This window comes from Cheilinus undulatus, linkage group 18 (assembly GCF_018320785.1).
Source record: "Cheilinus undulatus linkage group 18, ASM1832078v1, whole genome shotgun sequence".
Taxonomy (NCBI): Eukaryota; Metazoa; Chordata; class Actinopteri; order Labriformes; family Labridae; genus Cheilinus; species Cheilinus undulatus.
This window is the reverse complement of record NC_054882.1, coordinates 22,217,733-22,289,610: the sequence shown is the minus strand read 5'-3', so window position 1 is coordinate 22,289,610 and position 71,878 is coordinate 22,217,733. Positions and strand designations below refer to the sequence as shown.

The window sequence follows — 71,878 nt, the reverse complement described above, 5'->3', positions numbered from 1 at the left end:
AAACAGAAATAACCTTAAATTTATCTATGCAACACAACATTACATGATACATAACTTTTCTAATGGGAGGCCACAAAATCCTCAGAAAACTCTCTGCTTGAGTCTGCTGACTTGTATGAAGCAGCACTAGTTTTTTTAACCATGGTTTCTGGACAAGGAGGCATCACGAGAGGAATCTGGCTGCAGACCTCTATGGTGTTTTGGGCTCGTCTTGCAGACCTCTACACTGAGGGGACCTAGGAAGTGACGTACTAACCCGTCTTGGTTTTTTCCTTAGTTTACGGTGTTATTAATTTTATCCCCCTCCTCTTACCCTATACCTAACCTTCTTTGGGTTTTCCTTAGTTTCCCCTCAGTAAATTTCTGATTTTCTAACATAAAATTCTGCTGTTGTAAAGATAATGCCACTTACTGTAACTTCAGACAGCAAGCTAAAAATATAAGTTATTTGGTACATTATTCTCGCCAGGTCACCCCATTGCAGAGGTCTGCAACAGATGAGCCCAAAACACCCCACCATAGGTCTCGAGCCAGATCCTCTTGTGGCTTTACATGGCGGCTGCATAGCTCAGCAGTTTATGACCCCTGACTTTGGTACAGGTTCAACACTGCAGGTTTGAATCCTAGTCTGGGCATATTCAGTATCCAGTGTGGCAAGGTCCTTAATGCCTTTAACTCTAGTCTATATCTGAATATTTGGCACATTGGATAAAAGTATTAATTAAATGATACTGAAACACTTAATCTTACATAGTAATCAAGTGTGTGTTGATATAATTCACAAAACAACATATCACCTGGCCCATAGAAGTCATTTGTTAAGTGCTCAGCCCTGAATTTTGGGGTAACTGTTGAGCTACATAGTTTTTCTGCCTACTTAGCCAGTGTTTCAGGCATGTATTGTTTGCGAGGGGGCCAGGTGTTTGTGAGATGATGCACAGGTTGTGCTAGCATTAGTGATCTCCAGATATACACTCCTCTGTTTAAAAAAACAGCCTTTCAGTCAGATTATGTCCGTTTCTGTGATATTCTGTATATACAATAGATTATATGTTATTGGACAATTTTACAATTCTGCCTGGACCAGCCCTTAGTTATGCTGCTATAGGCTTAAAACGTTCCTCTATGATAAAGCTTAAAGTTAAGGTTGCTCTGAGACAAAATATCTAACAGTAACATATGACTCAATGAAGAGATCTGTCCACTAGTCCACAGTAATATCCTCTTAGTTGACATGCTGGTTTATCATCATATATTTGTTCTACTCTAATAACTACTGTTGTTTATAATGGTTGCTCAACTAACATCCTCAGTTTGCAGAAGCCTTCTCCCACACAACGAAACGTAAGCATATCTCCTGTCGACAGTTTAGTTAAAAGCAAGCCAATCTTCTCCTCTGTGGCATCATCAGCTAACCAGTGCTATCCGGCTAATGTTTCTTTACCTTTTGAATTGTATGTCCCTTGAGAGTTACCCTAGCTTTCGTAAAGCAGTTGTTGCTGTAATCTGGCTCACTGTGCAGCCACCAGAGCCGTGGCTGGAGAAGGTAAACCTTTATGTACCATTTACTATTTTCTAACTTTTTATTAGCAAGTATCTTCAGTTAGACCAGTGATTCCCCTTCATTTTTCCTCTGAGACTCCTAAGTAAGTTTGAGCCCTTCAAGACAAATGCGCAACAAAAAAAGTGATACATTGTGGTCAAAAATTAACCATTTTTATTCTTTTATTGTGTAAATCTAAACAAAATAGCCCTGTACAATCCTGTTACTACACAGAGACATTTGTATGCACTATTTGTAAGTGTTTTATAATGATTTTAGTTAGTATTTGCAAGTCTTATTTAAACTGCCCCAAAGAAGACTGGGCCTCATGCCCCCATTGAAAACTCTGGCGCCCCCCTAAAAGGCTCCAAAACCCCAGATTGGGAACCAAGGAGTAAGACAAACCCAGAGAGATGAAGTCCACATTTAATGCTAAATCAGTCAAATATTTCAGCTTAAAACAGCTTGTGCACAATGCTTGAGAGATAAAGGATCATCAAGTGCTTAAGGTCTCAAATACTCGTACCCATCCCTACTCTGTCACTATCCCAGGACCTGGACAAAAGTCAGGACACTCTAAAGAAAAGGAGAAGACAAGGAGGTGCATTATGGCCCCTAACAATAGCTTAAACTTTCAGTCGGCTTTAAAGCTGATCTGACACAATGCAGGTCCATGGGTTGATACTGTTAAATCGCATCTGAAGAGGGTCCTTTAATTAGGCTTAAGAGGGACCCAGTAATTTCTGTGGACACGCCTGCCAAAGCCAAATAAAAAAGCACACATCTACAAAGACTTACCAGCTGAACTTTTTTGCCAATGCAACTATTTTCTGATAAATACTGAACACTCTGTTCAGAGAAAGGATTTTTATCAGAACACAAGTTCTTATAATTAGAACAAGAAACTTTTTTGGTAGGCTTATGTAAGACTACTTTACTCAGAGAGACCCCCAACAGATATCGTGTGTAAATTTATTTTAATTTAAAACTTTTCTTGTACAAATTATTTTTTTTTAACTGTATTCAAATTGGATCCTGTCTTTGTGGTGCTTTCATTATTGTGTGTGGGTGTGTGTGTGTGTGTGTGTGTGTGTGTGCTGTGTTTGCATTTTGTCCTATTTGTGTGTTTTAATTATATATAACTGGTACTTATGTGAATGTATCAACCAATTTCCTCAATATCTATTTAAAAAAAAAAAATAATTTATTATTGTCACAACTGGAGCAGCTAAACTGTGTATGGTTTGGAGAAGTCAATATAGCAGTTAAACGCACTCTTCTTCCTAACGACACTTTCACTTTTTATGTGTGTGTGTCTGAATCTGTGCATGCACGTGTGTCTGCATGAATATGTATTCCTGATCATAGCACACAGTTCTTCTGGCCCCTGGCCATTCAACCTTTACTCATTCTGAACAGCATCCTCTCTCCTCGCCACAGTCCAATCTGGCCGTCATCGCCCTGCTTCTGTCACATTCATGACACCTTACTGGCACCCAGTGGTAAAAGGGGGTACTGCATCCACTTGATGCTTGGCCGACAGCAGGGGGAGATGGAGATGATTGTTTACAAGTGGCATTTGCCCCTAATTAAAAGCAGCACTTGTTGGAGCACTTGGTCTGCAGGAGGACTAGCATCCACGGTGACGCAGGCTGGCCCACTGATCCTCCGGTAAGCCTCCTCCACTCTGAAAAAACACACAAACACCATACCAGAAAACGAGGAAAGTAAGCATGTAAATATGACAGATTGCACTTTTTATTACACTGAATATTGTGATCTTCAGGACAACTTTGGGTTATTTATCTGCTCACAGTTTCAGAGAACAATAAGGAGAGTGATAAAACACAGAATATAAAACATTTCACCATGAAAAACAACACAGATGGCCATTTCCTGAGACAAATGGAGAATCAGAATCACTATCTCTCACTCTCTCAGCAGCGCAGTCACCTCCCTTCACTCTCTCATTCTGCTGGCCCAACATCTGGCTGTCCCGTGTGGAAAGGCCATTATGTCAGGACAGAGGATGAATGAAAGTAGCCATCGACCTGTCTTCGCAGCGACTAACAGGGCAGCCAGTGTCTGCGAGTTTTGACCGGCTTAATGGAGCACAACAGCTCAGCAACTAATCACCTGTTCTTTCTCATCAGCCGCTTCCCCCCACGGGACAGTAATTGATTGTTAAGTGTTTGATGGATCAGACTAAGACTGAGCTGACCTGACTCATTGAAACGAGCTGTACAGTGTGAATCTCCATCTGTTTTTCTATGTTTATACACTCAGAGAGAACTTTTTTGTGCCACACATCACAAAAACAAAGTATTTCTACAGAGCTTTCTCTCTTTCTTTATCTTTTTCAGTCATTGCATGATCTGGTTGCAGAAGAACTACTGACCTGACTAATTTAAATAAGGTGTCCATCTCATAAAAATATTAAACACAATTTTGTTGGCATTTTTTTTAGAAATTATTGGAAGCAATCTCATATTTTTTTTCTATTTAATAGTTTTTATAGTGAAATTTTGCTTTGTTTTTTCTATGGATGATAAGGACAAATAGTTACATTTTTGGCATTTGTTTTAATTAATGCATGTTGAAATTAGAACTATTGTAATATTTGCAACAAAAATGTGTTCTTTATATCTCAAAAAACAACTTAATTTTCCACATTTTGACCATACACTGCATAAAATATGGACTCAGTCTCAGAGTCATCGTCAGCGTTTTGAATCTGCATGACAGTCATTCAGTCTGAAATACTCGTCATACATTTAACTCTTTGTTGCAAAATGGTTATTCAGTTTTGCTTGGAAGTGAAGGCTCTGCTCAAAAGATGTTCACGTTTAGTCACACAGCATGCTTTGACCTTCCAGGGAGCACATTGCTGGAAGCCCTCCATATGCATCAAAGGCACACGATTACAATTTATTTGCTGCTTAAATGTTATCGTGTGCCTTTGATGCATATGGACTACATATCTTATGTTGTTTGTGTGTGATTGTTAATTTTTTTTGTCTGTGTGGAACTCTGTTCGCTGCTGCTGTCTTGGCCAGGACAGGGTTTTCTCCTGGGTAAACAAAGGTTGAATAAAAAATAAAATAAGATATAAACCTAGCACAAAAAGTAAGGAAATTTGTTTGTTTGTTTGTTTTTCATTGTAACAATCCTTCTTGGCATTGTTATGTTCAGTGAGTCCATATCCTGTCTACCACACTTGGATCAAAGAATCTAAGTGACACAGAGACACAGAGACTCTAGCGGTGCAGCAATCAGTATAGAGTTATGCCGACTGCTGCACTGATAGAGTAACATCTTTTAGTGGAGGCAGTGTGATGCTGTAGGGTGGCATCTCCCTCAGTGGAAAAAAAAAACAAGCCTTGTCATCATTGTAGGTAATCTCAATGCAGAGAGATATTGAAAAGAGATTCTGCAACTAGTGGCAATCCCATAACTCCACAGACTGGGACTCTATCCTCCAAGATGACAACACTCGCCCCCCCACAGAGAAGGGTTTATCAGAGTCTATTTCCAGATATTGGGAGTGGAGAGGATGGAATGACCTGCCAGCAGTCCTGACCTCAACCCCAATAATCACTTGTGGGATCACCTTTGACATGCTGTTCATTCCAGGGCAACCAGCACAACCACACTGACAGACTTGTGGCAAATGCTGTTGAAGAATGGGATGCCATCCCGCAGCAGTGTGTGACCAGGCTGGTGACCTGCATTAGGAGGAGGTGCCAGGCTGTTGTGGCTGTGTATGGTTCTTCCACACACTACTGAGGCTCCTGAATAAATTGTTAAATGGCCAATATGTCTTGTTTCTTCAAACTTCAATCATCCAATCCACCAAACAAGAGTTAATGACAATAAGCTGTTTGGTAGTGGCAGAGAAGAGCTGGCAAATTTTTCATGTGGGCACTCAGCTCTAATGGTGATCCAACAAATGGATGTTCCTTACAAAAGTGACACCATTTAAAAGGGAAATAAACAGGCTTTTCAACGGTATAAGACTTATTGCCAAGAAGCACTGTTACAACAAAGAAATAATCTATTAAACACAAATTTCCTTACATTTTATGCCAAGTTTAGACACATACATCTATGATGATACATATCAAAGAGAATGACATTTAGTCGAGCAGTAATCTACTTCATAGTAGCATGAAAGTAGATACGAGGGTGCATTAAAGCCCTTTAGGATACAAGGAGGAAGCTGAGGTGGTGGAGGTGAAACTTTGCCAGCAGCAGTGTGGTGTTATCAGCATTAATGAAGCAGAGATTAGTGAGAAGGACGTCATATTTAAATGGAACGCCTTGTTGGGAAAATGAGCTGTGACTGGCTAGGAGTGCTGAAAGTGATAAATGAAATCAGCTGGCTGTCAGCTGATTGCAGCAGGGCATATGGCGTAAACATCCTGCATGAACTAATGCTATGCGTCGTTTCATTACCATATTGGAAATGTTTTTTTAAACTTTCAATGAAATTAGTAAAAGGCAAAGAGGTGGGGAAAGGAGGGACTCAGTCGCCTGGCAAACAGCGAAAACCTACCCCATGTATGCAGAACTTTTATCCTTAATATAATTTATCATAATTGTCATTTAAACAAAACCACAGGAGACTTGACATGGATTTGCATGGATTTGGGTCCATCTCTGCTATATCCTGACACTTCCATGTCTGAATGAGGTCCCCCATTGATTTCTCATTTGTAGTTTTGATGCTTAACAATATCAGTCACAATATTAGAAATGCTGTCTCTTTTTCAGTATTTTCTATGTTTACCCAGAAGCAGACAATAAGCTGTACCTTAGGCAGGCCTTAGGCAGCTACAATGCATGTTCTTGTTCAGCGGCTTCCCTAATATTGCATAACTCTTAGTCAAAATATTGAAGTAACAAACATTCACCCTAAGGAAATGCACTTTTTAGTATGAATTTATTTTTGAACAAGGCTGTGAAAAGGATTATTTCTGCTGTAAAATGGCATTTTATAACATGTCAGTTGAAGGTGCTTTCTTGGCTTTTGCCAACCTTATATAATTCTAAGTGTTTTTCACTTCTGTATTGGCTTCATATTTCAATACTGGACTTTGCCACTTACTGGCATTTATTCCCAAATTCAGAATTTAAATTCTAGATTCATCTCATACTAAGACTTTTTGTTCTAAATTTTGATGAGTGGAGACATAAGACACACCAGACTGAACAATACAGACAAGCTAAAGGCTGCCATCAGAGAAATCTGGGCCTCATAACACCCCAGCAGTGCCACAGACTGATTGCCTCCATGCTATGTTGCACAGATTTAGTAATTTGTGCAGAGGAAGCTCTAACCAATTACTGAGTGCACGAATGAGCATCATTTTCCATAAAGTCAACATTTCTATATTATAAATATTTTTAATGACATTCTAATATCTTAGATGGTGGATTTTTGATTTCTGTGAGCTGTAATCATCAAGATTTTTTTTAGAGAAAAGTTTCACTTCTTCACATTGACTTCATACCTGTGCATATTTTAGAGTCACCAATCAGCCTAACAAGCATGAGTTTAGACTGTAGGAAGAAAACGGAGTACCCAGAGAGAACCCAAGAATGAACAGGGAGAAGATGCAAAGTCCACACAGACTTTCCAACAGGGATTCAAACCAGAAACCTCTTCTTGGGTGGCCACCATGCAGCCCAATACTGTAAAAGTAATCCAAATATCTCACCTGAGTCTGAAAAGCTGGTTGTGGTCCAGCTCCTGCTCCTCTGCAGTCTCTCCCTGACCTCTGTCCCTCAGCCTCCTCTTTCTCTCCGTGGGATCCAGAGTGAGTAAGATCACCAGGCTGGGCTGCAGCAGATCAGTTGGCCACCTGTACACCTCTGAACCTTCTGCTGGAAGGTTAGACACTGGACCACTCACAGCTGTGGCGATAGCGTAGGCTGCAGTGCTGTGCCAGAATCTGACAGATAATGGATTTAAACACAGAAGATGAGAGAAGGATGGACGATCAGGCGTGGGAGCATGGAGGTGTCATACACTGAATTCAAGGTTTAGATCCCAGTGGAATAGATCAATGCCCCCTCTATCACAAAACAGGTCAGAAATCAGGCAAACTTCACAACATTCAGCTGTCTCTACCTGTCAACGATGACAGGCGACTTTGTGCCCTCCTGGCCTATTTTCTCAGCTGTTATGTAGTTCCCTAGAGCGTAGAAGGCCCTGCGTATGAGGGGCGGCTCCCGATCAAAGCGAGCCCTCAAGGGGGACAGACTCTGGGGAGGGGACCGCAGAAGAACAGCCCCAAGAGTATCCCTCAGAGACTCAGTGAGCGTGGTCTTACCTGTGAGGGAAGAAGAAAAGAGAGCAGGTTCAAAACAAAGATGAAGCTCAAAAAAGTCAAGTTATTTTTTAAAAGGAGGAAAAGTTAGAATAAGTCATATGTCTAAGGTATTAAGGGCTGAAGTGACTCTTAAACATCTAACTCATATGGGCACATTTCAATGAGCTTTGCAAGGAGAATTAGATGAGTGAGCTCTTCAATAAACCATTTCGACAGTGATGTAACTTTTCTGAGGTCATGACACATGATATTCCATTAGGACAGGCTCACTGGCAGATAATGGCTTTAGCAGAGAACAACGGGCCATCACTTCAGCGAGACATCTATACATCAAACTGCATCTGTATTTATTTACAAGGTAATAGCATTAACCTGTGGCATCCAGGCCCTCTACGACAATAACAGGGAAGTCTGGTTTACTTCTAGCCTCTGCTTGGCTGGGCAGCAGCTCCAGAACAGACGCCGCCTCTGGGATGATGTCAGCGCTCTGCAGAACAGACACAATCAGTTTACTGCTGTGAGAGGAGGCAGGAGGGAGTCGTAGATACATACTACAGGAGCTGCCTGGCATTGATAGAAAAATCCAAGAAACTAGTGCCACTTAGAGCAACACTGATGCACTTTAGCTTCCACACAGGGGCGCCATTTTGCCACATCATATCTATTTCTCTACATTTCTAGGTTAACACAGGGTTCAGGATGAGAGGCTCACACTGTTGTAATATTGTACAGCTGGATTCAGGTTTATTAGTTGTAGAAATTAAGGATATTGTGAATTAATATTTGTATCAAATGTTTCACAACAGTTAAAGCTCATGTGGGAAGTTTTTAACAGCTGATCAGAAAGACTGATATTAATAGCACTGACTCGGAAGGACTTGGAAGGCTTTCCACAAGATTTCGAAGTGTTTCTGTGGAAATGTTTGCCCATTCATTCTGTGGCGCATTTATTAGGTCAGGCACTGATGTTGGACAAAGAGGCCTGGCCGCAATCTCTGTTCCAGTTCATTCCAATGGGTTTTAGGCCGGAACTCTGAGCAGGTCGGTCAAGTTCCACTCTGAACTCATCAAACCATGTCTTTATGGTTCTTGCACTGTGCACTGGGGCACAGTCATGTTGGAAAAGAAAACGGCCTTTCCCGTTGCCACAAAGTCGGAAGCATAGCATTGTTCAAAGTGTCTTGGTCTGCTGCACATTAAGACTGGTTTTCACTGGAAATAAGGGGCCAAGCCCAAATCCTGAAACACAGCCCCATACCATGCATGTTTCAACAGCTTCACAGTTTAATGTTGGTGTGCTTTACACCAGTGGTTCACACCCTTTTTTTCCTTTAGGCCCCCCCATACTTGTATCTAAGAAAAGCTAACACCCCCAGGACCCACTTGGAAAGTAAGCATCCATCTTAATTGTTTTCATTGACAAAATCCCAACATTGGGTTGAATACATTACAACAGAGAACATCCTACAGGAGAGGATACAGGGAGTATTGGCTATGTCCTCCCAGGTTGATAAGAGACTTCCGGTATGGACTGGATGTATGTCGGCCATCTTGTCAGCATCAAGGTACTCTTGCCTGTTTGGGCTGAAATTTGAGGCTGAAGTAAGGTGTGTAATGGCAAGTACACCCACCTGAGGGCCCCACAGGGCGGGAAGGAGGATTGACACAACCCAGGTCATGCTCTGGGTGTCTTTGTATATTACCAAGGGCATGAGAAAATAATCTGATGAAAACAAAACAAAAAACACAGCTTTACGGCAGTGTTATGGGTAGATGTGGTGCTTAAACAAAGCCTAGGATACTGTTAGGGCAGGTACGAGGGTTGCCACAACCCCCTGGTTGTCATGTGTATGTTTTAAGCACCTGAAAACTGTCAGTGGTTGCTGGGCCAGGGTTGCAAAGGCCCGGACAAAAGAAATGCTGTTAAGCTCGAAGAACCGCTAGCGTTCTACATGCCTAAAACTTCTGCACAGTACTGTACATCTAACTTTGACAACCTTGGATCAGACAGATGCCCGGCCCCAGATTGGTAACCAGTGCTTTACTCCACATCATCTGACGCTTGGCATTGGACTTGGTGATGTGAGGCTTGTAGCTGCTCAGCCATGGAAACCCATTCCATTCCACTGCACACCTTTTGTGCTTACATTAATGCCAGTAGAAGTTTGTAACTCTTCAGCAATGGAACCAGCAAAGTTGCAACTTTCACGCACCTTAGCAGTCGTTGACTCAGCTCTGTGATTTTACATGGTCTTCCACTTTGTGGCTGAGTTGCTGTTGTTCCTAAACACATCCACTTTTTAATAATATTGCTTACAGTTGACTGTGGAACATCCAGCAGGATGACATTTCATGAATCATTTTATTACAAATGTGGCATCCTATTGCAGTACCACACTTGAAGTGACTGGCTCTTCAGAACGACCCAGGAAATGTTAGCAAATGGAGACTGCAAGGCTAAGTGCTTGATAGTATACACCTGTTGCAATGGATCTGGTTGAAACACCTGTGGCTAATTACTTTTGTCCACATGGTGTATACTTTAAGCAACATCAAACCATATTCTTAAAGTAAAACCACAACTTAAATAACCCCACATGCCACAGTTACTTGTTTAATAAAACATAAAGCTAAACAAGTTGTACATTTCAGATTTTTCTTCGGTACTGAAAATATTAGCAAGCAATTAGCTAATTAAAGTTATGCTACATTAAATTACATTCTAGGAAATACACTCCAGTAATTTAGTAGCTATAGCACAACCAGAGTAATAATTTTTTTTAACAGAGATAACAAGTTAGAGCTAAATGCTAACATAAGCTGTTGTGTTAACATTAAATGCCTTCCCTTTTGAATTGTGTTACAAGGGAGGAATATATTTATAAAATATTAATTTACCCAACTTTATACCTGACTGATATTAGCTTATGAGTGGTAATGCTAATGTAAGCTTCAGGTTAGCTTCTGTCTAATGATGGCTTATCAAATATGAAGTTTAAACTCTAAACATGACACATTTCTCCTCAGATATTCACAGCTCATTATTTTTCAGTTGCTCCCCATTTAGACACAGTCTAATGATAATTGCTTAGTTTTATGATTTAAGATAGCCAGCAGTTTGACATTTTCCCATCATTTGAGCACCCTCCATCCCTTCCTAGCATGACGTCAGAAGAAAGTGGGTAAATATGGTCATTAACGTGGAGGTACAAATGCAAAACAGGCAAATGCATGGACAAATACGTGGCACTAACCTCTTTAAGAACTTCGTAGGCTTCCTCAAAGCTGTAGAAGACATCAGAGTTGATGATGTTGAGTGTGGCTGGGTGATATTCTGGCGTCTCTGTTGGTACAACACAGAAAGTCGACATTTCCATCGTCTTGCTGTCTCCCCACAGGCGCTGAGTCCACAGCTGGCCGTTCTCATTTCTCCAGTATGAGCACACAAGCACCGGGTCATGCTGTTTTAACTCCCGTAAAACTCTCTCCGTCAGGGTCGAGCTCTGAGAAACGTCTTGCAAAAAGTAGCCTTTGATGAGAGAGTCATTGACATTTGGCAGAAATGATGACATGGGAGACAAGGTGCACTCTTTGGGCAAGTCTCTTATCAATTTGTCCTTCAGCTCCGAGTAAAACTTTGCTCGTTTGATTCTGTCACTGCTGCAGACGAGGAGAGAGTAGCAGCTGTTGTAGTTTTGGACATTTCTGAACACCTGTGGCACCTCCTCTCCACGGTGATTCTCTTGTATTGAAAAGAAGCATGGTGCTCCATTCAGCTCCACCGAAAACACACGGGAGGACCACTGAGGAAGGAGAAGAGCCATGGCGCGACGAGCCATCTGTTACTGCAGGCTCCGGTCTGTTGTCAAAACAGTTCCACTGTAGAAAGTTGCATCCACACCCCATGAGTCACTGCGGGGAAAACGAAAGTGAAACCGCACCATTACGGAGAAACGAAACTTAGTGACCACTATCAGCTGGGTGGTGTACTGTTTTCACTTTTGTTGCTAATCCTTAGGATGTTAACTCTAGGTTATGTTTACGGAGAAACGACACTAAAACCCTTAGCAGGGGTGGAAAGTGACTGATTACATGTACTCAAATTTTGAAATCATCACATTTACTCCTACTTAAGTGAATTTTTACTAGAGTTACTGTACTTCTACCTGAGTAGCTACAATACTTGTGTACATTTTCCACCTCTGTTGGCAGCACAGTAGCACATAACAAGAGAATGATCCCATCTGTGAGACACATTTGCACAATAAGTGAGGCTATCCACTGGGTTAGTTTTCCTCCTGTGACTTTACATGCTCCCTATGGTTGCATGTGTATTCTCCATCAGCATGCATTGCCTCGCTATAAGGTCGACTCTTTGCTTCATTCTTGCCCGAGGAGACCCACCATGCCACAGATTTTCAGGAATGACTGCACGATGTAAAATATTTAACATTTTAAAAGGTGTAGTTCAACTATGGCATATGTGGTGTGGAGTGATGGGAATTCAGGATCTTTTTAGTGATCTGGGTAATTTGGCTCAGCTCAGCAAGAAGAGCCAGTTCTTTCGGCTCCTAACCTGCTCTTCCTTTCAGTACCAGTGTGGCTTCATTTGACCTGCCAAATTTAGGAATGTCATAGCAATATGATTGATATTTGTGCTACTGTTTTACCCCAATATTGATTTTTTTAAATAATTAAAATATAATGTAAATGTTTTTGGAAATATAGTTTCCGTGCTTACTGGGTGGGCTGTATGACACCTGATATAAACATTGATGTTACACCATCAAGCACCATCCTTAAGGTCTGGTGTGCCTGTGGTAGAGCAGTGTGGAGAAGGAAAAATCACCCCAACACATCAATCACATAAAACAGAGACACATAAAATATAAACTTACATTTAAAAAATAATAATAATAGTAACAATAATTCTCATATGAAACAAATCTTGAACGGGATCTGGATGTTATTGTATACATAAAAGATTCAGCTCTCAACACTTAATTTTGCTGTGTATTTAACTTTATTATACAGGTGTGACTTTATCTGAGCAACCTAGTTGCAGATCTTTTCTCTTGTTGTTCTTGCCACCAAGGAAAAATTATATTTAACTGTGCAGCTCCTTAGTAGCTACACAGTACTTAAAGTAAAGTTTAAGTTAAATACATTTCACTTTAACTTGAGTATATTTATAGATCAGTACTTTTACTTGTACTTGATTAAACTTTAACAAAAGCAATTGTAATTGTACTTGAGTACACTTGTGCACTCTTTCCACCTCTGAACTGGTTGAGTCACTATGAGGCATTGCATCAGCATTAATGATGGGCCTTCATGAACAAGCCGGTACAGGAGCCAACTCATTTACATGAATGAGAAGATCCAGATCCTGTTTGAGAGTAGTTTTATATTCGTATGCTTTTTCTTCTTATCATTGTTATTGTCTTAATCATTTTGTATAGCACGGTATATTGTATTTATAATAAAGTATATTTTTAAAAATAATTACATGATATTTTCATTAATTGAAAAAATAAGCATAATTGAAGGAAAATACCAGCACAAATATCAATCATGTCATGACATTGCTAAGTTTGGCAGGTGAAATTAGGCCAAACTGGTGCCCAAATGAAGAGCCGCTTGAGAGCCAAAAGAGCTAGCTCTTCTTGGTGAGTACAGCCAAATGATCTGGATCACTAAAGAGATCCTGAATTCCCAGCACTACCAAACAGGCATCTAAATGAAGAGCCGTTTGTGAATCAGAAGAGCCGACTCCTCTTGGTGAGCAGAGCCGAATGATCCGGATCAATAAAACGCGCCGGGATTCCCACCACTACTCAGCTTGTGCTAACCTTATGTCTATTATTGAAGCATTATGTGCATATAAAACGTAAACATACTGTGAAAGCCAATGATTTTTAAATAAATATGTTCGTAAAATGCTTGAAAGTAGTTTGATAGTAGTTGCAGGTTAAACGTTCATGAATGCATTAATCTGCCTTTAAAGTTCTCACAAGTTTCTATTCCTACCTCTGATTGTGTAACGATGTTATTACTACCACAACTGACACATAATTTCCAGCGGGATCAGATTTTATCTACGAGTCACCTTCCGGCCACACACCCTACTTAAGTTTCGTTTTCGATGTTTGTACACAGAAATCAGCTGTTCAGCTGATTTAGTTTCGCTCTCTCTCTCTTTCCATCCACCCTGCTGCCCTCTATTTAAGAAGCATCGGAGTCCACACTGCGCAGAACTGGTGCGATACGAAGATGCAACTCTCCTCTGTGGTCTCGTCTCCCGTGCTGCTGCTGCTGCAGCTGTGCATCAGCTCCTTGCGCTACTATCTGGTAATCTTCTATTCCAAAGTTTTAGACTGGAGAGCTGGAACCTGCAGGAGAACGGTCTCTCCTGCTCCGCCTGAACAAAGCAAAGTGGAGCAAAAGGAAGTCCAAAATGGGCAAACTCCAACAAGCGTTAACTATCATTTTACACGCAAGTGTAATTACAAATGCGGGTTTTGCTTCCACACTGCAAAAACATCCTTCGTCCTGCCTCTGGATGAAGCCAAGAGGGGACTCAAGCTTCTTAAAGAGGCTGGTAAGTTTGACAAATCAATAAGAATTCACTCTTGCACAGTGTCAAACCTCTTGCATGCAGTCACATTTATCTCAATTTTCCAGGCATGGAGAAAATAAACTTTTCTGGAGGAGAGCCTTTTCTGCACGATAAAGGAGAATTTCTGGGGAAATTGGTTCAGTTTTGTAAAGTGGACCTTCAGCTCCCAAGTGTCAGCATCGTCAGCAATGGAAGCATGATCAGAGAAAGATGGTTCCAGAAATATGGCAAGTCTTCAGCTCTTTGTTTTTCAGTCTACAAAGAAGACTGTAGTTATATAAGCTGATGCAAATGTTCCGCACAGTCACTGTGATGTATTTATGTCCATCAGGTGACTACCTGGACATCCTGGCCATCTCTTGTGACAGTTTTAACGAGGAAACCAACCAGCTGATCGGCAGAGCTCAGGGCAGGAAGAGCCACTTGGACAACCTGTACAGGATCTGCAGCTGGTGCCAGCAGTACAAGGTGGCATTCAAAATCAACTCTGTCATCAACACTTTTAACGTGGATGAAGACATGGCAGAGGCCATCACCGGACTCAGCCCAGTACGCTGGAAGGTAACAACAACAAACAGTACGCATGTTTTGGTGTAGAAACGTCCTGACATACAGACTCAGTGTTGACTCTGTGGTTTCAGGTGTTCCAGTGTCTGCTGATCGACGGGGAAAACGCAGGAGAGGAGGCCTTGAGAGAGGCTGAGCGGTTTGTCATCAGCGACCAACAGTTTCAGGAGTTTCTGGATAGACACAGCAGCGTCTCCTGCCTGGTTCCTGAGTCCAATGAGAAGGTAGGACTTGGTTTAACAGAGGCAACAAAAATGATTGTTGTATCCTGAAAAAAATTATATTCTGACTGATCTAAAATCCAAAACAGCTGACATACCCACAGAAGAAGATAATAATACAGAATCAGTTAAACTGGTCAAAATTACAAACTTACAATGTAAAGATTGAAATAGAAAATAAAATCAGCCTTCTGATTTAAAACCATTAGAATAGATTATGTTATATCATATCCTGTCCCCACTCAGTCCTTTGTACTCCAGCTTTGCATCTATTAAATTAGAATATCATGAAACAGTTAATTTTTCCTGTGATTTATTTCAAGAAGTGAAACTTCCATTCTAGATACATCTTATACAAAGTGAAATATTTCAAGACTTTTTTGTTTATCTTGATGATTACGTCTTACAGCTCACAAAAATCTAAATCCACTATCTCAAAATACAAGAACATCACAAGAAATCAGCCCAAAAAAGGCTTTAAAATACAGAAATTTAGACACTCTGGAAAATTGTGCTCATTTATGCTGTCAATAACTGGTTGGAGCTCCTTTCGCACAAATTACTGCATCTACCTCTGCCATGTAGATCATTTACTGTGATGGTTGATAAAAGACAGTGGTTTCAAAGTTGTTTAAATTTGAGAAAATATTTAGCTCCTAATTTTTAAGTATTTGAATTATTTATTTGTATAAAATAAAATAGCTGCAGCAGGATAGATAGTACAACCAGGCAACACAGTTGCTGAAGAAAGTCCTACATTTAAAATTTTCTACATCAATGAAATAAGCGATAAACTTGACTATTAAAAGAAACTACAACTACATTTTTAGGGTTGAGGTTTCTTTAAGAATTAACACAAACCCAAAGTTCCCATTAAAGCTTTAAGTAGCATTGATGTTAAGGTGTCATATTTTTCATGTTCAATAGCATAGTTTTTCCTAATAGCACACATGGCCAGGGATATAAAGTTATATGTGTATGATATGGGTTTAATATGTTTTGCAAATGTTCAAATGGTAACAGAAGGAGATAAAAGTTCAAATGTGGACCAAATGTTTTGGCATAGGTGAAGTAAAAAGATCACCAAAGTCATAAGGTTTCTTTTTTGAGGAACAATGTAGTTTTTCTTTAAATAATCCATCTGTTATCCATCAGAAGTAAACACAGTTAAAGTAGATCTGTTGTTACGCAAAAAGTGCTTCACATGAAATTAAATTGAGGAAACCAAAGCCATGGATGGCCTTTTAGCAGCATCCCACTGTCTCTTGGCTCGGCCTGTTTCTACTTCAACACCAGTTGAAGGTGGCACAAAGGCAACCAGATATAAAATAGTTTATAAAATGTTCACCATGCATCCTATCAGTTAGATAGTTCCAATATGATCACTGTTGTTAGCATGTAAATAGTTTGACAATGTGTAGAATTACTAAAATAGAATTTGTTCTGCTCTTCACAGATGAGGAACTCCTACCTGATCCTGGATGAATATGTAAGTACCTTTCATTGTTAATTGATTAAACCCATCTGCAAGACTATTTATCCATCCCATCATCCATACTGCTTATACTGTTTTTGAGAGGCCAGCCAATCACAGTGTTTTCCTTCCTGAGGTTCACATGATCTTTTGACCCGTGTCTGTGCAGTTTAGTTTCTTGGTATTTTGTATTTTGATTCCTCAGTCAGGCTTGTATGGTGCAGTTCCAGAGCTAACATTTGCACATTTTCATGTTTTTGGCAGCCTGAAAATCACACTTGTGTTTTGCCTTGTAACTGTTAAATTCACATCTAAATAACCTCAACTAGGGAAAATTTTAATAGTGTAACTGATCTGCTCTTTCTTGTTTTTCAGATGCGTTTCCTGGACTGCAGAGAGGGAAGGAAGGACCCGTCCAAGTCCATCCTTGATGTCGGTGTAAAGGAGGCCATTTGCTTCAGCGGCTTTGATGAGAAAATGTTTCTAAAGAGAGGAGGGAAATACGTGTGGAGCAAAGCTGACATGAAACTGGAGTGGTGAAGATCTACTACTTCATTTTAATCAGCCCTTCTTTGAACCATTGCACTGATCATTTGTACAGTTTTATTTGTTAATTTTTGCTTCTGATTTTGATTTTCTGCTAGTTCTTCTGTTTAAAAAGGTGTTAAGATGTACATAGTTCTCTGAAAAAAGGGTGCACTTTTTGTTTTTATAGAAGTATTGTTCTTTTGCACTGCAGGTTTGTGCTTGTGTTACAAAATATAACCGAATATAAATTATACTAAAATGTGTGGTATGTTTTTGTTACTATCTTACGTTATGGCTCATTTGTGTCCAGCTTGGAGGTCCCTAGAGGTGGGAAATCTATATTTAACAGAACATCTTGTTTTGTTGAAGTATTTGGCTGCTAACTTTCCAATAAAAATGTGAACATTTTCCATTTCTGTTAAACTGAGCTCAGAGCTGTCTGTTAAAATTTATAGTAAGCAGATTTCTACTTTGTTAGTTATTTTAGATACCTTGTGGATGAGAGCTTTTCAAAAAAAAATTTTTTTTTCAAATAAATGTTCATTGAAATAAAGACAAACTGTTTTGTCTCTCCCTCTGATGTTATTTTCTGACCAAGATAAATAAATAAATTAAAAAGTGTATGTTTTACACACACTTTTGGGTTAGTTGAGGCCACACTAGAGTATTTTTAGAGTTCAGTAAACCTTGTCTGTTCTATCAGATTATTTTTTAAAGTCTAAAGTTGACCAGTATGCGAGTAAATATGCATACATCCAGTACTATTTTTTCATTAGCATGTTTTAAATTCAGTCTCATGAAATGTACTAGTGCTTCTAAAAAATAATTTATAGTTATTTTTTTCTGTGATTTAATTTAATAAGTGAACCTCTCATGAAATCAATATTAATCTCATACAAATTAAATATTAAAGGCTTTTTTTGTTTGAATGTTGATGATTACAGCTTACAGCTCACAAATTAATTAGCCACTATATCAAAATATTCAAATTTCACAAAACACCAATACAAAAGGATTTAAAATACAGAAATGTTTATCTTCTGTAAGATTATAATTGCCTCCTGTGTTTTACTTGGAAAAGAGATCACTGTAATGTTACAAGTAATGTACATGAGTCTTCTTAAGGTCACATGTTCTTTGGTCCTTTGTTCTCTGGTGGCGGTGTTGTTTGGATGAGACGTTATTGAGAGAATGTCCTGAATTCTTAAGATGGAGGTGAACAGCAGAGTCCTGTCCAGAGTAGCAGTCATGATTCTTATATTTAGGCACTTTTTTTACAAGGCACTCACACATGCAGACAATACTTGATTTTGTATTAGTAAGGTCAATGGGCCACAGGCAGGAACTTCCTAACTCAGTAAACCACTTCACTCATAGTGCAATAGTTTATAAACTTAAAAAAAACTACAACAATCCACCGGAAACATGAGCAAAGGAAACCTCGCAACGATTACTGTCCAACAAGCATTATCTTAAAACAAGTAAACACAATTTTAAACATCTGAAACACATATTAACACTGACTGAGTCCATCATGGGAAAATTTTGCCAATATATGCAGATTTGAAATGGCAGCAGGCAGAGCTTAGATCAATTCACTCTCAATTTCACTCACAATGGAGTTAGAATTACACTTTGGGAGTCAGATCAACTTAATGAGATTTCAACACCCCAGTTTTCACTAGACGTTTGAAACAGGTGATAAGATTTCCTTTCTCACTTTATCAGCACTTAGGAACTACTTTTAAAGAAATAAAGTTTTCATTGTTGGGCTAATTATTTAGTCCTCATCAGTAAGGTAGTGATTTTTTGGTGTTGCAGTTTGGCTTTTGTTTAGCAAGAGCTGCTTTGTCCTATGACATAAGCATGAGCAGTAAGCTGCAGTATCTACCACTAGAGGGCGCAAGGAGATTATTCTAAAGGAACAGTATAGCCTCTACTCAAGGCCAAACATATATTTTTATACGTTTACATTTTTACTCTTTCCTTCTTACGCTATTAATAATCTAACCCTGATGACTGAATGTATGAGTGACACAAAATGATAGCAGGGGAAGGGACAAAATAATTAGAGACTAAACATTGATTTATAAAACGAAAGGGCACAATAGTATGCAACTGGAAGCAAAGAAAAACATAAAAAAATATTTTTTTAATGTCATGAGAGTTCTTTTAATCAATCACAATCTGCATGTTTTCATTGAACTGGGCTTGTGTAGTTTTAAGTTTGAGTAAACAGGTAAAATCCAGCATTCGCTGGCGGTAGTTACAGCTCTTTACCAGCAGGGAGCGCTGTCGTTTGTGTAAAGGTGCTGGTGGCTGCGCTCTGCTGTAAAACGCAGGACAGCAGACGGGAAACCTCTCACGAACAAATGGCGTCCCTCCAGTGCGAAGCAGCTGATTTCCCACCGAGCACGACAGCGGGGACGGCGGAGAGGTAAACACACCACCCCCGGATTTCTTCCTGTGCAACCAGATAGCCCGGGGCTTTCAGCGGGATTTGTCTAGCTGGCTGCTGGGTTGAACGTTGCGCACTCCTCGGTAATCGAGCTTAGACCGCTGCTCCGGCGTACAAACAATCCTACTGTCAAGCAAAATACAGGAGAGTCTCAGCTGCAGCTTACTCTCCCCTCCTGTTAGCTTATTTTTCCTATTTTCACCGATGGTGCTCGGTGTTTTGCTTTACGAGGGCCTGGTTTCAGGCGCTGCACGCGACAGTAGCGGGTCAAATGTTTCCACCCCGACGTCGGAGGGACACATAATGAACATGGGCATCACCCCCTCAGAGATATCCTCCTCCTCCTCCTCCTCCTCTTCTTCCTCCTCCACCGCCTGACTGGTTGGCTGCCTCTTTGCTAATCCAATTCAGGAGATCATCTTTTCCACCTTTTGCTGAGGTTACACCATCAAGACGGCGTTATCTCAGAAAGCCAGGTAAGGTTTGCTGCTTTTATTTCGTGTGAGGAGCCTCTGTAGCACCTTATTCCTCCCCTGTCTCCATTAGAAACCTCTGTCGCATTTTATTTTCGCCATTTCCTCGTTTTAACAGCCTCAAATGTTGCTCTTAGCTTACGATTGTGAAGCATGTTAACTGTTTGTTGGCTTGTTTTGGAGTAGTGGAGGGATGACAAAGCTTTGGCTGCAGGTAGCCGTCTATAAATCACATCAGTAAGGCTTCCAGTGTCAGTGTCTTTGTGTGTGTGTTGCTGACACTTGATCAGAGTTGCTGTAGTTGTTGTTCAATAATGTTTGTTTCTCATAGAGCAGCTGCAGAGTGGAGCTCTGAAAGGTCACTCTCTGCCCCTGCTATTTCCATTTTAAGCAGCATGTCCCCCCTCAGGGTACAGTCAGATTATAGGCAGAGCTGTGAAACCAGGCTACTAGACAAACAGAGCATCTCTGCAGTCAGCGCGAGCCAAAGCTGTGAGGTGTGTGCTGTTCATGAAATGAAAGTAAATCCTACCTGAAAGGAGTGTTTTCGTTACCTCTAAGGTAGGTTTGCATTATAGGGAACTCTAAGGTAAGCACTTCTCTATCTTTATCAGCTAAACTACAGACGACATGCCAATCTATTAAGTGTTTCATTTGCACATTACAAGCCAGCTTTTGCTTCATGAATTGACCATTTGTGGACACATCCATAAAGGCCTTCCTGTTGTCAATCTCTCCATTCAGCCTCCCTAACATACTCTGCTATTGATTATCTCTCCAATTTCATATTACAGCATGGACATGCTTGCTTTTCCTCACAAACCTGTTCAGAGAATGTATACTCACGTGGATTGGCGTAAACATACACAAGCAAAGGATGCTGTCAGGCACTTTACCCTCTTGCTCTTCAGAAAGCATCCCGTTCCCATTGGGGGGGGGGGGGGGATTAAAAAAAAAAAAGCATCACACTCCCTGCAGCAGATTTGCTCAAAACAAGAAAAAGGCTGCTCTGGACAAAACTGCAACACATTCCTCAGAGTGATCAGCAGCAGTCAGCACGTACCCAGAGGAGAGAGGAGATAAGTTTACTTAAAGAGTGAGAAGGCATGAGGTTAGGATGCCTGGAGCTCCACAGGGAGTACAGTCGGGGTCAAAATAAACACACCCATGAATGTATATGGAAGCATACAGGCGTAAACATAAAAAAAGAGCACTTTATATACACAAGGAGTGGCTGTGATTGTTTTGGTGTGTTGTGTTCACCCCATGTAACAAAAGCCCTCTCTTAGTAATGTTTATTTAAGCCTTTTGTGGGTCTGTTTGACCTTTGTAAGGCCATTTACCGAAACATGTAAAAGCTTTATTTTGAAAGATCCCCGCAGATTGACTATTATGAAGGAGATTCTGGAGGAAATTCTTTGTTTTACAATTTGGACCTTTAAACATTACAGCGTTATACAACTGTTGGCTCAGGCCAAGTTATCTTGTTAGATAATAGGCATCAGGACTTTTACTACATGGATCACGCTGCATCAGCAAGGTAATCTGAATAGTCTATTAAGAAGTCTTGATTAATAAAGGCTTTTAAACTGTGCCTCTGAGTCATACAACAGACTTTATTCATTTGTTACATAACAAATTAAACATACTAATAAATGCACCTAATGGTAGATCAGACCAGCTACTACAGAAGCACTCTGTGTGATGCTTGAGGTCTTGTGCTCCAAACAAAGACAACAACAAAGAAGGAGCAATTGTGGACTCGCTCCTCTGTCAAAGAACTTTCTTATTTAGCCTAGCTATGCTAGCTGGCTCCCCTGTATGTAAACAGAAGACTCGCATAATGCCACTCTAGTAAATGGAGATATAAATACTGGGAGCAAACGCCCTTCTCTTTTTAGGCGTCAGAGTGCACGTCATTGAGGTTAATGTCAAACTTGCAAGATGCAAGACAAATTCTGACATGCCAGTCTTGTCGAATCGTGATCTTGCGACACCTTGGATGCCTGATTGAATATGTCACAACAAAAGAACGTTCAGGCCCAATTCTGACAGTAGGCTGTGACAGTGCATCCAGGCTAAAATCTGGCTAAATTCATGTAATCTGATCTGGACCGAAAACAAAGAAGCTGTTCTATGGTAACCAGAGACACAAACAACAGCTTGGCAGCAGCTTAGTTTCAGTTAAGTTGTGCAAATAGTTGAGATGATGGACCAGATTAGTCAGTTGTTGATTGTTTCTTCCATGCCATGTTGTTTCAAAGTGATAACACAACTGAAGTCCTAATATTGAACTGAATATCAGCACAGATGTGATTTGGGCACAAGTCTACAGACAATACTAACCATAATTGCAGTCATGGTAATATTCAGTAAAACAGCATCACACAAGGAGTGCTGAATATTAGCCTGACTTGGCCATATGTAAAAGATTAGCACAGTCATGTAGATATTTAGTACAGGAATACACCTTTAGGGATCTATGTTGCAATTATCATCATAAAAACCCTTCACTATACAAAAAAGTGATTTTTGCCACAGTTTAACTAATTTACCTGGCATGGAGGCGATCAGTGTTAAATTTACTCAGCCCTGCAGATCTCCTAGCAAGGTCTATCCAGATGAAGGGAGACAAACATCAAGAGGAGTCTTCTACTGAGCTAAGAGGCTATCTGAGCCTCTTTAACATATAAAAGAATCCTCAAACATGCTTTTCATTAAAACAGTGATGTACCATAAACCAAACAGTCTTTATTGGGTAAGCGACAGAGTGATGATGTGCAGCTCACAAACAATCTCGTTCAGCAAAAAGGCTCTCTAATGTGAGCCACCATTGCTTACTCCTGTTTGAGTGCCAGTTTCCTTTCCTCCATCCTTTGGCATTATTTAATCCACTTTTAAACTGGTACCAAATGAAGAGCTGTCTAGGAGCCAAAAAACTGCACTGCTGAGCTAAACCAAATGATCTGGATCTCGTAAAAGAGACAGATTTCCCATCACAATAAACAAGGCTGAGGGCTGTTGTTCCTGCCCGCTGCTGTTCTCTGAGTTTTTAAAAATGATTTAAAAAATAAAGCCTCAATCTTTCACTACTTTCAGGACATAGAGATAGCTTGATAGTAAAATATGTATAGATTTTTCACACTTTGAATACTTGCCATAGTCCTAAACTGCTCAAAACATGGCAATTTTGGTAGTGTTCCTCTTTGCAGACATCACTACTTGCCCCCCCAGGGGTGCTGCGTAATGCCATCTGCAAAGAACATATTAGCCCTGTAAACAAACAGACCATTGTCTAAATTTTGTGGCAGGAACAGATACCAGTTTTCAGTGTTTATCTGTTGTGCCCAATCAGTTTTTTGCTGGCGTTTGGTATATCTGGTATGTAGAAACAGTGACCTGTTGGATAAACTCTGATCTGTTTCAAGGTCAGATGTGAGAGAAAATGTGGACACAACAGGAGTGTTACACCAAAAGTACTACTTAAGAAACATTGGTATCGACATCAGTGTTGGCTTAACTGTTATTTGAACATTGGTATCAGCATCAGCCCTAAATATTCAGGAGGATCTGGGAGCGCAGAGTGGTTTAAGGCACTACACATGTACGCGGGTGGCCTGGGATCGAATCCGGCCTCTGGCCCTCTGGCATGTCTCTCTCCACTCTCTTCCCTGTTTCCTAGTCTATCCACTGTCCTTCTTCTATCAAATAAAAGCATGAAAAGGCCCAAAAATAAATCTTAAAAAAAAAAAAAAAATACTCAGGAGGATCTGGCTACTGACAGGAAGTGCCGTACATTACCCAAGCCAGAACCAGAATGACATTTATTTTCTGCTTCCTGTCAGAGGTTATGGCAAGTGGCTATTTTTCACAACAGCAGAATTTTATGAAAAATTGAAAATTTACTGAGGGGGATAAATTTAAATTTAACACACCACAAACTAAAGGACAACCAAAGAGGGTTAGGGTTAGGTACCTGAACCCTAAAGATTAAGGTAAGGGGTAGGGAGATGAGGATAAAGTAAAAAAAAAAAAAAAAAAAACAAACACCCAAATTAAGGAGAACCCAACAAGGGTTAGTATGGTTAGTATGTCACTTCCTGCCCCACTGTCAGGGTTGCCCCATTGTGGAGGTCTACAACAGATGAGCCCAAAACCTCACCATAGAGGTCTGCAGTCAGATGCCTCTCTAAATTTTAAGATTGGTGCATTTTTAGTCATAATGCATTTATACAACAAGTGGCATATTGTAGTCGATTGTAATTTGAAAGACATGCTTGTGTAACCTACATACTACTGTGCTGTTGCATTATATCACCAAAGACCAGCACTTTAAGTATATATATTTATATTGTTTGTTCCCTTTATCAGGCAAAGTTGAATAAGAGTCCTTTGACAGTGATATGGTTCCATGAGATTCTAGGGTACAAGCTTGATCTGTTCTAAGAAGTTAATTAACTGTATTTGACTGAAACAAAGTTACACGTATAGTTGAGAGCTCCTGTGCTGTTGTTTCTATATCACTGCTCCTGTCCAATCAAATTACTTGGTCAGAACCTACTGTTATATAATCTATAATATTTTCTTTTTCCTGAACAAAGCCCCTGACAGTTTGCTCTTTCATGCCTCGATGATGGATTATTAGCGCACGGCCTATATGGATGAAAAAATACGGTAAGGGTTGCAGTTTTTTTTTCTGCCTCGGCTTCTGTATATACTGTACATTCTGGCCTTTGATTTGTAGAGTGTCATGTTACATTCTAGTGCAATCACACAAGTGGGCCTGGGGAATAAACAAGGCTGTGCTTAGGTTTTCAGGTCATGAAGAGGACTATCTGCCTGTGTAGGAGTCAGCTTTACTGTAGATCACAGCAGTAGCACCTAATGTTAAGGAGATTAGGCAGCCTGAGACGGAGTTGATCTAAAAATTTGGTCTTAACACAGTAGTAATTAAACCTCGATTACTGTCAGTCCCTTGTGACCTTAGTCTGAATTGAGGAGGGTCTAAGAGGACAGAGAACAGGAAATGTCAAACTCTGTGTGGTTAGGTAACTGGCATTTCTAAAGAGACTTAGCCGTCTCAGATATACAAGATGTTCCTGTGGTGTATGCATTTGTTGAATCACGCTTTTATTCTAGTAACATTTACACGTCTAGAGAAGTCATTTTAGTGTAATCTGACTCCAGGGCTTGTAGTCTGCCAAGGATTATGCAACAGCTTAAATGCCATTTCAGCAGCTTGTTTTGGCGAGGGTTCTTTAGCAGCCACTTTCCAGGTGAAATGTTTGTGTGGGGCTGGTTTTAACACCAGACGAGTCAACAAAGTACCACATGAGTACTCCTGAAATTAATGTTCATCATCGCTCAGAGCGCTTCAGCTGTGTGTGTTATGGCTCGTTTCCAGCTGGTTAGGATCACGTCGGGGATGAGACAGGGATTGTTATGAGAGCGTTGTGTGATGCGCCTTGCTTCTTCCAGGCGGCTGCTTGGCATTTGGAAAGGTTCTCGGGGGCTCTATTTTTCTCCGACAGGTAGGGCTCGTAACAGAAGATACTGTTATGTAATAAATGCACCACAGAATCTGCTGACCGCCTGACACTTTCAAAGATTTAGCATTTTAGGAATGTGTGAGGTGCAGCAAGCTTTTCCCACAAAAACAAAAATGAGACAATTTTGATGGGGGAAAAGAAGCGCTTTGGTACTAGGATACCACAGCAGCATGTAAATATTGGCTGCCTTATGAGGGCCACAGCTATATTTTTAGACACAGATGTCATGGCAACACTGGATACATTTTTATTTACTTAAAGGTTTTGCTCACTCTTGCAGAAAATAGCCAGAGCAGATGATATAACAACATTTGCAGTGATATTTCCTGTGGACTTTTATTATAGGAATAATCATTTAAAATCTTTATAAAACCATTTTTAGTCCTTTCTTGGTGTCCCCCACATGCAGTCATACCAAATTGGCTCCTCACTTGGAAAGAAGTCAGGAAGAAACAGGCAGCAGTTATTTTCCCACCCACATTGCCCTTTAACAATCATATTTTAAAAACAAATGACATTTTATGTTTATTAAAGACGTACAACTCACACTTCAGCTCAACTGGGAGTAAGCCAACACTTTGCTCTTACTACGTCTGTCTCTATCACTGATGCTCTCCACCTCCACATAAAAATCAGCACAGCACAACACGTTCAGGCTCGTACTCTGCAGAAATATTGCAAATCCCAAACCGAAGCAGAAGTAGATGAGTCAGGAGGTAGGCCGGGATCTGGGAGTGCCAGCGAGGAGCCAAAAACTGGTGCAACCTGGCATTGCATAAAGTATGGGCAAGATAACAGATGAACAGCATGGTGGATATGTATAGTACAAATGTTCAGGAGAACTCTGGTTACATTATGACTCAGTACAGTTTCATTCTTCCTTCTTTTGCTCCTAAAATTTCAACTTCTGCTTATATTGTTCCCTCTCATTGAAGGACTTGAATACAACAGTACAGTGGACAATAAGAATTGTAACTGCTGATACATTAAGATTGCTCTTCATTGGAGATAAGGGACCTAACCTTAACCCTAAAAACAGCCCCATACCATTATTCTTCCTCCACCAAACTTCACAGAGCAGTCAGGCAGGTATCGTGTTTAATGTGGCTGAGTTGCTGTTGTTCCCAAATGCTTCCACTTTATAGTTATATCACTTACAGTTGATGGTAGAATATCCAGCAAGGATAAAATTTCATGGACCGCCTTATTGTAAAGGTGGAATCCACCCAACTTCGACCATTTAGCAAACTAATTGCGTGCATTCCTAGTGTCCACAGTCACTATGATTGTGCTGGTAGCTTTCATTTTCAATAGAAAAAACAATGTATTTCTGTGTTTTCAATGCCCAGCGGCCCAAGTGCAAAAACACCCTTGGTTTAAGATGTTTTCCTTTTTTCTTTGACAGCTCCCATTGTTGAAAATAGTTAAATTCTACTGTGCTTGTTATTGTCACTTCTCCCTCACTGATTAATCATAATCAGTAAAATGCCGGGCTTATGGAACCAGCTTTGTCAACAACAAGGGTGGTGGAGAAACCAATCTGGCTCATCTTTTTGAGAGTATGATTTCCAGATCTACAGCTGTTGCAAAAGCTAGGACAGAATTCCTTTATATTGTTGAATAAAGGACAAATGTAAGCTCTCAGATTTATAAAAAAAAAAAAAAAGACCTTATGGATATTACTGAGGAAAGCAGAAGTAAACTTTTGTAACATAGCAATCATAAGTGCTGGTGAGAAGTTCTCTGAAATCATGGGCACTGCAAGTGCAAAAGAGCCGGCCTTAGGTGGCAGAATCTGGGTTTTGTGTAATAATAATCTTGACATTAGGAGATTTACTGGTGTGACAATATTGTCTTTTCTTTTGGGACTATACTTGAGGACTCATGAAGACAAGCAGCAGTGTAAAGTATTTGATCAGTTTGCCTTTAATGCCGTACTTCTTTTGCTTGTGCCAGGGCCTCAGGAAGGATAATGAGACTGCAGCTCTGTAAGGTTATCTGAAAAACAGCAAGTCTTATAAGAGTTTCCTTCTCTGCTTATAATAACCCTGTAATATAATCCACTGTGTCCTCACCCTGTCAGTGAATGCCTGACTTGTGACACTGCCGATTGAAGATCTTAAACCTTAAATAACCCGGAGTCCCTGAAAAGAACATAAAATGCCAGAAAATGGACTATGAAGACTTTTAATGAGGTCAGGAATAGCCAGAAAAGTGCATGCAATTTGAATTTATGAAGTGTAAAAGATGAACAGATAAATGCTAATAGCGCTCCCTTCAGATATCGCTCCCTTTTTTTGTGTAATACCACACAGACTTTGAACTGTTTCCTCCTCTAACTTTTTATTGGCTTTACGTTCTTTGTGCTGCCCAACAACAGGATGTCAGCGCATTTCCTCAGGTTTTTGGCTCCCTCCTCCATATCCTCCCGCAGTGGGACTAAGTGATAGTTTTACTTTACAAGGCAGTGGGCTGAAGGGCAGAGTGATATACTACAGGGTTTGAGATGAGGTGCATAACATATGGAGTAACCCTCTATGGAAGACGATAAATTGGTGTGGAGGCAAAGAGGTTTGACAAATCTTCAAATATTCTTCGATCTGCACCTTTCTGTTCACTCAGCCATTACTGAAAGTGTTCATGAGCTGTTTGGGCCTCCTCTGGTTAGTGGGAGCACACCCTGCAGATGAGACTCTGAGAGGCTCTCTGTTGGAGTGGCTCTCTCCTCCTGTGACCATGAACACTCTATTGTCCCGCAGAGTGACGGCAGTCCTCACCGGGTAGCGGTCACACCCGTTAGCTGTGTAGTGTTCTCATCAAAGTCACTCAGTGAAAGGATAAAACCGCTGCTACGACATTACCCAATTTAAGGTCTTCACCACTTTAACAATGAGGAAAAAAAGTTTTTTTTTTTTTTCTAGGTGTGTTAGATGTTGTCAATTTAGCCAGGGCTCTATGGTATGTAACATTAAAACCAGAAACAAATATCATATTATGTACATAAAGACTAAAGCCTGCCCTAAAATATTGTTTTACCCTTGCAGCTTAGTCTTTGAGTCAAATAGTTCAAGCAGTGAGGTGTCAACCACAGAAGAGTTTCCTGTGATAATGTAGCTTGGTTTCTTCCACACAAAGGCAGTACCTGGATATAGTCACAGCCACCCAAGTATATTTAGCGACCATTTTTCCCTTTTGAAAAAAGAATGTAAATATATAATTCCCCTCCACTCTCATAAGAGAGGCAACCACTAGTAACCCCCCCTCCTCATAAATGCATAGATTGAGTTGCAGTGTGTGATTTGAAAAATTGAGGTTGGTATGCAGCCTCTTTAACATTTCCTTTACCTTCTGTCTTGCTGCTGATATCAACCGATATTCCTGCACTCTAGGATGATAATTGCAAAGACTTGGGGCTTTTCCGCTATGACTTTTGGCCATGTTGATTCAAACTAAGCTGTGCTGATTTATTTTTCCATCACCAGATTGGCCACACTTGGCTATGCTGCTCAAATTTTGAGTTGTTTCAAAAATGGTAAATTTTTGTTCAAATCCCACAACAGGTTATGTCAGTAACTTTTGGTCAAATTTTGAGTTGTTTCAAAAATGGTCTATTTTTTTTTCTCCAAATGTTTATTTTCAGGCTTTTTATACCTTTATTGACAGAGGAGGACAGTGGACAGAATCTGAAACAGGGATGAAAGAGCTGGGGAGAGACGTGCAGGAACGTCCCACAGCCCAGATTTGAAACCATGCCGACCGTGTACATGGAGTTCTAGGAACTACTCTGTGCCAGATCCACCCGGCCTGTTTAATGGCCATGTCTGGCCCATGTATTTGAAACACAAGAACATCAGTGCCTTAAACCAGGCCACTTTCGCCCCAAAAATGAAACATTTTTGACTCAAATTGGGGAACAGGTCCGTGGCCCAGACTTTTTGGTCAAATTTTGAGTCGTAACAAAAACGATCGCTTTTTGCTCAAATTTGGTGACAGGTCCACGACCATGACTTTTTGGCGAAATTTTGAGTTATTTCGAGAACGGTCAAGCTGCACCCAAAATGGACTGCTCTGGAGCAGGGCCCAAGCACACCTGCCCCGCCTCCAAGCGCACTGCAGTGACGTCACATTTGGGAATGCCTCGCAGAAATGTTTAAGTAGAAACAGCTGCTCCAAACTTTGAAATACCTGCCAGATTATCAATAGAAAAGGAAGTAGAAAATCTGAGGTAGAAACCAAATAGTACTTCTTCTGGTGGATCAAAACCATGCTTACTGAAGTGCAGTTATTTAATGTAATTGACTCAAAGCGTCATCGGCTCTAGACGCACCCTCAAGTGAATGCTTGGTTGTGGTGGAAAAGCAAATCCCCTACCGCACTGGGCTGTGGTGCTGAGTCAAGTCAAGCATGTTCAATGTAAAGGAAAAGCCCCAACTGTCTCATCAACAATAAGACTTTAAACTTACTGCTCAAAGCATACCTATCATTATAAAACAAGTGAAACATTTCAGAAGCTAAGTCTTGTTATTAGAGCTTCTTTATACAATATATTGTTGATGAATACTGTGCAACCCAAGTACAATGTCTTTCTGTTGTAAACACTTCTTGCATCAAAAACTAAAATCTCTACTCCTGAGGGATAACTTCCCTTGCATTCAGCACTAGCTCTGTTTCTTGTGGAGCTATGTAGCTTTTTAGTAACATCTGTTTGCAGCAAGTGTAATCTGCTGTTAGTGCCAGAAAATGCTCTGTAAGAGCTACGAAGGCATGGATAGCGTCGTTAGTACGGCACAACAGAGGGCTGTAATTGGCTATGATTATGGTTCAAAAGTTACTTAACTTTGAATAACACGTGTCTCTTCTTGTCTTATACAACAACACCTCATCGGGTTAATAAGACCGGTGCATAGAGAAAGAAAAGCAATCAAAAACTGCAGGCAAACTCCTGCACTTTAAGGGATGCATCAATACCACTCTTTTCGAAGCAAATACAAATTCTTACATTTGGGTACTTGGAGATACTGAGTTTGTTTTTGTCAGCTGTCCCTTTCCCCTCCTTAGTGGTGCATAGTTGGCTGTACTCCTTTTGAGATACAAACCCAGTTTGTTTTAGTTTCTCTAGGTGGAACAACAGCTCACATTGCACAGTGGCATCACAGATTTTCCCCTGGGTTGTACTTCTTTATACTCACGATAAAACAGTTTTTTTATATTTTAAGTAAAGAAATGCTAATCAGAAATGTATTGTTCATGAGAGAGAGCACATTTCGGGGTTTTAGCACCTGATCATGGTACATGCAGTAGTCTTGATTTAATCCAATTACAGTGCGTTTTCTGAATTGTTGTGTTGATATAATAACCTCATAGTCAGTGGTGATGGGGTGACATTGATAATAGCTGAAGTTCAGTAAGTATTTGATTTTTTTATGCCTCTGATAAGATTTCCATGGCCAAGAGAACACATTCTGCTGTAATAAAATCATTTCTTGAACTGGGGAAACTCCCAGTGGTCAACGGTCTCTATATAGTAGTGATGGCCCATGGCCAAAAGGCGTCTTTTGTTTTTGTTTCAAAACTGTGCCAGAAATGTGCAGCGTTACGTCACTTCGAGACGGCGTATGAATGCCGCCCTTATTCTGTGGATTTCAGCCCTCATGCCCTGAGTGGGTGTGACCTTGTGATTGTGAACCGTGATGAAAACACAGATTGTAGAAAAGTAAAGCTATTGAATCAACATTAATAACCATCTAAGTGGGGTTTTCACTGCAGTATTTTTCTCACATTTGGTTTAGTAAAGAAATTCATGAGGAATTCCAATGAGGCCTCACTTCAGAGATGAAAGTAAAAATCAGCCTGACAGAAAGCTCAGAGTTTTTCCAGTTTATTCCCTTTTTGGAAGGAAGCACAAAGGGAATTTTGATGAATGCATATAACTTAAACTGTGAGGACAAAGTGAAAGCAACTTCCTAGGATAACAAAGATAAGAGAGCGCTTAAGCACAAACATGTTTAGCTTATTTGAGCAGTTATAAGGGTGGGGAAAATGTTTTTCCTCCCCTGGATTTGATGTGTGTAAGGTTTTGCTTCTATAAATACAGTCCAGGTAGCATTTAAGATGGTCAGAACATCCACGAGTGGTTAATCAGATTATTTGCTGTAATCTGGTTATAGTGGGCATGTAAACTTAATGAGTGAAGCCGCAGAACAGAGTGACAACAGATCAGCTGCAAAGTCGACCCTTTGCTCCTGCTCTGTGCATATGTCAATAGGAATAGGCTCCATGTAGCTCACTTGCCGTCTTCACTAAACGTCTGAGACGCTTATGGTAGCCTGGGTGCATTTTTGGCGAGGAAAGCAAGGCCTTGTGGACTACATTTACAGCGAATAGACAAACTTTTAGCCTTTTAATCTCTTTTTAATCTTTATTATTCCTGTGTGGTAGTGAACTGTATGCCATCATCGTCTTTCTTACAGTCCGGCTACGTCACCCTGGACAATGAGACTTTGTTTTGCATGTTGCTCACCAATATGTCATCAAGTCTGAGGGTGCCTTCTTTGAAATCACAACAGCAGGGTGTGTTATCAGCTTTTTTCCCCTCCAGGTAAAGATGAGTCCTCTCATTTAAATGGAGTAAAGTCATCCTTATTTTACCAGCAAATGGAAGAAGAGTTTTCACAACTTAAAATTCAATAAGTATCTCACAGCTTGTGCTCTATTTAGGCAAGCAGTGATTTTTTTTTCTCAAATGTAGACCCTTTAAAACTTCAAGGAACAAACACAGAACATTTAAAAAGCAGCTGAATCTCATAAATATTTAGTCAGTCATTAAACCCTGCCAAAGCTGCAGCTCATTTGCCTAACGGTCTACTTAGGAGGCTTACATGAGCGCAGGAAAAAACTTTTTTTTTTGTTGCTTTTTCACATCATTTCTTGCCTTTTCTACCTTCTGCTAACTGTCTGACTTTTCCTTTTTGTTTCATTTCACAAGAGTGATGTGTCCTTCCCCTTCATGCTTGCTTCCTCCACATGTCCAGACTTGTTTGTCTTCTTTGTTCTGCTTCGTGTCTACTGACTCAGAGAACTTTGTGTATTTTGAACCAGGTGACATTAAAGTTGAATGACCGCTGACGGACAGTGTTTATCAGTTAATGTGGTATAACATTTTTGTTTGCAGAAGGGCTGCCCCCCAGTTAAGTTGATCAAATAGGTCATTATCAGAGCTGGGTAATGTGACCAGAAATTTATATCATGGTATTTTTTTCTATATGCAGTAATAGTATTGTATCGTGGTACAGAGAAGGATGAAATTATTAGCCCCAACATGAAAATATTGGGTTTTTTTTAATTTCCCAAGTGCTGTTAGACAGTGCAAGGAATTTTAACACAGCTTTTTCAAACACCCTAGTTTTATTATGAATGCTTGTTTGTTTTAATGAATTATTTTACTTTGCACAGAGAAAAAAAAATCATAACCAGTACCAATTAGGGTTGAAATTATTAGCCTCCTACAGAACTGTCCTTTTTATTGGCAAACCACTGTTCTGCAATTATATTCTTTAACTTTGTAATGCTCAAAGTTTGTAAAATCAAGTTTAAACTGAGTGTTATCTTCTAATTTACACACAGTATAAAAACATCAGTCAGGGTTGGAGCTGTTAGTGGAAAAAGCATCATGACAAAAACAAAAACAATCCGTTTAGACTTGAGAAAAACAATTGTTGATGCTCACAAAGCAGGAGAAGGATATTCAAAGTTATCACAGCGTTTCCAGTTTCAAGAACTGGAGTGTGAAGCATCATCGACAAAATCAAAGAGAGCCACACAGTGCAGAACAAGCCTGGCAGAGGTAAGAAGCCAATGATTTGAAAAACTCTGGAAAGAAAACTAGTCAATAGCATTCACCAAAGTGAATGCTATTGACTGGCCAGCACAAAGCCCTGATTTGAATCCCACTGAAAATCTGGAGGTTGAACTGAAGACCAAGGTAACAGCACTCTGGAAATACTTTAAAAACTAATAATTTCGTCCTCATTTGTATGACAAAATTAAAATGGACCTTACATTCAGATACATATTCAAGAACCTCAACTCTTGTTCCCCCCCCTTACAGTACTAACGTCATGTCAGTGCATGGAGAAAGATCCTTTAGAAAGCCTTTGTGTTTTGAGTTTTCAGTTTATCGGCTTTCACTAGATCTGCAAAAAGTCCATTTACTGATATGACTTTCATAATAAAAAACATAGATCAACATATTACATGGGAACTTTTATCGTGAAGTACATGTCACAAAGGATGCTTTTATCATAGAATTAACTTAACTTTAGTGGAGCTACAGTTCATAGCTTTAAGCTTCAAGTGTGATAACCCCACAAGCCAGAAATTTGGTTTGGTTCCGGTTTGTGAAATAACGCTGTTGCTCATTCAAAGAAGTATACTGGCTAAAATGCGTAGGTGGCAACCAGTGAATTAAAAACAAACCAGCTCCTACAGACCAATCACATACCTCACAGTAACTCTGCCCACAGAGAGGAATGAACTTGCCTAGCTGAAGGAAAATGGCATTTAACCAAGTTGGCATTGCCCTACATGCTCAGGCATGAGGACTGACAAATGTACTTTGACCTGGTATTCACCATGACACACATTTAAACACACCTTCTCCGAACCACTCCGAAATACATCTTGGTGATTGTGTAACTCCTCTGGGCATGGAAAAACTAGGCCTATTACCACTCCTGGTGGCCCCCTACTCCTGTCAGGGACAGATGGGGTCTGTCCCCAACCACTGCTCCTTCACCGTGGCATGTCACCTTTCACATTCTACCATTGAGCTATCCCAAAATAAATGTCCCTGAGCGTGGTCTCTGGGTCCTGAATGTGGGTTAGTAGGGAGTCGATAAAGAGAATAATGCACCCTGGCATGCTGGGAGTGTGGGTTATAGTGTAGCACAGCATGACTTCTGTGTGGTTTCACTTCTGTGTCATCTGCATCAACCTATGGCCTATATACTCCCATGACCTACATTCTGCTTGAAATTAAAGAGCTTATAATAGATGTTGTGGTTATTTTCAATCACAAGATGTATGGTGACATGTCACACATTGATTTTGTTTGTAAGGGCAGTGTTGTTTTAAATAGGATGGAGAAAGAGTGTAATGGGTGCAATAAATTTACAGACAGATCATTTATTACTTAGTTATGACATTGTAAAACTAAAGAGAGGAGATTATTTTCCTCATTCATGTATCTCTTTGGTTAAAGTGAATGTTGTAAGCATCACACCCTGGGTTGGGATTCAAAGCTGACTACTATCAGCCTGTCCCAGCGTGGTCATTAAAAGGTAAACCAATGCTTATTGCAGTAATGATTATAAGGGGAAACTCCAGGCTGACTGCAGTGTTCACTGTAAGAGCACTGCACCACTGCAGAGGACTTAATAACAGTGTGGTGGAGAAGTTGGTGACTAATGGTGGTGGTGTAGTTTTTACCCTACATTGGTCATGTTATATATTTACCAACCACACACTTTGAACACACCAGCAGGATAAATGCAATGCAACAGAATCTTAGCAGTGGGACAAAGGTACTCTGGGTTTATAAAAAAGTGTAGGAAACTTTTAATGAGTGCTGTCTTTAGGATTTTACAGATATTTCTGGCCATTTTGGCCAGTTTGCTACATGAGCTTTCAAGGTTAAGGGAAAGCCAGCATGAGTTTACATTAGCAATATTTGCTAATAAAAGACTAAGAGCCAGATCCTCAAAAGGATTGCACTGCTTTTGCGAACGCTAAACCTGTGCAAATGACAGAAAAAAATAGCGTGCAATCCTCAAAGCATACGCAAAGGGTGAAATGCACGCAAACTGAGCCCAAACTGCACTGCCACTCCTCACTGTGCCGGTCCAATTTGCATGCATGTAAATTAGGGAATATTTGTAAATTCAGCGCAAAATTGCCCCCTTCCTATGCAAATAAACCTCATTGCAAATACTACCTAATCCTGAAAGACCAGCGCTAATTGCCACAGGCAGTAAAGCGGTGCTATTTACCACCAGTGAGACCCGTGTATTAAATCCGTGCAATATCTCTTTCTCCCTTTTCTCACTCTCTCTCGCTCAAAATGATTGCAAATTGCTCTCAATTGGTGGTAACTGTGGAGCATAGCCTATATAAGGGCTGTCATTTTGTCCATTCTTTGTGGATCTGGCCCTATGTGATATTATGAGAAAGCAGAAGCATTTAGGAACAACAGCAACTTGGCCACAAAGCGGGAGACCATGGTAAATCACAGAGCAGATCAATGACTGCCAAAATTGCCAACACTGCTGATTTCATAGCTGAAGAGTTATGACACAAATATAAGAACTGAAACTGTGCTGCAGGTGCCTCATAGCATGGGTTTCTATGGAGGAGCTACATTTATGTCTCACGAGTTCTGTGGAGTCACACATCTCTGTTTGGCGGTCAAATGGGTGAGTCTGGGTTAAACGGATTCTGGTAGAACGTTACCTGCCAACTGTTAAGTTTGGTGGAGGAGGGAAAACAATAATGGGCTGCTTTTCAGGGTTTGGGCTAGGCCCCTTATATTCAGTGAAAGGAAATCTTAATGCTTCAGCATACCAAGACATTTTGGACAATGTTATGCTTCCAACTTTGTGGCAACAGTTTGGGGAAGGCCCTTTTCTCTTCCAACATGACTGTGCCCCAGTCAAAGACTATCAAGATGTGGTTTGATGCGTTAAGTGGGGACGATCTTGACTTGCACTCACAGAGTCCTGACCTCAACCTCATCAAGCACCTTTGGGAAGAACTCAAACAGTGATTGTAAGCCATGTCAGTACAGTAGTACATGCTGATAAAATTCTCCTCATATTCCAAAAATATATGCATTTGGTATGGGAATTTTATATCGAGGGAAGTAGGACTTTCTTTTTTTACTTAATAAGCTGTGAGGATTGATCAGTTTTGGACCAAAAGCAGGTGATAATTTCCAATGAAAACCTGTAATCTCCCACAGGATTATTTTAGCATGCCACAGTATCATTCTGTCCATCTGCCATATGATTTTTCATCTTTTTTGTGTCTTTATGTGTGTTGTTGTGTTTTTCCCCCTCTGGTCTGTCCTGCCTGTGTGTTTTGTCGCCCAGTAGGAGTCTTAACATCAAAGGTGACCAGAAGTAACAGCACATAGTAGAGGTGAGGTGAGGGAGTCTGGAAAAGTGGACAAAATTGGCACATCGCCACAGTCTTCTCTCTCTTTTCTCGCCTTTTCTTTGCCGCAGTGGACACGGAGGGAATATGACAGGAAGGAAACTTAAAGGCCTCGCTGTACTAATTGGCCATGAAGAGAAGGGCTGGTCTGTTGAGGAAGGGGAAGCAGGAAGGAAACAGGGAGGGAGGAACAGACGTCTGGAGCCAATCCTGACTTCTTTTTCTTTAATTTCACTAGAAATTACCCTTTACTGTGTTACTGTGTATGTAATTGGATATGTGGATTTGAGGTTGATTAAATCGATGCTTCTTTAACATTTATGCATCTCTGTGGGATGCATTTACAACAGCGAGACAATGGGAAATCATTGTAGCTGTTTGCAAGACAGAAGTGTTGACAAGAGCAAACTTGAGGTTAGATAAAGTTTCGCTGATCAAGCCAGTCAAGAAAGTTTCCTCCAGTCAGCTCGTATCATATCATGCTTCTCACTTCATTAATTCTGCTGCAGCAAATAATGACACAGTGGAACATCCACAGAGACTACAGGTAGAATATGAGCCCAACACTGCGGACTTCACCTCTCCATCTTTATCTCTCACTTGTCTAACTGGTTGATGGTACATTCTTCTACATAAGCTGAAAAGCAGCTTTGTGCAAGTGCTGAAATAATGCACACAGCATGCACCCTATATGTGAGAAAAAATGTGCAGGCTGCCCGCTCCCACTTCAGCAAACAGTTGTTAGCAGGCTTCTTTCACATCAGCCATAGGTGAGGGGTATAAATAGAGTCTTATGCAATGCTTTGATGTGACATTATATAATTACACACAATAAAAGGTGTGAACCTTGGTGAAAATGGAGAGCTGAAAGACTGTTTTCCTTTTTTCATTTTTTTCACACATATTTTCAGTTCTCTCTCCTCCATATGAACAAACAGTGAGGTGTTTTGCACTCGCTGGTGTATGGAGAAGCACTTGAGTTCAGTTTCTCATGTTGTCAAGTCTGCATTACTATGCAGAAGGAGGCTTCTGGCTGCATGAAGTTTGCTCTCTCTTTGCTATCTCTGTCCGAGTCTATTCAGGTGAGAATTTCATTTTATTCTCCTTTTTATGTACCAGGCAGCCGGATTTATCTGAGTGCTGCTCTCCACTGTGGATAGTTTTACATAACTTTAGAATCTAAAGCTATATTTTTACTCTCTATTCATCTGTTCACATTTCTTAAAAACAGAAAAATTTGTGGTTCTAGGTAGGTTGGTCCTTGTCTGAATTTAAATGCCTGTTTAATCTGAAATTAACTACAACTCTACTAGTCTAATGGTAGGAATACGCTCCAAAAACTGTCAAAATTAAGCATGGTCTATTTGATTTAAGTGGGCACATCTCTTGAGTAGTTATTGTCAAGTTAAGCGGTGACATTCTTCTGAAATAGAGGTCAATAACAACATCTGTGGGCTGTCAAACTGGTTTGCCTGTAGTGTCTAATATTAGCTTTTGTAGCACCGCCAGCCCCTCTATGGCTACAGCCCTGTCTAATAGTGATGGACTGTGACAGCTTAGATGCCCAGTGCTAGTAAGGTGTACCCAATAAAGTGGTCGATTAGTGTGTATTTCTGGTGCACAAGACCAAAAAATGTGGAAAAGACTTGTCATGGTTTTCCAAAAAAGACATATCACTGGATTTGTGACTTTTAGCACCAACAGTCTAGAACTCAAAGAGCTGAATGCACAATTTTATGAAAGAAGCAAACATACTATTTACATTTAAAAGCCGCATTAGAATAGCTTTTTTTTTTTTTTTTTTTTTTTGCTTGAATTCATGGCAAAGTTACAGACCATTTTCTGTTATTCATAGGTAGCGCTGAATAAACCTCACAAACAGATTCACAGGTTTTACTGTGATTTAAGTCAAGAAGTGAAACATCCATATATTAAAGCCAGTTCTCATACAAAGTGAAATACTAAAAGACTTTTATGTTTTAACCTTGATGATTATGGCTTACAGCTCACAAAAATCAAAAATCCACTATCTCAGAATATTAGAACATCACAAAACATCAGTCCAGATAACGATCTGATATAAAACACTGCTCATTTTGCACATAAAGATCCAGAAAACCTTTGCAAATTAGACTTTGACACAATGTTCTAACATTTTGAGATAGTGGATTTTTGATTTCTGTCAACTGTGTGTTATCATCCAGATTAAAACAGAAAAAAAGAAAAGTATGAGGTGTCTCATACTGAGATGTCTGAATGAGGAAAAAAATAGATATAATTAAGATGTACCCATATTATCTATAATTGATCATGATATAATAAAAGAAAACGCTTCCTGTATTTGACAGAGAAACACTAATAAATGTGCTGCCATTTTCTCCCTTTACTGAACGTTAAAACTGCCTCTGCAGTTCTCTAATCAGAAACTGTTGTTTTCTTGTGATACTAAGACGACATCGGTCTTTGAGATAGCTCATGACCTTTTTCTAAGACTGGAGTAAAATTCCTCTTAAATGTGTAGAGTATGAGCTAGCCATTAAAGCTGATTATGAATCTTAAATAATCATAATCAGCTGTACTGTAGCTAATCCTGGCTTGACTGCTGCTGGTTTATACATGCATCACCTACAACTGAACCTTCAGTATTATGCAATATGTACACTTTATCCATTGAAGGCATGTGTGGACAAGTAGTGTTAGCACTGCAGCGTGTTATCTGTACATTTGATAAGAGCAGGTACAAAAATACAGACATAGTTGTAATGCTGACATACAGGTTTGTTGGAATGACCATTATTAGATTAGAATTTCTGTTGAGTTTCAGGTTAAATGTAGATCCATATGTTTGTGTGCTATAAAGTTGCCTTTCTTCTACACAACATGTGATGTACATTGAAACAAGCCTTAATGGACGGTTTCATCTGCTGCAGAATGAAATCCCATTTGCTCCTCTCTCCCATGAGAAGCTCTCCTCAATTGCTCCTCCATGAGCACTTCCCTGCCTGTTATGCAATGGATTGTTAATGCATGTGTGTGCCTGTGTGTATGACTCTTGGAGTCATTACAGCACGAGTGCTGCTGCAGCCAGATGAGCTTTGTGATGGAGCCTCCTCTGACTAATGAGTGACACATGGTGACCATAGCTCAGGATGGATGTTTGACTCCTGACTCCATTGATTTCCAGCTCTCAGCCCTGACCTTTACTGATGCAAACTGTTCTGGAGGGCTGTATTTGGAAAGGAGGCCTGCATGCACTGCGTGGAATTGTGTGTGTGTGTGTGTGTGGGGGGGTGTGTGTGTTTGTGTGTTTCTCAGAGATAATGGACCACCTAGTTAATAATGCAGCAGAGCGATGGCACTGCACCACCTTTTCGCTTGGAAACCCGTTTTCCCTTTGTCGCTCTTTCTCCCCGCCTCTCTCTCTTCTCCTCCTCAGGCCAGCCTTACTAAACAATTTCATTTGTCCCCATCGACCCGGTCTGTCAGCATTTGCACGGCCAATATCAAGTGTGGGAGAGAGAAACAGATAAATCTCTATTTGAAAGTCTTTCTTTGTACAGTGTGGACTACTTTTTGTTTTACTATTGTTTTACTTGTAATACACAGAGTTTTTGCTGATACAGAGTAAATGGCTCTGTGATTTAAACAATAGGTATTTGTATTTTCTAGCAGCTTTAAACCACTTTATCTTCAGTATATAAAAATGGTATGATTTCTAACATTGTTTTATGTTTTGGCTCAGCACCAGGGTTTGGACTTCAGGGCAACTCACAAAATCTGAGTTTCGTGATCCACAACTACAATAACATCACAATACAGCAATTCTGGGATTAAGGTTGGATTCTCGGCCTGAGCTTGAGACCAGCCTTGGTCCGGCCCAAAGCCTAGAGCTGAATCAAACAGGATCCACCTTCCTCCCCTTGGTCTTGGGTCAAGCCTATCTGATCATCCTGCCAGACATAGCAACATTACTGTATATTTGAGTTTAGTCATCTTATCTTGTACAACCTTCAGAGAAACTGAATGTATGCTCTGCTGTCATATCCTAAAATAAGACAGTATACACTGCTCTTCATGCAGTGTATTTTACCAAACATTACAAATTAATCATTCAAGCAATCAATGTTTCATAACCAAAATTATCTAAAGACACTTAAGAAAGAGGGCAGGTCTAGACTGTACTCTCTGATGTAGCCTGTTATTATGAAGACCACACTAATCACCATGAGCTGGTGGTGGGTGGTAAACCATTATCAATACAGTCACCGGTCAAATTTATGCCACATAAGGGATTATTGCAACTCTGTCATCACCAGTCTAAATGCGTGCTTTGTGTTGAAGTGCCCACACCAGGCTTAACTGATGCTACTGTTAGCTTAGCAAAGTGGTAAGTGACAGTCTTGTCAGCAGCAAGTTTTACTGCAGTTGGGTAACTAACTGAACGTCACCCACTGGCGCCATTGCACTGAATGTGCAATACAGTCAACAGGTAAAACCTGTGCTTTCCCCCTCCAGGTTTGTTGTCTGTAACAAACACAACATAGCAGCTGTGGTCGCTTTGCAAGGCATATCTGTTGGTCTGTTTTGGGCTTTAACACAAGCTGGGTTGTCTGTTTACTTTGAACCCAGTGCAGGGATTCAGCTTAAACAACTCCTTAAAGGTGTGTTTAAACTTATGACTCATTTATTCAGAGTCCATGTTGAAGCAAGCACTCTACTTCTGTCAATGTCGTTACAGTAAAAGTTTGTAGTTGTAGCTTGTATATAGAAAAAAAATGATTGAAATAGTCATTTATACTGTCATAATACTGTTGATGTACTACTACCAACAGCACCAAATTGAAGAATGGGACACATGGCTGGCCTGAATATGCCTTATAGGCTTGCTCATAAGATGACAACTTAATCATTGTTGAAAGAAAATCAATCCTGCAAGCTATGGCAATGCCAACTTGTTGTGTCTTAATTTTTAGGTGGCACTATTCTCCCATTTTTTCTTTCACCCTCTCAGAAAACAGTTGACATGTCTCTGTATTTGTGTGTATTTTTCTAGTTGGCGTCTAATGACATGATCAGACCAAATGTTAATAAGACATTTGTTCTCCACTGCTCCCAATGTGATTCTGTGTCGCATTTTGTTTTACTGTTGAATTTCCTTTTTTCTAGTTCTTTTGCGGTAATTTCCTGTCATTGATTTGGCAGTCCTTCTCTTTCAAAATAATGCTTTCACACTGGACATGAACAGGACCGTGGTTCAGTCTGAGAGACCACCTCTTTTGGTCAGACCAGGGTCCAGCTGTTTGGTCCAGACTAGGTCCAGTGGAGGTTTCACACCTGTCATTTAGGTTTGGATCAAACAACATAGGTGTGAAAGCACCCTTAGTATGAGAATAAAGCTAGTGTTAGTTCATGGAGGACACAGTAGTCATACGCCAGCTGATCCTAATTACCACCTCCTAGCTACGACAACCAATCACAGTTCTTTCTCTCAACGCAGCAGTGTATTTAAACCAGGGTTGTCCCGATCCCAATCATATGTAATGGATTGGAGCTGGTATAAGCATTTTTGATTGTTCAGAGATCGGCAATTTGATCCGATCAGCCCAGCTAATCATTTACATCAGCTGTTGTAGACGGGGCACAATTTACGACAGGCCGTAAACACACCAGCAGCGGTAGCAACATTAGCATTCCTGTGATTAAAATGTCAGTGGTGTGGAAAAACTTGAGTGAGAGTGAAACAGTCCAGTGGCCACTTGCAGCATCTGTAACACGACCATTTCACAAGGTGGTAGCAGCAGAGCAGCGTTTAACTCTACAAATTTGATCCGTCATCTCCAAACTAAACATACAGTGGAATACAGTGACTTCACTACGACAACAGGCAGGTACACCAAAGCAACACACTCTGGACTTGAAGAGGAAAGACAAGTACACTTGAGGGAGCGATAAGGCCACAGAGATAACAGAAAAAGTGGTCAGATTCATCACTTTGGACAACCATGGTGGGGAATTTGAGTTTTTGTCGTCTTCTTGAGCTTTTGGACCCACGCTATGCCCTGCCATCTAGATATTACATTACTGACACTGGCTAACCGGAGCTGTACAACAAAGTACTTGACAGTATACTAGTGAATTTAAAAAGCAACTTCACTGCTGTTAGCTTCACTACAGACATTTGGGGCTGTGATGTTTGCCCCATGTCACTGCTGAGCCTAACTACACAGTCCTCCACCTTTGAGTTAGGGACTCTAGTTCAGCTTTTAGTGTCAAACACACAACCTGAAAGATGTTTGTCACAGTGCTGTAGTTGAGTTCAGAAAAACACTGCTAAAACATCTTCTCCTGCCTCATTAAATCATTAAAAATGTCTGACTGATTTCCCTCGAGCTGAACTTCTGCCTATAGGCTTCACCTGTGCAGCTGAGTTTCCTGCTACATTTAATCACATCAGCGGTGATTTCCTCTTTCATGTATTATTTTGGACCACCAAAGCTCACGCCTTCCCACACAAACCCCCGAGGGCCGTGTTTGTAAGCGTGCATCTCCATCCTGATAACAAATTGCCGTTTAAGCTGTTTTATACAAGTTCAGCACCTGCATAATAGATCTTCCTCAACGCTTAGTGCTTTCTGGTCAGTGTGATGGATGGTAGATAGATGGGTGGATGACTGCCAGGTGACTTCAGTGAGTCAGACATTAGGTGCATACCTTTTTTTCTTAGTTGTGCTCTCAGTTTTTCTCACTTTGAAATTTGTCTCTGTCCTCCTACTGAAGACACCATGAAGAGATGAGGAGGAGGAATGGAGGAAATCTTGTTTTATCAGTCATTTTTCTGCTCAGACATTTTCTGGAGTAACTTAGATCACAGCTGGGTCACCTGATAGTGAGGTTGTTGCTTGTAATCCATAATCTATTGCTTATAAGCAATTAAATCTGCACTTTTCTCTCCTCTGACTGACTTTTACATTTGCACATGGAGTTGCTCTTGCTGACTGTTCTTCCTCTTGGAGAACAAGATAACAAGATAATAGGATAATCCAGAGTATGATAAGACTCATTTTATGTTGAAAGTAAATTCAATTGTGAAATGTTGTTTCTGCTTGACATAATTGTTCATGCTGTCAAGTCTTAACAGGAAAACTAATTCACAGACAATCAATGTTTACTGCTGCAGAGATTTTTAGAATAAAATTACCATCAGGAAAAGAAAAGCAAATCAATAGACTTTACTAATCCTCCTGACTGTGCTTGGATGCATGCTGAAGTTTTAAAAAGTGGAAGCCATCTGGTTTCTGAATCCCTCTGAATTTATGTAATAAAGTTGTTTTAAGGAGGTATAGGAAAAAAAATCTTTGCTGCTTTTTCATCTGTCTGATTGTAGTGAAATAAAGGGAAACACCTAATTTTAAAAGCCCGTCTCCAATCAGTCAATGATTTCCAATGATTTTGAGCACCCTTTTAATAAAACAAACACTTCCAGAAAAGATACTCTCATATATCCTCCCTCAAGTCCCCTATGGGATTTTTTCTTCTTTCCTCTCGCAGTGAACCTCCGAGAAGAAAACTGAGACGCCCTCTATCCATATTTTTCAGCGTTAAGTAGGGTCAAAGGAACAAAGAGATATGAAATGAAAGCACTGAAAAAGAAATGCCAAACCTGACTTCCTTGTTCTTATGATAAGAGATAGTTGTTAGGTGCTTTAATACTTGCAGTTAAAGCTGTATACCAAGTAAATCCTGGGTCTGACTGCACCTTTAACAATAAAACAATGTTTGTAATTATCAATAGTATGATAATGGGATCAGTTGGTGTCTATCTGGCTGTCTGTGCCCTGAAGCACTGGATCCTCAAGTTCACTCCTAGTCCCCCCTTGCATATACAAACGAAAATCATGGTTACTGGATAGTGATGCAAGGGTCTTTTTTTTGGTGACAACAAATATGTCTGGGTCAATTTGGGCCACATTTTAGCAATAAAAAAAATTAAAACTGATTTTTATCAGCAATGCACCACGTATTGCTCAGGAAGGGGGGGACTCACTGACCAGCAGCTGCTCAGTAAATAAAGGGGCACTCACACACCAAGTGTGTTCGACCCCCAAAGTCTAGTGTGAGTGCTCTGTACCATGCTCAAGCACAGTACACTTTCCTGGCCTTGGAACAAATAAGAGATGGTGTGCTTCAGCACAATGTGACTGCTCAAAGACATATCTTTTTGGGGCTTTTTATGCTTTTATTCATAGAGATAGGACAGTGGACAGAGACGGAAACAGGGATGAAAGACATGCAGGTGAGCAGCCACCAGTGTTAATTTCATCGACTAAAACTATGACTAAAAATCTTGGTTGACAGCCTTTTTTTCAGTGAGAAAGACTAGACTAATACTAGCCAAGAAAAGATCTTTGATGACTTAAACTGACACAAAGTAAGTTTTGTTTTTGTCAAGATAAATAAAATGGGACTAAAATGTAAGGTACATTTCATGAGGCATTCAAAATGTTTCGAAATGTTTCAAAAAAAATTCCAAAAACATTGCGTCGTAGCTATTCTGCTTCTCAACTGGAGAAAGCAGGGATCCCAGGTTTGGCAGAGTGTATAGAACACACTACCATAACTTGGCACCAGATTAAGGCAAGAGAATAAATGCTTGAAGAAAAAATAAAGACTGGAATTTTAGAGCTTTAATGGACTACAGCTAGACAAAAAATGTTTTTGAGTTTTCGGCAATGTAAACTACAAAGGGTAGAAATACTAAACTCTAACTAAAAAGCATTAAATCTAATGACTCAGACTGAGACTTAAATTAAAAATTGCTGTCAAAATGAACATTGCCATGCAAGTATCCAAGTGTCAATTGTTTAGAATAGTTGACAAAAAATCCTACTATCCTGAATTTTGTAGATGTTTTTTTCTAATCAAAATGAAATTGACAAAAAAATGATAATTCACTTCACTGCAACATTATAGAGAACAAGAAATATTTTCTTAATTGTTAGGCACCAGTTTAATCAATCTAATTTTTTCTGTTTGTAATATACAACAATTTACAGCTTGTGTTTGTGGAAAAATGCATAAAATGTAGAACTTAAAAAATAATCATAGATTAAATAGCAATTTCCATGTTTGGTTAAAAAAAATCACATTTAGATTTATTTCCATAATCATTCAGCCCTAGTAGTTCCTACGGAAGAGTATTAGGGCCACTGAAAAAAAAAAAAAATTTGAGACTTCTTTTTTTTTTTTCAATTGTGAGATTAAAGTCAGAATTCTGAGATTAAAGTGAGAATTCTGAGATTAAAGTGAGAATTCTGAGAAAAAAGTCAGAATTCTGAGTTTAAAGTCAGAATTCTGAGATTAAAGTCAGAATTCTGAGAAAAAAGTCAGAATTCTGAGATTAAAGTCAGAATTCTGAAAAAAAAACATTTGAGACTTTTTTCATTTGAAGAATAAAGTCATAATTCTGACTTTTTTTCTCAGAATTCTGACTTTAATTTCAGAATTCTGACTTTAATATTAGAATTCTGACTTTAAACTCAGAATTCTGACTTGAATCTCAGAATTTTGACTTTTTTCTTACAACTGAAAAAAAAAATTTGTCTCAAAAATTTTTTTTTTCAGTGGCCTTAATACTCCTCCGTAAGTTCCGCCATGATTAAAATTATGAAATAAACGCTTACACAACGACCCTGTGATAAATTTGACTGTTTTCTAATCATTGTCTCTCCTTTAGACTAGTCAGTAGGGAAGCACCGAAATGAAAATTCTTGGCCAAAACCGAAAATGAGGAAACCAAGGCCGAACACCGAAAACCGAAACACAGAAAGAAATTATGCCAATCATTAGTACCATTGCATTTATGGCTATGACTGTGTACTAACCTCACTAAAATCAATTGCAATTGTAAAAATTAATATTAATGCTTCAAAGAATAAATCAATTACAAAATTATGTAAATATTTATTAAGCACTGACATTCCAACAATACACAATATAAAATAAAATAAAATACAAAATAAAATGTTTAACTTGACCCCACTCATGTCTATATTAAATCAGTGGTTCTCAACCTTTTTTCAGTCATGTACCTCCTGTGAAGTATTTTTTCAGCCAAGTACCCCCTAAACAGCGCAAAGCTTTTTGGCCAAAAAGAAAGACATTAAAGAGTGCTGTGACAGCTGTCTGATTCATCAAACTTTGTAACTGATAAACACTTTCAAATGACATATAATAGATTTTTTTTTCATATATTTTAAATATTAAAAATGCATGACTAAGGTCATGGCATATCTTCTCATCTCTTAATGTGGGAATTCAAATTAATGTAGCTGTTGAAAACAATGACTGGAAAGGCTTTAAATCCAGAAGTGTGCAAAACTGCTCGGCTGCAGTGGTCTCTCTGGAACAATTTGGAAATAAAAACAGAGCTAGAAAGAACTAAAAACCTGTAAATAATAAACAAGTTATAAAAAAGACTTCTCTTTTCTCAAACTGAAATCATGAACTTAGTTATAGATCAGCACTTTTTCACAAAAAATAAATCATAAATCTTTTTATGAATGGAGAGGTTGTGAATACAGTGATTGACAGGCATGTGCCAGTGTGGGTCAAACCATCCTGCCTTGGGGGAGACTCAGGGGGTTTTAGGGTGATTAAATTTAAGAGCATACAAAGTATTAACTCCAGTTTATAAACTTAAGGTCCTTACACTCCGTATGCAATTTTTTCATGCAAATTATTTACACAAAATATTTACATTTAGAACCTGTAGCGAATCAAAGCAAGCTTCCTCACCTGCAACATCATTTCACAGTGCGACATTGCTGCGGATATTTAAGTAGCGCATTTGCGCTCATGTGGACATGTGGGGCTGCCTGTTGCCTGTCTCCCTCTCTACCAGGCTAAAAAAAAAAAAAAAGAGGCAAAAACACAAGCACTGATACAGACAAATATGAGGAGATATCAAACATCAGGTGGTGTTGGAGAGGAGGACGTTTTTGTTCCTCTGTCTGCCTTAAAAATCGGCACCACCACCACCATGTGAGCTCGTTGGAGCGAAACTCACACAGCTGGAGCTGTTTCTAAACTAACGGGACTTAAGTGAAATATTTACCAACACAGTCTCCTCTGACCTCAGACAAACGACTTATAAATGCTCCGGATAAACCAGCTAAATGACTCCTCTGGACAGTCTTGAACACAAACAGGTGAGCCAGTCTGTGCACTGTGGAGAGAGTTAACTCCTCTCACCACGAGCCTCAGCTGTGCAATATTATAACTCTTATTGATCATATTTGATATAGAATGAATGAAAAGTCAGTCCCTCCTTGTACAAACTTGGCTGGCACAGTGAATGAAACCGTGAAACAAAACGGCACTGACCTCCTGGCTGTGCATAAAAGTGCCGCATTACGCACGGAGTGAAGGACAGAGAGGGACAAACCTCCTTTTATCTTCCGCTTCAAAAAATATCACTGTTTATCAGAGGACAGAGAAAACACACTGCAGACATTCGCAGCACGAATGTGATTTTAGAATGTACGTAATATACTCGCAAAAACGTGTCGCTCCTGACGTGCAAAGAAAGGCGCTATTTTTCTTAAATAGCCGGCATGTATTTTAAAATCTCGCGTACCCCCTGGAGTGCCTTCACATACACGTACCCCTATTTGAGAACCACTGCCAGTTTAACACACTTTAATTGACATTTAGAAGAATCGAGAAATAGACGCCTGGGAACATCCTTAGGACAGGCCTGTTGTTTATCCTGTCATTTCACAATACTCTTAAAGAATTTCAAGGAAAAGCAGCATCACGATACTAAAGAATAAAGTTTAATTTGAACATCTGCTGGAGAAAAATGACAGTATGTGGCTGTTTACCTCTGCACTTCACTTCAGAAACTGTGCAGCATTCTCTTTGTCTGTCTCGGTTCAGCAGGTTGTCTTGGAAGCATCTCCTTGCAAAGAAAGAAAAAATAGTGATTTGTCATTAATTGCCTTAAATTTGTGTATAAATCAACACTTTTATTGATTCAAGTGTTAGTGTTGCTTCTGTGTGCATTTTTGAATGCTTTCACCTTGCACCCTTCTGAAGTTCATCTTTGAGAATTGCATCAATGTGCACTGTACATCATATCTCTGCTGAACAAGAACACACTGTTTCTTTTTCTTTTCACTCCTTCCTCTGCGTAGCACATGCAGACAGCAGAGAAGTCCGTGGAGCGATCAGATGAACTTTTCAACCCCTCTCCTCCCACTCGCCCTCCTCTCCTCGTCTAATGCTGCACACTGAGGCAGACTGTACCAAGCAGCCCAGTGAAAACAAGCCACCATCTCTCTCCTTGTTCCATCTCTCCATGCCCCCTCCACCCCCAAAAGAATCCTCCTCCAGCTTGGTTGCTAAGCAGCACCGGGAGAGCTTGACAGTGTTGACGTTGTGCGCGCAGGACCACTTCCTGTAAACAGCCGAGTGCTCACTCTCTCCGCTCTCAGCTCCGGAGAAAAGGAGAGAGCGAGACGAGACGGCCTAAAATAACCCTCTCTGACTCTCACAAAGGAGAAGTGATGACGCGCGGTGAAAGAAAAAGGAGCACTTAATTCATTCTAAGTGAAAATTTCACCAGAAGCAGAGATAGCTGCAGGACTTCCAGGAGCTTTTTAGGTGTATTTTATGTTTCTTTTTTCTGTCAGAAAGCATGAGGCCTGGAATAGAAATGGACCAGCTGACTGGATGGCCACCTTGTTTTTGCAGCGAGCTGGTGATTCTTTCCGTGTGTTCATCGTCTAAACGCTCATGCCAGCATTTTCGATTTCTTATAGTAACAAAAACAAACAAAAGTGAGGCAAATATTGTCTCCTTTTTTCAATTTTATTTTTTTTCAGGAAGTATTTTGCATCATTAACTGTTCCTATGTGTTCTCTTCCTTGCCTTGTGTTCCAGCTCTGTGGCGGTGAAGATGACCACGGCACGGTACCGTCCCACCTGGGAGCTGGCCGTGGATCCCCTGGTCTCGTGTAAGCTGTGCCTTGGAGAGTTCCCACTGGAGCAGATGACCACCATCACACAGTGCCAATGTGTCTTCTGTACACTGGTGAGTAGGAAACAAAAAAACCCACTAGTTTTTATAAACTAGTTCAGATGCAGTTTATTAGTGTATGTGTCAGTGTAGTAAAATGAGCAGCAACTTCAGGATTCATTATAAATATGCCACATCCTTTCTCTCTAACACTGGTCTGGTGCAGAGATGAGGAAACGGTGGTCGAGATTGAACTCTAAAAATAGAAGCTACTTCCTAGAACACAAAGTGGGTGGCTACACTCATGATCAAAGTTCTTTAATACAGTTTATACAACAGGGGTCAACTGTAATACAGACGCTGCCCTCTATTGACATCCTGCTTGAGCTACTTTTCTGTGAACGGTTTAATAGTTCATACATGTTTATTTTTAGAGTTAAAATGCAAAATGCGGCCCTTAGTCCATTTTTTATTGGCCCTCAGCAAATTCTAAAAAACAAAATGAAATGTGGCCCATGTCAGAACATGAAGCTTGTGCTTGACCGTATTTTACTTGATTTTTGCATTAGGTGGTGCTACCATGCTAATTCTGTAAGAAAAAACATTTTGACAAGAAGAATACATTTTGTTTCTTTGTGAATAATTTAAAGACAGGCAAACATATTAACGGCTTCATTTCATTCAGAATCAATGAAACATGTCAGTGTTTTGACAGATTATTGATCCCTTTCTTTCAAAGTCAGAGCTCAATATGTCAAGCACAATAAGAGGAATGAATATATGACCCATTTGTGTCACTTCCCATCGCCAGTAGGGAGAACTAGTTGCATGTGTGCATGTTCAGTGTGATGCTGTTGTCTTGCAAGAAAGAGCAGAAGATCACAGAATATTGAAACCTGGCACGCCAAATGCATTTGTTTCACACATCCATCTGGAAAACCACTCATATACAGCGTTTGGGAAAGGGCAGAGCCTTTGAAAAAAACTTGGAGGGTGATTGGATGAACATTCTGTCTGTCACATCTTACAGGCCAATCAGAGCAACAAAACACGTGACTGCGCCCATACCGAAGGAGTAAACTCCATTAGAGCTGAATAACGTGAATCATGTCGACTGCAGACATGTCAGTACACGACTTTTGTCGTTTTTGAAAAGAAAACAACTCGCTGCTGTTCTTTGTTTTTCTTTTAATGAAGACATGTCGTCAAATTCTGATAAAACTGGTGCCTTAGCAGCACCCATGCTAATGTCTTCCACCATAAATGCACTGGCCTCTTGCTGCTACTTGCTTACGTCATGATTCTGCCGCACCCAAAAGTGAGAAACAGGGAAATGGGCGTATCCATCTGTTTTGCAAGGTTAAGGATATTGTATCCTAAAGCTTAAATAGGTTTGAGTCATTTGGCACCATCAAAAATGCCTTGTTTTGAAATTTAAATGAAACTGGTCTACTTCTTGTTGGGATTTGTGTATGGCTCCTAGAGGATTTTTTGTAGGTTTTCAATGACCCATTTACAGAACAAAAACACACAGTTCACTCACAGTTCACACAACTTCAGAGCGCCAGGTTGTCTATTATAAGCGAAAAAATTGTGGAGTCATTCAGATGAAATACCTCGGACTAGTTCGTTAAAATATGAAACGTGTGAATTTCCCCAAAAAGCCAAAATTTGACCTTTAGCTGTTTTTAGTGAGCTTCCTGGACATTTTAGAGGATGGACCCAAAAGTCTTTTCTTTTCGTCTTATCATGATACATATGTGTACCAATTTATGCATGTAGCTCTTACTCATTTCACTATCTCAGTTATGGGGCCCCTGCTTGATGGACCTGCATGATTCCACCAAAATACAAAAATTTCCACAGGGGTACAATTTTCTGTAAAGTTTGGTGAGTTTTTGAGCATTATAGTTGGAGCTCCCAGGGTTAGGGCTAGGGCTACACCAGCAGTAGGCGTTGCTACCAGCTTACAGTGCAACTAAACCTTGCCTGTTGCTACCACTTTGTTCTCTTCAATGAGGAGACGTGGCACCATCGTTTCAGATTGAAGCTTTTCAAGATGGATCTGCCTGACATGGACTGACATGAAATCTGGCCAAACCAAGTGTTTGGCAAGGTTATGATAACTCAACTCAGAGTGTAGAGGCTGGGCTGAAATAGTAAAGCTGGGGCTGTAAAAACAAAACAATCAGCCAAAAAGTGGTAAAAGGATATTCATACTTGCAGTCAGCACTTTATATTACTAAAAAATTCTATTAGTAGCAAAGATTAAAAAAAATCAGCTTTAAGTTTTAAGGATTTCATCAAGTAATGTCACCAAATACTCTTACATAAAGCACATATACCTGCCTCCTATTCTGAAGCCACAGTCAGAAATGCTTTCGAGAGACTGTAATGGTGGTGTTTGTTTACCAACTGTTCTGACTGGGTCAGTGTTGTGTTTATCTGACTGTCTGCTTCTGTGTCTGTTTTTCTTCAGTGCCTGAAGCAGTATGTGGAACTCCTGATCAAAGAAGGCCTTGAAACTGCAATTAGCTGTCCAGACTCTGCCTGTCCCAAGAGAGGACACCTGCAGGAAAATGAGGTATATTGATTAATCCAAGGTCAGACTTTATTAAGTTGACTTTTTAAGTTGTGGAATTTCCTCTAACTCATGAATGTGTCTAATTACAACAGATAAGTCTGATCTCTTGGACTTCATCAATGCAGAATTTCACAATGGAAAAATTGCTTTGCGTATCTATTTCTAAAGACAGGTACATCTGGGAGTAACATCTCCAACAAAAAAAATCAAAGGAAACTCCTGCACATGGTCTACCTTGCAAAAAAAAGTTTTTTTTTCAACGTTTCTATGCTAGACCTAGTTTGCTTGATGATGGTCTAGCATCAAAACATTGCAAATGACAAACTCTTTTTTTTAAGTTGGACAGTGTGCTGGAGTCAATCAACGGAGAAATTGCTCAAAATGTTTCCAAATAGATTTGAAGACTTGTCATTGGTGTTTCTGGTCCTATTAAATGCCTGTGCTTGAAGAGATAAATTAAAGATGTGATTCTACAGGTCAGTCTTCTCCATGTCATGAAACACCTGTCCACCCCCACCCCCCAAACTACTGCAGTCAGTTTAACACCTTTACGCCCCCTCAAAGCTCCAGCTTTCCTCAGGAAGACCACTGCGCTCCACCTGCCAGAGTGTTTACTTCCTTATAATGATCCTGGCTCCAAGCAGAGGTCAATCTGCGGGCAAAACTCGCTCATCCCCCTGCAGCAGTTTGTTTGATGGACTCACTCACTCTCTCACTTGGTCTTGCAGGCCCGTGGGCGCAGCTCGGCACAGCACGGCCACATGTTTCCAATCAATCAGTGTCACTGGTCTTTAATAGAAATCGCGTTTACTCCTGCCAGTCAGGCAGAGCATGCCTCATCCCAGTCTGCTCTGACAGCAATGCCTCCGCCTTTAATTGACTGCTCTTTAACAAAGGATGAACACTCATTTCATTGGCCAATAAATGAGGAACTTTAGTGGGCCTGAGTACGCACTGTGACTACATCATCTTTTTTGAATGGCGCAGAAGCCTTATTTGTACGCAAATAGCAATTCTGATCGTGTATAAATTTGAATATGACATTGTTCTGGGAATGATATTCACATACTGAGTGTAATTTCTCCTTGCTGCCTCCTATAAATATTCAAAACAGCCTGCTGATTTTCCTCCCGCCTCCTTCCTCTCGCTGTAGATTGAGTGCATGGTGGCCACGGAGATGATGCAGAGATACAAGAAGCTTCAGTTTGAAAGAGGTGAGTCAACGTAGTACGTCAGTGTCACCTACACAGTGGGTCGACATGTGGGCATTGACTGTATGTTGCAGACACACGTGAGCTGTCCTGCAGGGATGCTGTATTTCACGTGACACACAAAAGCATGACGACAATTGGGGCTCTCAAGAGTCGTGGAAGTGCCGCTCACTCTGTCTGGAGTCATCCATTCATCCCTTGAGGACTTTTTCTGCTGAATGCGCCACAGGGCATCTGTAGAAAGCTAATAGGAAAGATTTGATTGTTTGCTCTGTAAATATAAATCCTGAACTCAGACATGTGTTGACACTTGCGCAGTCAACCAATTCAGAAATTAAGTGTTCAGTTTAAGCTTCTGATTCAAAAAAATCTAGTTTTAATGCAAAAAGAAACCATGCAAGCAAGACATATTTTTGTGGCAGGTACTCTGGTCTGATGTGTGCTGTAGTATTCTGACTCAAGCCTGTCAGCCTCATCAAAGTGTAACACCATTTCCCATCAAATATGCATGAAAGGGAAAGCCTCCCAGACTTTGTTTAAAGAGATTCTAATAGGATTGGTTCGGCTCTACACTCATAAAGTGTCTGACTGACTCTGATGGAGGAAGGTCTCTCAGCATAGCATGATATTTTAGTCAAATCCTTTTTATCTCTGCTGTGGTGTGTGGCTGTGTGTTCAGTGTCTGCGGTTTGTAGAATAAATGTTAACCCACTGCTAAAAGCCGTTCTGCAGAGATAATGTCAGGCCTGTGTCGCCATGCTGCGTGCTGTCAGCACAGACATGCTAATCGGTAATATTAGAGTTCCCTCACAAGTAGAGAGAGCAGTACCCAGGCTCTTTGATGGAACTCGCCCTGCAGGTTCTCCACCTACACACAGGCACAAATTGTACTCAGAACATGCAGATCTCCCTTCGCACAAATAAACACAGACAAGCGCATGTATAGCAGCACTGAGGGGGGTCCTGTAAATGAATAAATATCCTGCAAATGACTCAGAAAGAGCTGTCGATGGAGCCTAGATAAGGGCACTGAGCCGTCTCATCAATGTCCCGGTCCAGTCAGGCAGAAGAGGCGCTGTAACTGTTCCATATTTCTCAGGCCGAGCCAAAAGAGCAAGAGGAACGTGTGCGCAGAGTTCTTGGCAGAAATGCAAGAGGAAGGGAAGAGAGGATTCAGGGCAAGCGCATTATGCTATGAACTGAACAGAACTGGCAAAACATAAAATATTCTTTTTTCTGCCTATAGAGCAAGAGACAACATTTTCACAAGAATTTATAGCAGCTGAGGAAGTTAGTTGGACACTTGGACAGCAACAGGAATAACACCTTTTCCAGTATACTAGTACAGTTTACACCTCAACCTTCAATGAAGCAGGCTGCTATTAAACATTTTAGGGCCTGTGTCCATTAACCCCATATTTTTATGCTGCATTACTCAACATATCAGTTTCAGAGCACTTTTCACCAGCACTAACTGTTGCTTAGTTACAAAATTGAACGTTGACTTCCCTCAAAGTGGCAACTGGGTCTGTTTTAAGAAGCTGTTTTTAACTTGTATTCATTTTGCTGCTAAAAGCATTTAAAACAGACCCGAAAGACAAAACATTTTCCTTCTTATTTGAGCTCACTGATGTTTTGAGAATAGTTGCTGTCAGTGGCACTGTCCTGACACCTACTTTGTTCCATCAGAGGTGCTTCTGGACCCATGCCGGACATGGTGCCCTTCTTCAACCTGCCAGGCCGTGTGCCAACTGAAGGAGGCGGATTCTCCAGCGCTGCCCCAGCTGGTCCAGTGCGCCGTCTGTGCCCTCGAGTTCTGCTCAGCCTGCAAGGCGAACTGGCACCCCGGGCAGGCCTGCCAGGAGAATAACCTGCCCATCACCTCCTTCCTACCAGGAGAAAACAGGTACAACATTCAAGCAACTAGTATCATTCTGCATTTGAAACAGTTCAGTCTCATCAGTGACAACCAGGCCAAGTGTGTTGAAATGCTTCTTTTCTTACGTCGGTATTTAGAATGCTGTGAACCTTTTTATAACTTGATGGATACATTCACACACACTTTTCTCCTGGTGCAGCGTTTAGTAACTGAAATGTTGGCTGACACTGAAGAAAGTGATTTAACTGTCAGTGAATGGATATGAGAAATAATTGTCAGAATCCACTCATCTTTAGACATTTGTCTTAACAATGTTTCTCTGTTCATGAAAAGTATTCACTGGTTTTGTTGTCATTTTTGACATTTAAGTAAATGTCTTTATTTTATACAAAAGCGTCTAAACAAAAGAGGAAATGCTGAGTGGTAAATCAGTCAGAATCCGCTTTATTGGGCAAGAATGCTTAAACAACAAGAAATTTGATTCCAGTTAGCTTTGCTCTCAGTGTACAGGATTTCAACTGAAATATAAAAGAAATGAAACCTGAAAAAAAGTTTAAAAATTAAAATATGAATATGCACAAGCTTGTTAGGTATTTTTTCTAGTAGAAACAAGTCTATGTGCATTGATAGTATGGTTAAAGGGTGTGCAAAAAGTGCAAGATAGTGACTAGAGGTGATCAGAAGTATAAAATATGCACAGATTTACTTGATGTAGATAAAATAGTTTCAGATAGTGGACATGAATGAATGCAAATGTATATATGAGGTGAGGCATTTTACCAAAGTGAGCTTTCTTACAGCATTGGTGCCACGGTAAAGATGTAAGAGACAGGGGAGGACATTTTACATTAATCAGGGTTAAGTTGCTTGTTAAATTAAATTTCTAACTCTGACAATGAGTGACTGTAGAGCAGTCATCAGAGTAACTCTGTGACTGTTCAGTGGTCATCATTGTAACTGTGACAAATTGAGGTTTGACAAACTTTTTGGCCAATTTTATTCACATCATGGAACAAAAGCAGAATGGTATTGACGGGTTTGGCACTGAAGAAAATAAATGGTACTCTGAGCTTCTGTATTGGCTAGAAAAAAAACATTACATTATTCTATTCATTTTAATCGGTCAAGAACAGAAGCTTTACAAGGACATGCATCCATACATTTCATTCTGCTTTTTTCCCTGAGATCTTGGCTTATTTATCTGTATCTCAGGATAAAAGTGCTAGTTTTACTGTGAGGAACACCACACATCATCTTCAGGTCACCTGAGCTACTTGTCAGTACACAGCAGCAGTCATGAATTGCCTCCTTAAATACAGACTGACAGACACTCTGGCTGCTCAGCTGGGCATCAGCCAGGACTCAAGCACAAAATAATAGGCTGATATAAAACAATCTGCTGGAGTAGAGGTGCAGTAAAGCAGTCTGTGATGGGCTTATTATTCATCTTAAGGACAGACAATCTGTCAGCTAGGTTAAAAGGAGGGCTTCTCGGAGACATATGCAGCTGACCTGTTTTCTTTGTGATATCCTCTTACTCGAATGTCATTAGCTGTGAAGGGCTGTCTATCTGCACAGGTCCAGTAGAGAGCTCAAAGGCCACCATAAAGGGAAGGAGAGGGATTAGCAGGTCTGCTCTTAGATGTAAAGAGTCTCAGCATTTGAACTTTGTCTGTTCAATGGAAGGACATTTTGAAAAACTTTTTATTACAGCTCAGAAGCCTCCTCTAACAGAATTTAACATGCCAGGTTTTAATCCTAGGACAACGGCCAGAATGACAGCTACCTACTCGTCCCCCTGATTCCATGAGTCAGCACTTTCCTAAAACAGGAGAAATAGATACAGAGCATCTGACACCAACAGCAGGGAAGAATAAAAGCTTTGGAGGGAGTTCAATGCCATTTAGAGATTGGTAGTTTTTAGATGACATGTCAGTTCCTGAGCTAAAGCTATCCACTGTTTCACACAATCCTGTTACACCAAATATTGTAAATATTGATCGTCGCATTGGAGCAATCTCATCCACAGTACCTCTTGTAAAGTGAAAGCTGAGTGATTTGGGATTTTCTGTCTCATTAAGAATACAAATCACTTACAGCTGTGTCTGTCTTCTCCTTGCAGCTCTTTCTATAAGAACGAAGAGGACGACGCACCGATCAAGCGCTGTCCAAAATGTAAAGTTTATATTGAGAGGGACGAGGGCTGCGCACAAATGATGTGCAAGAACTGCAAACATGCCTTCTGCTGGTACTGTCTGGAGTCCCTGGATGTGAGTTTGGTCTTTCTAATTTCTTATTCCTTGATTTCTTACAGCTGCAAAGATCAACATGATGCATGATTTCTAATGCTTAAAAATATTTTTTGTTTTATGTTGTAATGCGAGGAGTTGTTTCAATACCAATGTTGAAATGCCTCAAATACAGACTTAAATGTGGCTCCAGCATCAGCAAGGACAGGCTTTGAAAAGATGAAACCACAATTTATCAGACTCCGAAGAATTATTTGTTCACTTTCAATTAATTCCTTTTGTTGCACTAAAGCAGTGACCTCAGATCTTCTTTACATTCTGTAGAATTCTGACAAAATATCAAGACATTTTTTAAAAATCCTTCTGAGTTGCTTGTTGTCGTACAGTATCTCTGTCACAGCAGGAACTTTTCCCTGTTGTGCAGAGGGCTTCTGTCTGTGGCACAACAGGACTTTAAAAAGGTGTTGACACAAAGAAATTCTGTTTTGAGCAGAAACAAAAGCTTTGTAATGTATGTCAGTCAAGACAAGGAACTTGGCTGCTGCTAATATTAGCTTAGCTATTTTAAGGTTTTCTTAACCTGTTGTTGGGCTCAAATGCCGTCAGTAGTTATGTTTGAAGGATTTTACCAGCATAAAGGTTTATACAGAGGTGTCCTCCTCTTTTAAACAAACAGACTCAACATTAAAAACACTAGTTTCACATGAATAATCAGTGTCTTCCTCTGATGCGCTTCTGCAGACATCAGAGGAATCTCAAAAAGTGTTGTTGGTGTAGCTGAAATAGTATTTATTCTGGTTGTAGTGCTGTTTTCAGTAGGCAACAATGATTTACACACATGCCATATTCCTTCCCTTTATTGATGATGGATTTAACTGAACTCTGGGGGATGTTCGGTGCCTTGGATTTTTTTTAAATTCATATCCTGACTTATACTTTTCAATTACCTTTTCTCTGAGTTGCTTGAGGTGTTGTTCTGTCTTTATGGTGTAATGGTTGCCAGGAATACTGATTAACCAGTGAATGGATTTCCAGACAAAGGTGTCTTTATATGACAATCACTTGAGACACATTCACTGCACTCAGGTGATCCCCATTTCACTAACTGTGAGACTGCTAGCACCAATTAGCCAGACTTCTGCTGAATTATGTCAGTCACTTTAAACCTTTTCAACATGTTTGCTTTGTCCTGTCTCTTTGTTCGGTGATATGTTTGGATCCATCTAAGGTTCAAACTGCAACACAAATGTTTGGAAATGTGTTTTCCAGTTTCTCATCAAGGAGGTAGTGGTGGGTCCTGAAGCTGGACAATGTTAGGACCACTGAGCTAGACAACAAAAGAAAGTTATTTGGCACACTAATGTTTAAAGAGGGTGGGTTTAATTTTTTTCTACAACTGTATACCATTCCACAGAGCACCACAGACAAACCCTTTCTGAGTCTAGGATGTGCTCTTTTCTGAATTTTATAGGTTTTTTTTTGTTTGTTTTAAGCTTTGGCCCTGGTGTTGGATGGCTTCCTGCAATCAGCAGGTTTTGAAACTCAGGGACAATGGCATTCGAAAATCTCTAATGTTGTTTTGGCGTGTTAGTGCCCTTGTGTGTCTGTGCACTGAGATAATTCGTGATGTAGACATCATTCAAAGCAGCAGTTTTTACTATCAGGAAACTGTAGCTGAACCCCGGCCTTGATAAGAAAGGAATAAGACGTATTTGTTTTAGGTTTCATATGATCTGTGGTGCCGCCTGTAATCTTAATTGTGTGAGCATAGACGATTGCTTCTCACAGGTCATTTAAAAAACAATTTTCTCAGAAGAGCCGCCGGCTTCTTTCACACCGCTAATGGTCCCGGTTTATCTCTGTGTGTGACAGGACGACTTTCTGCTGATCCACTACGACAAAGGGCCCTGTCGAAACAAACTAGGCCACTCCAGGGCGTCTGTTATCTGGCACAGAACACAGGTGAGAAACCCATCTTCCCTCCTCGTCTTTCGCTGTCTGTCACCCCCCCCCCCCCCCCCACCCCCCCACCCCCCAAACCACACTGCAGCATGTGGCAGTACACGTGTTCTGCCTCTTCCTCTCTCTGTGGCTCATTCAGACAGTGATGGGCTGGTATTATCTTCAGCGCACAATAGCTGGATCCGCGTGCATCGACAAGTGTCTTGTGGTCAGTGTCACGCTGTTTCCTGCTAAGCTTATTATGTTCTTTCACTAAAAGAAGGTTTACATAATAAAGGTCCCTCAGTGAAAGGTAACCAAATAAAAATGACAGATTACATACAAAGGATTGGATATAAAATGTAATTTCCCTTATGTGAAATGCCAGATTACACATGAGGGATTATGTATGATTTCCCTCATGGGATCGTGTGTTTTAATCTTATGAAAGATGATTTTGAATCACCAAACTGTTCCTCTGTGTCTCTCCTTAGCCATATAATCCATTAGTGGGGTAACAGTTTGTCCCTGTGTCCAGCACACTCATTATTTTGTCAACATTAGCATACACGCTGACATCTGTTGCCCAGTGGGGCAGGCTTAGTCATATGATTACAGTTCAGCCCGCTATAGCTTCATCGCTCGGTGTCTTTGCTTCTCCCCTACTCTCTTTTCACCCTCACCTCATCTTTCAGCATCTAAAAAAGCCTCGCTCTTCATGAATACAAGATGTACCAGGGCTGTCCTCCCCATAAAAAAATATATCAAATAAACCTCTGATTTCATCTGAGGACAAGGGGTCAGTGTTTCCATGATGTCACTTCAGAGAAAGGTTTTTTCCTTAAACATGTTAGCATCACCAGGGTTTTTGATGCACTGTGATCTCCAAAACAATACAGCATCTGTACTAGCTGGAAGAGGGACAGTTAGATAAAGGTTTGCTTAATTAAAGACAGAAAGTTATTTGTAAGAAATCCCCTGGAAAGATGTCTGTTTGCCCTCAAACAGGAGGAAAGCAATGCGCTATTATAAGTCACTGTTGCATGTGACTGCCTGTTATGTATTTCATTTTGTGGCTCTGGACTTGTTAGTTTCTGGCTCCCCCTTGTGGCGATTTCACTTCATACTTGCAACACAAAGGAAATCTGTGTGGAGGACACCAAATCTATCAGAGAGGAAGCTAAGACCAGCTACCTTTTTTCACCAGTATTTCTAGTTATCTTGGCCTGTCTCATGTGGACAGTAGGAGGAGTACAGTAGTTTTGGACATGGAGGACAGTAGTTTTCTTTAATTGTGTTAGAACAATTCTGATACATGCAGAGTAAGGATGTGTTGATAGTTGTTAAGAGCATATTCTCTAGGTATAATATTCACCCCCAATTTTCACACACACTAACAGATTTCCTGTTGTTTTGAAAGAGAGATGCAGTAAATTGTCCTATAGTCATTGTCAGTTGATTTGACTTTTTGTGTATGATGACAGAAGGGATGTGGAAAGTTTCTTGTCATATTTTTCTGCCACACAGAAACAACAGCAAGTAAAACAGCAATAAAAAGTCAGATGTCTGGCATCCATCTCTAGCATAGCTGTGGCTGACTTACATGCTCCAGTGAGTTAATCTTTGCCACCTCATGCCAGCCTTAGACCGGTTCACAAGTCAAAATGTAGTCCTCTCTTTTGTTTGTCACAGTGAGCCCTAACTACTCATAAAGCTGTGGCTTATTAACTGTTTCTACATAATGACGTACAGCATGTCCATATAGCATGAATGAGAATATTACATTGGTACCATCAGTCCAGGCTGTCATACTTGCCTGTGAAAGGTTTGCTGTTTTTAAGTTTTAGTCTGCCACCTGCTGGTCATTATATGGTTTTACAGGTGTCTGGAAAGGATTCAGAGCATGAGCTTCTCTAACAACCAAAAAAACACTATTTAATATTTAGTTCATTGCAAGTTGTACTGTAAAAATATATTTTAAAAAATGCATCAACAGTGAAGTTGGCTTTTTTAACTTGTATTTATGTTTAAGTGTAATTTAGCTACCATATTTGTTGATCACTTGCCTCAGTAATGCAGCAAACTTCCCAGATTTTTACCCTGAGAACCTCAAAATAGTGTCTGGATGCTGGGGGCTGTCATTGTCCCTGGAAGTTGTGAAAACATACAATTCTGAGCACAGGTGCACACTTGCAAACAGGCCTTTCCCAACATTGGCAAAGAACAACACAACAGTCTTAAAGCATACCATAATAAAATATAGTTAATTAACATAAGGAGACCCAAGAGCAGAATACGAGTAATATATGTAGTAACCTCCATGTATAAACTATGGTCCACTGATCGGACATGAATTTAATAATGTGCAGGTGATATCTGTGTTTGTTTTAACAGAGCAGCAGACTGCTAGATTATTGCTGTCATGTGCAAACCTGCATTTCAAAGACTTTAACTGAGTATTACTCTTACCCGGTGACTATGGATTTGTTCTAAATAGAACTGATTATACAGTGCATTCAGAAAATATTCAGACCCCCTTTAATTTTTTCAATTTTGTCATGTTGCAGCTCGATTCTAAAATTGAAAAAAAAATACTATTTGTTCTTATTAATCTACACACAGTACCCATCATGATAAAGTAAAAAGAGAATTTTTCAAATTTATTTTAAAGAAAACTGAAATATGACATTGACCTAAGAATTCAGACCATTTGCATCAACACTTGAAATTTAGCTGAGATTCTGCTCAGTTCTCTCTTGATATCTGCTGAGATGTTTCTACACCTTGCTTGGAGTCCACCTGATGTAAACTAACTTGATTTGACGTGATTTGGAAAGGCACACATCTCTCTGTAGAAGGCCTCACAGCTGACATAATATCAGCAAAAGCAAAGCCATGAGGTCAAAGAACTGCATGCAGAGCTCAGAGACAGGGCAAGGCTCAGATCCGGGGAAGGCTACAAAAAGTTCTGTTGCACAGAAGCTTCCCAAGAGTACACTGGCCTCTATAATTCTCTAATAAAAGAAGTTTAGAACAACCAGGACTCTTCCAAGAGCTGACTGCCTGGCCTAACTTGGAGAAGGGCTCTAGTAAGGGAGGTGACCAAGAACCTGATGGTTCTGCTTACACATGTACCATTAAGACCAGCAAAGACAGCTCAGGTGGTAGAGCAGATGTCATATGTAAAGGCTAGTGCTCTCAATTCACTGGTCGCGGGCTCAATTCCAGGTCTTGGCGCTGTATGGTGCATGTCTTCCCCCCATTCTCATTCCCATATTTCCTGTCTCTCTTGAGCAGTCATGTGGAAAAAATGGTAGAAAGCCCCCCAAAATAAACTTAAAGACTAATCAGCAAAGATATAAAATGCAACTCTTATCTAAAGGGGTTTACATATTATCACAGATGAAAAGTTCTTCTCTGGAGCTTTAAATTGCATTTAGATTCATGTTTTTAATTTGTCCCCCCCTCCAGGTTGTTGGGATCTTTGCCGGCTTCGGCTTGCTCCTGCTGGTTGCCTCCCCCTTCCTCCTACTGGCCACTCCCATCGTTCTCTGCTGCAAGTGCAAATGCAGCAAAGGAGACGACGACCCGCTGCCAACCTAATACATGTCATCTGAGCTGGAGCGGAGAGCCGCTTCAAGGATGGGCCATCTTTTTTTCCTTTCAACCCTTTACGTTCTTTTCCTCTCACCAGCTTTGAGCGCTTCTTTTTTTCGGGCCTGCAGCCCAGGGGCCGCTTTGGGATCCATCGCTCTGCATGAGAGAGGCGTGGTGGAAAAGTGACCATTCACCTCGGCCTGAAGAAGAAGTCTACGGTCAGAGGAGGTCGGACTTTACTGAGGACCGCCGTGTCGGTTTGTGTGACGTTATGGGTTTTGGGAATGTGGAGCAAACTGGGGCAACTTCAAGTGGAACTTGTTGTGGGTTACTGTTGTGTGGGGTATTTTGACGAACTCATTAAAGGCAAAGAAAAATCAAAGTTAATGATTTTTTTCTTGTATGGACAGTATCATGCAAGAACTTTTACTTTATTGCTATGTTTTGTCAGTTTGTCGTACGCAACAAAAGCTTTCCCCCTCCTCCACAACGCTCAATGTAGCTCTACAGCTTCAGTCAGTAGCATTAGAGTCACACCATGCATGTATGGTGTTCACTCGATTTGCACACAGAGCGCGATTCCTGCGTCACGCTCACGACTGAGGTAGAGATGGGAGGCTGTCGTCACTCACAGCTTACTGTACAGCACGTCCTCTTGATGATGTCAATGTTTTATAACCTGTTGCTTTTAATAGAACCGTGCTCAGAGTAGTGTCTGTGTTGTACATTTCAATGTTTTCATAACTTTAAGGTACACTTCTTAAAGGGGATAGCCACTCACGGCTAAAAACACATGTAAAGCTTATGTTTTATAACCAAATCTTCTTTTTTATTTTAAAATCCTGTTGCCATCACTTTTGTTGATATTTTTTACAAGCATACTGTCATTGAACATTGTAGCCATCTTTCTTAGAGAAGGTTTTTTTTCACATTTATTGTTTTAGACCACATTATGTCCTTATTTGAGTGGCATTCCCCTTTAAATTCAGAATTAATGTGAAAGTCTATCAGAGGACTTTGTATCCACATGTTGTGGGAACATTTTAATACATAAAGAGAGATGTCACTCCTGTAATTCTCAGTCCCCAGGTTGTGGTTCAGCCAAATAGAAATAAATAGCCTTAAATTGAGCCAAAATCCAACATTGTCCCCCCTGTGCATTAAAAAAAAGTTTTAAAGGAAATCCAAATAATCCCAGGGAAAGCATGTTAAGCTGCATTTGAAAGCATTGCAGTCAGCCAGTGAAGCCCTTTATATCCAGATGATTCTATGATGTCGTCCATATGCCACTCTGTTTATAGCCATACTGTAAAGAAAACAAAAAAGCAAACAAAAAAGGATAAAACAAGTGTTCTGACCTGATGTTTTTGTGTGATCTCGGGCCTCTATTTCCTATGCCTCTCCAGACAGACAGTCCACCAGTTTCTAGACCATCTCTGATCTCATTTTGGCATTAACAAAAACTCCTTGCAAATTGCAAACTTGCATATGTTAGTGGTGTGAGTGTCCATGTTTTGTTCTGTTGGTAGTTAGACCTCCAACAACAAGCAGCTATTTCCTCACAGGGATGCTAGAAATATACAAGAATGTTCCATTCCTGGGTGCATAATTATGAAGCTGCTCTATATCACTTTATCTATGCAAGTTTGTACATTATTACCATTGTGAGAAGGCTTTGGATCGGTCAGAACAGACAGTGTCACAGTGAAAATGGCAGAATGTTTCCATACATGCATATCATGGCTTTTATTATTATTCAGAAACTGTCTGTTTTATTTTCAGTGTCTTTGTTGCAGTTATCAATTTGTCTTTCACTTTAAGTTTTTACAACTGTTTAAGAGGAAACTGGGACAGGAATTGGCCATTTTGCATTTGTGAGTGTTTTCAATTGGCGGTTAATTTAAAAGAACTTTTAAAGTCACAAGAGGAAGTCTTTGCTACTCTGTTAAAAGGTGAAACCATCCTGTTCTAAATTACAAAAGCTCAATGTGGACATGCATACATACATTTTATTTTACTCTATTTACCTGTTATTATGACCATGTATTAGGGACACTATAAAAACAAAAATAAAGAGAAGACATTCATTTTCAAGAAAAAAAATCTGAATTTCTGAGATTAAAGTAGAAAATTAACAAAAAAACCAAATCCAAAATGTTTTGGTTTAAAAATGCAGTGTGTGAAATTGAGGAATATAAGCGACGTTCAGATGTAAGGTTGTGATGCTCACTTCTTGAATTAATCGTGGGTACCTGTTTAATTTTTTAAAAATGGGTTAATGTTATATTCTCCTTTTGGTGGTACTGGAGAAATATGCTAGAAGCAAAAATCCAAGATAGTAAGAATGTAAGAATAAAGGGTTATTCTAAGTTTATGAGAAAATATAACAACTTTATATATTGAGGTTGCGAAACACTAATTTAGGTGTGTGTGTGTATATATATATTTATATATATATAAGTTTGTTCCTCAAAATGCTACTAGGCTAAATATTGCACACTGCACCTTTAGTTAGTTGTAAATTTATGGGAATTGTGAAATAGCCCATTGCTTGGAAGAAAATCAGAACAGATGTTTGTTTTGTACTGCAGATTCTACTAATTGCTGGGACTAAGTAAGCAATAAGGCATTTCTTTGATTTTAGCCTAGAATCATCACATTATCATCAACATCCAGACTTAGATGAGGTATAACTTCTTGGGCTGTTTAGAAATACACAAAACACAGACGGCATGTGGGAGAGGACTCTGATCCAACCAGTATATTAAGTTTAATTTCTCAGAAATTTACAAATTTAAAATGACATGGATGTATGGCTTTTTAACTTGAAATTTTGTAGTTTATTAACTTAGCATTTTCAACTTTTAAACCTGAAAATTTCAATTTTTTTCTATAAATTTGTGACTTAAATAGCTCAAAATGTTTGAGGTTTTAAGGTTTAATTGTCTTTTTTCATTCTGGCCCTTAAATGCCTTCATATGAAACAGTGAGTCATTTTTATATTTTGTTTTCCCCTAACATCCCAACTTATTAACTGTTTATTTTTATCTTAAAATGATTAAAATGTTGTGAGACCTTGAGAAAATGACAGAAATTGTCTAATTATTACAGGTAAACTGAAAAGAGGCAGAACACGTCCGATAACAGGAGGAAGCATTTAATTGTCTCTGTGTGACAACTCCATTGCTTTCAGCAAAGTCCACAGTCTTCAGTTTCATGTAGCTCTCTCTTGTACCATCTTTTTTTTTTGCTATGCGAAGAGATGGTGTACAATAATGTTAAAGATGTGAAGCAGGATTGGAAGTTAACTTTTTCACCTACCTGACACTGTAACTAGTGGATTGAAAAATCTCACAGCCACTCATTTTTTTTACCAGCCACTTTATTATAATAAGTAGCTTAATGAGATTAATAATCAAGGCTTATAGCAGTGGTTTTTCCACTTTATTACCCCAGGTACACTTAAGACACTTAAGATCAAGGCAAAATTTCAAGGCATACAACGTAATTAAAAAAAAAAAAAATTAACACAGTACAGCAGTTTTAGTCATAATATCATGGCTGTAAAATTCCCACGGCACACCCAAACTTCCCTGTGCCTTGCCACATTATTTGGTAGATCTGCTTGATTCTGATCGTGAAGTTGGTAGGAACAAGCAGAAAACCAGGATTCCATTTACACCATCACAAAATCACTGTTCATGTCTTTTTTGCCTGCACCAGTGGCTGGTAGGTCAAAAAAATTCACTATTTAAAAATATCCTCATTTAGCTAGTGGCGAGTCCTAGTTTCCCAGCTAACCAGTTTGCCATGACTCCGGCTGCCGACCTCAACCTGTCACTATCCTTAACTGAAGAGGCTTTTCAATCAAACCAGCAATCTAAAAGTGGTGCCATTAGTCTGGTCTGTGTCATGAGGTGTTCAAGAACATGTAGTTTGCAGGGAGTGATTTTTTTTAGGCTTTTGTGGCGTCATGACAGGCATGTTTCAGCCTTTAATACTGGTTTTATTTTTCCACCAGCATATTGAACACAAAGGGCAACTTGTACACACTTTAACAGAGGAAAGATAAAATGTATGGATGCATGTCTTACAGCTTCTGTTATAAATTATTTTAGATTTCTGTTCTACTTTTTGAACAAGCCATTCACTAATTATTTCCCCCTCTCCCTCCTGATGTAAGTTGCCAGTGTTCATGTAGCATTTCATGACAAGTTTTGGCTACTGTAACCAAAAAAATTGAGATCATCAGTAAGTACGAGTAGCTAGCTGATGCTTAACAGTAGCTGATCATCTGCAGCTCCTTTCTCTACTCTTAGAATTATCTCCAGTATTCACTTTTATGATCAGTAGCCTTAACTTTAGAGTATCTTACCTGTAGCTTGTGTTGCTCTCGCTGACCTCCTCTACTGCATTAGCATGATTCTGATTCTTAAATATCAAAGCCAGTCCAGTTTTTACCTTTGGAAGTCGGTGCTTGCCCCCCCTCCACAAGTAGTTTAAATCCCACAAGCTTTTGTTGTTTTTATGACAATCGTGCCAAGCAGATTTCCTGGAAGGGAAAAAGGAAACAGAGCTGTCTACTGTATGTGCATTTTGATCATGTATTTGTAACATAGTAATCGTTTTTACAGGGTGGAAACTATTTTAACGCTTCTTTATGTAAAACGCTGCACTGCATATGGGTTTTTCATTAGTTTTTCTTCTTGATATGATCTGTGATGTGTGTGTGTGCGTGTGGTATGGTGCCTGCTATGTTAAAGTTTAGCAGCTGAAATCAACTCAACAGAGAAGTGAACACATGAGAAAGTGCTACTCTATCAGGGCTCTGATATCCAACACTTCATTTAGACAAAACTATATACATATATATATATATCATAAGCTGAGCTACAGTTGAACATCATGGCCGCTCCATATTTCAACACTTTTTTTTTTTTTTTTTTTTTTGTTTGCTAGCACCACTGAACAGGTCGATTCTGTAATATGCAACAAAAATAAAAGGGCCAAACAGCAGACATTACAATCACTGCAGTGCTGCACAAATTCTGTTCTACACAAGGGCCAGAAGGGGCTTTTCAGGCCTCAACATTACAGCCTGTATGAGCACAGGGGTTGTCGGAGGACAGTTTTACTGCTTCTAAGATTTCAACAGAAAGTAAGGTTTTATTTTACAAACGGCTGAAGATCTACTTTGCAGCTATCCTAAGATCAACTTTGGTTACAAGCAGCAATTTATATTTTATAACCTGTTGTGTCAAGAGATGAAGCTGCATGATTTTTCTCTGACTTCTACATGTTAAATATTACAATATTGTAGCCTCTAAAAAGATCTTTGAATGGTAGCGATGTCACTCGATCACCCGGCTGTCAGGTTGTTTGATTTTTACCCACTTTTTTTTTTTTTTTTTTTTTTAAAGGACTCATGTTCAGCCATATGATATAAACCAGCCTTCCTCTTTTTCCAGCAGGTTGGCTTCATGTGTTATTTTTTTTTTGTTTGTTTGTTTTTTTTTTGTTTTTTTTAATCATACATGTGTTCCATCAAGTTTTGGTGTATTTGTTTTCAAAAGGAACTCCGGATTGGTCGAGTTCAGATTCAATCAGCCACCTCAGTGAAGTGGATTATTGTCAGAGGAAATGCTGTCTGTACTACACAGCTTCTGTGTTTAAAGATGGTTAACAGTGTCACTAGTTTAGTCCGTTACTGACGGTTACACTGAGCCGTATTTCTACAAAGATTCCTGCATTGTAAAATGGCATATTTGGATCAGTTCTGTACAACTTCAACTCGACATCTCAGTATATCTACAGTTCCACTAACACTGTGACACCAGGTATTAAAGGTTGTTGTTTTTTGTGATTCTTCTCCCTTTATTTTGTCACTCTGTTTAAAAGTAGGAGGTGGATAGCAACTAATTACTTGTTATTTTTAATCCCATTATTAAGTATCTTTTTGGCTAGTTTAGAGTACAAATCAGTCCTTTTCTTCTATTCGTTAGTTTTAACCAGAGTAACCAGTGCAGTGCTCTTCTTTTACCACTTCTGATGACCACACTATAGTGAGAATATTTCCACATTACGTCCGAAAATAGCTGTTATATTTCACTTAATCAAAAAAGTGTGACTTTACCAGGGAATAATCTTGTTTTTGTTGTAAACTTAGCACAAAAAGCAAGTTGGAAAGCCTGTTTATTTCCCTTTTAATGGTGCCACATTTGTAAGAAACATGCATTTGTGGGATGAGCAGCAGAGCTAAGTATATGGGTTGCACCCATGACAAGTTTGCCAAATCTCTGCCAGTGCCAAACAGCTTATTCTGCTTTTGTTATTGTCTCTTCTTTTAAGATTGTGGTACCCCAAGGTGCTGACAATCGGGTGCCTTATTGGCATCTGTTATGTTCAGGGATGAGCCCAGATTCTGCCTAGGGCATGTGGATCATAGGGTCAAAATGTGGCAAAGATTTGGGGACACTGTGCTAATTGCTGCATCGATAGAGGAACGTCTCCCTCACTGGAAAAACAAGGCTTGTCATCACTGGCACCCTCTGGAGATGAGATTCTGCAACCAGTGGTAATCTCATATCTGGAAGTGAATTCTATCCTCCAAGATGACAACGCTCGCCCCCACAGAGCGGGGCTTATGAGAGACTACTTCCAGAATTTGGGAGTGGAGAGGATGGAATGGCCTGCCAGCTGTCCTGACCTCAGCCCCAACAAATGCTGGTTGAAGAATGTGATGCCATCCCACAGCAGTATGTGACCAGGCTGGTGACCAGCATGAGGAGGAGGTGCCAGGCTGTTGTGCCTGTGTATGGTTCTTCCACATGCTACTTAGGCTCTTGTTTGTTAAATGATTAATTGTTAAATTGCCAATATGTCTTCAGACATCAATCGTCCAATCCACCAAACAAGAGTCAATGGCAGAATAAGCTGTTTGGTAGCTTTTTCATGGGTGCCACCCACAGTCAGCTCTGCTGCTCATCAATGCATGCTCCTTACAAATGTGGCACCATTTAAAATGGAAATAAACAACAGTATGAGACTTGTTGCCAAGAAGAATTGTTACAACATAGAAGTAATCTACCAAACAAAAATTTGCTTACTTTTATGCCAAGTTTTTATACTCTTATAACTAAACGGATAGATCTTATTTTACTAAGAACTCCTCAGTAGCCCAGTTGGGGGAAATTATGCATTTAGGTTCTTTTATTCCCCAATATTACAATTAAATACAAGAGAACATTTTTTTAAGTTCCTTACTTTGTGTGTTTTTCAAAAACATGAGCATTAACCACTCTATATTCAAACCAAAAGATATTAGATAAATTAAGCCTAAACTCTTCTTTCCTGTAGGCCAGGCCTATTTGTCAGGATGAAATTAGATGATGTATAATTCAATATGAATTAGGGCTGAACGAATGGAGAACATAATCTAATTGCGATTATTTTTTTCAAATATTGCGATTTGATATGCATTTTCTTTTTTAGTTTCTCATGTTATGCATTTTCAACCAACTTAAGCAATAAATCAGCCTATACTTTAAACAGCATAGTATTAAATAGATACGACTACAGCTGAACGATTGAAAAAATATATTTAATTGCAATTATTTACTCTCAAGTTGCAAACTCTACATGAATTGTTGTGTTAAAGGGAATGATAGTATTTATGTTTATATCATTTTGATGAGAAGAAGATCTACCAAAACAAGAAAAATCAGATTTTTTTGGTAGACTGTTTAAAAAAGGACACTTAATGGTTGCATGGTGTGTAGAGTATAACATCTCTGCTGCAAAAACTGTATTAAACTGGTATTTCAACAAATTTCAGGATAAAATAATATTACACTGTGATTGGAAATTGCAGTAGGCCATATTGCAGTTTAATCTAATTTGCAATTAATTGCCCAGCCCTAAAATGAATTACATATTTTTATCCATCTACTTCAATCACAGCAGTACACTTACTGATTTGATTAACTTACCCCCTTGTAAACCATCACCATGACAACATAAAGCTCTGACAAACAAGGGTGGAGTAATTATCAGTATGAAAGTCAGTAAAAAGTTGAGCTGGACAATTTTGAATCCAGTATGAATTGTTGAGAGGAATGATCATTGTTATGTCATTTTCATTTCTTCATAAGAAGTTATTACTTATGCAAAATTAAAGGAAGATGCAAACTATTTTAAAAAACTGACACTTGAATGCATGTTATATGTGTAGAGTATATCTTTGCTGCAAACATGTATTAAACTTCACACACATTTCAGGTTAATGAAATGTTACCTGAGTAGATTTATAGACCACTACTTTTAATTTTACAAATGTGAATTTTAACCAGAGTAACTGTACATTTACTTGAGTATAATAATCTGGGACTCCCTCCAGCTCTGATAAACGATTATCTTTGAAGTCTT

The 71,878-nt window shown here is 39.8% G+C and overlaps 3 protein-coding genes across 5 annotated transcripts; 2 read left to right on the top strand and 1 right to left on the bottom strand.

The window, feature by feature from the left end:
• Positions 1-1,707: 1,707 nt before the first annotated feature.
• Positions 1,708-11,744, bottom strand: cmpk2 (cytidine monophosphate (UMP-CMP) kinase 2, mitochondrial). Its single transcript, XM_041812897.1, has 5 exons — positions 11,133-11,744; positions 8,251-8,365; positions 7,677-7,878; positions 7,264-7,497; positions 1,708-3,230 (listed from the first exon to the last, which is right to left on the bottom strand). The coding sequence occupies exons 1-5, from the start codon at positions 11,715-11,717 to the stop codon at positions 3,110-3,112; spliced, it is 1,257 nt and encodes a 418-aa protein (XP_041668831.1). The 5' UTR covers positions 11,718-11,744; the 3' UTR covers positions 1,708-3,109.
• Positions 11,745-14,135: 2,391 nt separating this feature from the next.
• Positions 14,136-17,777, top strand: rsad2 (radical S-adenosyl methionine domain containing 2). Its single transcript, XM_041812962.1, has 6 exons — positions 14,136-14,479; positions 14,563-14,724; positions 14,829-15,058; positions 15,139-15,288; positions 16,742-16,774; positions 17,135-17,777. Exons 1-6 carry the CDS (start codon positions 14,152-14,154, stop codon positions 17,297-17,299), a joined length of 1,068 nt encoding a protein of 355 aa, XP_041668896.1. The 5' UTR covers positions 14,136-14,151; the 3' UTR covers positions 17,300-17,777.
• A 1,713-nt stretch (positions 17,778-19,490) lies between these two features.
• rnf144aa (ring finger protein 144aa) lies at positions 19,491-64,591 on the top strand. Of its 3 annotated transcripts, none has more exons than XM_041812529.1 (8): positions 19,491-19,724; positions 49,918-50,068; positions 52,473-52,577; positions 53,731-53,791; positions 55,478-55,694; positions 57,790-57,937; positions 59,789-59,878; positions 63,329-64,591. In XM_041812529.1, exons 1-8 carry the CDS (start codon positions 19,660-19,662, stop codon positions 63,458-63,460), a joined length of 969 nt encoding a protein of 322 aa, XP_041668463.1. In that variant the 5' UTR covers positions 19,491-19,659; the 3' UTR covers positions 63,461-64,591. The 3 variants fall into 3 exon arrangements, with proteins under 3 accessions (XP_041668463.1, XP_041668465.1, XP_041668464.1); XM_041812531.1 differs by having other exon boundaries at positions 19,493-20,221; XM_041812530.1 differs by lacking the exon at positions 19,491-19,724 and adding an exon at positions 49,617-49,814.
• Positions 64,592-71,878: the final 7,287 nt, after the last annotated feature.

Bases quoted from the DNA above. Each gene is read 5' to 3' on its own strand.
- cmpk2 (XM_041812897.1), bottom strand. From the start codon at position 11,717: ATGGCTCGTCGCGCCATGGCTCTTCTCCTTCCTCAGTGGTCCTCCCGT. The intron at 8,366-11,132 runs GTTAGTGCCACG...TCTGTTCTGCAG, and splicing joins CCTACGAAGTTCTTAAAGAG to AGCGCTGACATCATCCCAGA. The intron at 3,231-7,263 runs GTGAGATATTTG...GTGTTTTTTCAG, and splicing joins AACCAGCTTTTCAGACTCAG to AGTGGAGGAGGCTTACCGGA.
- rsad2 (XM_041812962.1), top strand. From the start codon at position 14,152: ATGCAACTCTCCTCTGTGGTCTCGTCTCCCGTGCTGCTGCTGCTGCAG. The intron at 14,725-14,828 runs GCAAGTCTTCAG...TATGTCCATCAG, and splicing joins AAGATGGTTCCAGAAATATG to GTGACTACCTGGACATCCTG. The intron at 15,289-16,741 runs GTAGGACTTGGT...TGCTCTTCACAG, and splicing joins TTCCTGAGTCCAATGAGAAG to ATGAGGAACTCCTACCTGAT.
- rnf144aa (XM_041812529.1), top strand. From the start codon at position 19,660: ATGGCGTCCCTCCAGTGCGAAGCAGCTGATTTCCCACCGAGCACGACA. The intron at 52,578-53,730 runs GTATATTGATTA...CTCTCGCTGTAG, and splicing joins GACACCTGCAGGAAAATGAG to ATTGAGTGCATGGTGGCCAC. The intron at 55,695-57,789 runs GTACAACATTCA...TTCTCCTTGCAG, and splicing joins TTCCTACCAGGAGAAAACAG to CTCTTTCTATAAGAACGAAG.